This window comes from Zea mays, chromosome 5 (assembly GCF_902167145.1).
Source record: "Zea mays cultivar B73 chromosome 5, Zm-B73-REFERENCE-NAM-5.0, whole genome shotgun sequence".
NCBI lineage: Eukaryota > Viridiplantae > Streptophyta > Magnoliopsida > Poales > Poaceae > Zea > Zea mays.
This window is the reverse complement of record NC_050100.1, coordinates 69,560,250-69,631,302: the sequence shown is the minus strand read 5'-3', so window position 1 is coordinate 69,631,302 and position 71,053 is coordinate 69,560,250. Positions and strand designations below refer to the sequence as shown.

The 71,053-nt window shown below is 45.9% G+C and overlaps 3 protein-coding genes across 18 annotated transcripts; 1 reads left to right on the top strand and 2 right to left on the bottom strand.

Moving 5' to 3' along the window:
• Nucleotides 1–22,517: 22,517 nt before the first annotated feature.
• Nucleotides 22,518–27,546, bottom strand: LOC100192023 (uncharacterized). Of its 14 annotated transcripts, XM_035959062.1 has the most exons (11): nt 27,152–27,498; nt 26,606–26,817; nt 26,347–26,441; nt 26,192–26,263; nt 25,993–26,086; nt 24,631–25,421; nt 24,404–24,518; nt 23,786–23,881; nt 23,597–23,687; nt 23,283–23,409; nt 22,518–22,855 (listed from the first exon to the last, which is right to left on the bottom strand). In XM_035959062.1, the coding sequence occupies exons 4-9, from the start codon at nt 26,251–26,253 to the stop codon at nt 23,604–23,606; spliced, it is 1,242 nt and encodes a 413-aa protein (XP_035814955.1). In that variant the 5' UTR covers nt 26,254–26,263; nt 26,347–26,441; nt 26,606–26,817; nt 27,152–27,498; the 3' UTR covers nt 22,518–22,855; nt 23,283–23,409; nt 23,597–23,603. The 14 variants fall into 14 exon arrangements, with proteins under 14 accessions (XP_035814955.1, XP_035814953.1, XP_035814956.1 ...); XM_035959060.1 differs by lacking the exon at nt 26,606–26,817 and having other exon boundaries at nt 27,152–27,546; XM_035959063.1 differs by lacking the exon at nt 26,606–26,817 and having other exon boundaries at nt 23,283–23,373; nt 27,152–27,515.
• A 1,380-nt stretch (nt 27,547–28,926) lies between these two features.
• LOC103626512 (RING-H2 finger protein ATL79) lies at nt 28,927–29,935 on the top strand. The gene has a single exon (XM_008646927.4). It carries the CDS (start codon nt 29,130–29,132, stop codon nt 29,739–29,741), a length of 612 nt encoding a protein of 203 aa, XP_008645149.1. The 5' UTR covers nt 28,927–29,129; the 3' UTR covers nt 29,742–29,935.
• Nucleotides 29,936–56,028: 26,093 nt separating this feature from the next.
• LOC100383224 (Protein prenylyltransferase superfamily protein) lies at nt 56,029–60,407 on the bottom strand. 3 transcript variants are annotated; one of them, XM_008645824.3, is made up of 11 exons: nt 60,099–60,368; nt 59,136–59,263; nt 58,757–59,038; nt 58,509–58,619; nt 58,268–58,358; nt 58,023–58,091; nt 57,827–57,904; nt 57,445–57,531; nt 57,162–57,212; nt 56,851–57,066; nt 56,029–56,728 (listed from the first exon to the last, which is right to left on the bottom strand). In XM_008645824.3, exons 1-11 carry the CDS (start codon nt 60,309–60,311, stop codon nt 56,576–56,578), a joined length of 1,479 nt encoding a protein of 492 aa, XP_008644046.1. In that variant the 5' UTR covers nt 60,312–60,368; the 3' UTR covers nt 56,029–56,575.
• Between the last annotated feature and the right edge of the window lie 10,646 nt (nt 60,408–71,053).

Here is a 71,053-nt window from a genome sequence, read left to right as displayed (position 1 = left end):
ATGACCCCTCAACAAATCATGGCTGAACACTTACAAAAGAAAACTGAAATTAGTACAGCAAGTAGAGGAGGAGAAGAGCAAAAGAAATTGAGTGCCATCCACAATTCGGTGAGTGAGTGCTACAAGCCAAATTCCAAAGATAAAAAGAAGGAAGAGGGAGAACACCTAGTTATGCTAGCCACAAAATCCGAGCTGAGAGAAGTGAGGAACAACCCATATCAAGTGCTCTTTGTACTTGTGAACAAAGATGTTTTGATTTCTCCTAACGACATAACATCTCTTCCTAGTGTTGTGGCTGATCTTTTGTAGGACTATGAAGACGTATTTCCACCAGAAACACCGGCTGGACTACCTCCAATTCGAGGGATTGAGCATCAGATCGATCTTATTCCAGGGGCTGCACTTCCTAACCGTCCACCATATCGAACCAATCCCGAAGAAACTAAGGAAATACAAAGGCACGTACAAGAACTTCTTGATAAAGGTTTTGTTCGTGAAAGCTTAAGCCCTTGTGCTGTTCCTGTGATTTTAGTACCTAAGAAAGATGGATCTTGGAGGATGTGTGTTGATTGTAGAGCTATAAATAATATTACCGTTCGCTATCGCCATCCTATTCCACGACTAGATGATATGCTTGATGAATTAAGTGGTTCCACAATTTTTAATAAAATTGATTTGAGAAGTGGATACCATCAAATAAGAATGAAAACTGGAGATGAATGGAAGACTGCATTTAAAACAAAATTTGGGTTGTATGAATGGTTAGTAATGCCCTTTGGGTTGACTAATGCTCCTAGTACTTTTATGAGATTAATGAACCATGTCTTAAGAACTTTCATTGGAAAATTTGTTGTTGTCTACTTCGATGATATTCTAATTTACAGCAAGTCTTTTGATGAACATGTGAAACACATTTGACAAGTTTTAGATGAGCTTAGAAAGGAGAAATTATTTGCTAATCTTGAGAAGTGCAGTTTTTGCACAGACCATGTTGTGTTTCTTGGCTTTGTTGTTTCAGCAAAAGGAATAGAGGTGGATGAATCCAAGGTGAAAGCCATCAAGGATTGGCCAGCTCCAACGAATGTAAGTCAAGTAAGAAGTTTTCATGGTCTTGCTGGTTTTTATAGAAGATTTGTGCGAGATTTCAGTACCATCGCTTCTCCTTTAAATGAATTGACAAAGAAAGGTGTTGAATTTAAATGGGGAAACTCACAAGAAGATGCTTTTCAAGAATTGAAGAAACGTTTGACTGAAGCACCTGTACTTATTCTTCCTGATTTCACTAAAACTTTTGAAGTAGAATGTGATGCTAGTGGGATTGGGATAGGAGGAGTTTTAATGCAACAAGGAAAACCTATAGCATATTTTAGTGAAAAATTGGGAGGTGCTCAATTAAATTATTCTGTGTATGACAAAGAATTGTATGCTTTGGTCCGAGCGCTTGAAACATGGCAGCACTACTTATGGCCAAAAGAGTTTGTTATTCATTCCGATCATGAAGCTTTGAAGTATTTGAAAGGGCAAGCCAAACTGAACCGTCGCCATGCCAAATGGGTTGAGTTTATCGAAACATTTCCATACATTGTGAAATATAAAAAAGGTAAGGACAATGTGGTCGCTGATGCCTTGTCTCGAAGGAATGTGTTGTTGAATCAACTAGAGGTAAAAGTTTTGGGTCTTGAAAATTTGAAAGAAATGTATAATGATGATCCTGAATTTTCAGAACCATACAATCATTGTAAAGATGGAAAAGGTTGGGAAAAATATCATATACATGATGGATTTTTGTTTAGAGCTAACAAACTTTGTGTACCAAATTCTTCGGTTAGATTGCTTTTATTGCAGGAGTCACATGGAGGCGGTCTAACAGGTCATTTTGGACAAAGGAAGACTTATGAAATGCTCAGTGATCATTTCTATTGGCCCAAGATGAGGAGAGACGTCATCAGATTTGTGGAGCGTTGTGTCACCTGTCACAAAGCTAAGTCAAAATTGAACCCTCATGGTTTATATACTCCTTTATCCGCTCCTAAAATTCCTTGGGAAGACATAAGCATGGATTTTGTTTTAGGACTGCCGATGACTCGAAAAAAGAGAGATTCTATTTTGTTGTGGTTGATAGATTTTCAAAAATGGCTCATTTTATTCCATGCAACAAGAGCGACGATGCTTCACATGTTGCTAATTTGTTTTTCAGAGAAATCGTGAGACTACATGGAGTGCCCAAGACCATCGTATCTGACCGTGATGTGAAGTTTGTGAGCTATTTTTGGAAAACATTGTGGGCAAAGCTTGGGACTAAACTTTTGTTCTCCACCACATGCCACCCCCAAACTGATGGCCAAACTGAAGTGGTGAATCGTACATTGTCAATGCTGCTGCGAACAATGGTAAAGAAGAACTTGAAGGATTGAGAGGAATGTTTGCCACACGTGGAGTTTGCTTATAATAGGGCAGTACATTCTACAACTAATTTATGCCCCTTCGAAATTGTATATGGGTTTAAACCTATTGCTCCCATAGATTTATTGCCCCTTCCATTGCAGGAAAGAACCAATATGGAAGCTTCCAAGCGTGCTGCATATATAAAAAAGATACATGAGAAGACCAAGGAAGCAATTGAGCTCAAAGCAGTGCGCAAGGCTGCAAGAATGAACAAGCATAGGAAGAAAGTGTTATTTGAGCCGGGGGACTTGGTTTGGATTCACTTGCGCAAGGAGCGTTTTCCTGATCAGCGCAAATCCAAATTGATGCCACGAGGGGATGGTCCATTTCGTGTTCTTGCCAAGATCAATGATAATGCATACAAGATAGATCTTCCACCAAGCTATGGCGTGAGCAACACGTTCAATGTTGCTGACCTCTTACCATATACAAGCAAAGACATTTCAGAGTCGAGGACGACTCCTTTTCAAGGGGAGGAGGATGATATGACCATGCCATTAAGCAACATGTTACAACCCCAAGTCATACTACATCAACTCAAGTACAACCAACATCATCACCAACCCAAGTCTTTGATGGACCAATTACACGTAGCCGAGCTAAGAAGCTACAGCAAGAGGTGCACGCGCTACTTTATGAATTTCATTTAAACACTAATGAGAATTTTATGCTACCTAAGTCGTGTATGTTGATATTACTTAGGTTCACCAAAGAGGAAGGACAAAACATATCAAGGGCGAATCAGCAAGAAGAGCTATATCCGAGTCAGTCCAGCGCAACAGAACCGTCCAAAAGAAACAGTCATATCTTTTGATTCCCAAAAGCTATGAAGGCCCATAAGTACTTTTTGGAAAGCTCTTGAAGTCTAGTTTCCAATGCTTCTAAAGCCGACTTAACCACATCTACCAGAAAGGCAGCCGACCTACTTTAGTGCCGACTGGTCAGAAGGTCAACAGTCAGCTTGATGACCAAGTTTTCGTATTAAACTGCATCATTCTACGAAGTTTCATTAAGCATGCTATATATGGTGAGAAAGCTTATCAAGTTAGCTTTCCAATGCAACCAGTCCCACGTCATTTGAAGATTCCTAGAAGAAGTTATTGTCAAAATACTGAAGACTGCGCAGAAGTCAAACAGCCACACGGAAATCAACTCTGCAGATCTCCCGAAGAGGCTCCTTCACATTAGCTCGTGAAAATACTTTTGTTTTGTGTTTATACCTCGCTAAGGCTGGTTGTTACTAGTATAAATACCCCCCTATGTCTAAGATGTAAGGCAGCTTATGATAATCTAAAACAGAACCCCTTTGTTCAGCTGTGTGCTAACAAATATTGAGAGTGATCTCTACCCCTTTGCTCTTGTGAATTCCTTCGCGGGATTGCAGAAGCGGCGGCTTCATCCGCTCCCAATTGGTGCTCCTACTCCCTTCGAGGTCTCCTCGATTGATTGTAGGCTGTGTTGGTTGGTTCTTTGAGAGTGTGGTTGGGCGAATCCTCGATTCAGGCTGCCGGTTAAAGACGGTGGTTGGCTTCGAGTTTTATTTGTCAGGTTGCACTAGTTATCGCTGCTTGCAGCAAGTTATCTTGGCTTCTTTGAAGCTAGTTATCTGAAGATTGATCCTACGTCGTGAAGATCGGGCATCGTGACGCATCACTACCCGAATGTGGTGATCCTCGCAGAAGTCCAGGAACTTTCTGCTGGTGAACTGGGTGCCGTTGTCGGTGATGATGGAGTTCGGGACCCCGAAACGATGGATGATGTTGGTGAAGAACACCACTGCCTGCTCGGACCTGATGCTGTTTAGGGGTCGGACCTCGATCCACTTGGAGAATTTGTCGATGGCGACCAACAGGTGCGTGTAGCCCCTGGTGCCTTCTGCAAGGGGCCGACGAGGTCCAGACCCCACACAGCAAAAGGCCATGTGATGGGTATCGTCTGCAGAGCCTGAGCGGGCAGGTGGGTCTGCCTTGCGTAGAACTGACACCCTTCGCAGGTGCGGACAATTCTAGTAGCGTCGGCCACCGCCGTCGGCCAGTAGAAGCCTTGTCGGAAAGCATTCCCGACAAGGGCTCGAGGCGCTGCGTGATGGCCGCAAGCCCCCGAGTGTATCTCTCGCAGGAGCTCCTGACCTTCGGCGATGGAGATGCATCGCTGGAGGATGCCTGAGGGGCTGTGGTGGTAGAGCTCCTTCTCATCTCCCAGCAAGACGAACGACTTGGCGCGCCGCGCCAACCACCGAGCTTCGGCTCGGTCGGGGGGTAGCTCTCCCCAGTGGAGATATTGCAGGTACGGGGTCTGCCAGTTTTGATCAGGCGTGACCCCGCTTCGCTCCCCCCCCCGACGTGCAGCGTCTCGCCCTCGGGGGCCGAGGGTACCTCGGGCTGAACCGAGGGTGCCTCGGGCCAAGCCGAGGGTGCCTCAGACTGTGCCGAGGGTACCTCGGGCCGAGCCGAGGGTGCCTCAGACTGTGCCGAGGGTACCTCGGGATGGGCCAAGGGGGCCTCAGGCTCGGGCGTGTCGTCGATCTTGACGGAGGGTTGATGCAGATCTCGGGAGAAGACGTCCGGGGGAACCGTTGTCCGCCCCGAGGCTATTTTAGCCAGCTCGTCCGCAGTCTCGTTGTAGCGTCGGGCGATGTGGTTGAGCTCGAGCCCGTAGAACTTGTCTTCAAGGCGCCGAACCTCATCGCAGTAGGCCTCCATCTTCAGGTCACGGCAGTGGGAGTTCTTCATGACTTGGTCGATGACGAGCTGCGAGTCACCGCGAGCGTCGAGGCGTCGGACCCCTAGCTCGATGGCGATCCGCAACCCGTTGACTAGAGCCTCGTACTCAGCCACATTGTTGGACGCCGAGAAATTGAGGCGTAGCATGTAGCGTAGGTGCTTCCCGAGGGGCGAGATGAAGAGTAGGCCTGCGCCGGCTCCTGTCTTCATTAGCGACCCGTCGAAGAACATGGTCCAGAGCTCTGGTTGGATCGGAGCTGTTGGTAGCTGAGTGTCGACCCATTCAGCCACGAAGTCCGCCAAGACCTGGGACTTGATGGCCTTCCGAGGGGCGAACGAGATTGCTTCGCCCATGATTTCCACCGCCCACTTTGCGATTCTACCTGAGGCCTCTCGGCACTGGATGATCTCCCCAGGGGGAAGGATGACACCACAGTTACCGGATGAGACTCGAAGTAGTGTCGCAGCTTCCGCCGCGTTAGGATCACCGTGTACAGCAACTTCTGAACTTGTGGGTAGCGGATCTTGGTTTCGGACAGTACCTCGCTGATGAAGTAGACTGGCCTCTGAACGGGCAATTGAAAGGGAATTAGGCTTACACCTAGTCCCTAATTAATTTTGGTGGTTGAATTGCCCAACACAAATATTTGGACTAACTAGTTTGCTCTAGTGCATAAGTTATACAGGTGCCAAAGGTTCACACTTAGCCAATAAAAAGACCAAGTATTGGGTTCAACCAAAGAGCAAAGGGACAACCGAAGGTACCTCTAGTCTGGCGCACCGGACTGTCCGGTGTGGCACCGGACATGTCCGGTGCACCAGAGGACTCCAACTCCGAACTGCTCACCTTCGGGAAATTCCAGAGGCAACTCCGCTATAATTCACCGGACTGTCCGGTGTACACCGGACATGTCCGGTGCTCCACGGAAGAGCTGCCTCTGGAACTCGCCAGCCTCGGGAATTCACTTCGGCCACTCCGCTATAATTCACCGGACTGTCCGGTGTACACCGGACTGTCCGGTGTAACAGCGGGGCAACGGCTACTACGGCGCCAACGGCTACCTGCAGGCGCAATTAATGCGCGCCAGCGCGCGCAGAGGTCAGACACGCCCATGCTAGCGCACCGGACAGTCTACAGTACATGTCCGGTGCGCCACCGGACATCCAGGCGGGCCCAGAAGACAGAACTCCAACGGTCGAACCCAACGGCTTTTGGTGACGTGGCTGTCGCACCGGACATGTCCGGTGTGCACCGGACTGTCCGGTGCGCCATCGAACAGACAGCCTCACCAAACGGCTAGTTTGGTGGTTGGGGCTATAAATACCCCCAACCACCCACCATTCATTGCATCCAAGTTTTCCACTTCTCAACTACTTACAAGAGCTCTAGCATTCAATTCTAGACACACCAAAGAGATCAAATCCTCTCCAACTTCCACACAACGCCCTAGTGATTAGAGAGAGAGATTTGCTTGTGTTCTTTCGAGCTCTTGCGCTTGGATTGCTTTCTTCCTTCTTGATTCTTTCTTGCGATCAAACTCACTTGTAATTGAGACAAGAGACACCAATCTTGTGGTGGTCCTTGTAGGAACTTCGTGTTCCAAGTGATTGAGAAGAGAAAGCTCACTCGGTCCGAGGGACCGTTTGAGAGAGGGTAAGGGTTGAAAGAGACCCGGCCTTTGTGGCCTCCTCAACGGGGAGTAGGTTTGAGAGAACCAAACCTCGGTAAAACAAATCCGCGTGTCTCACTTCATTATTCGCTTGCGATTTGTTTTGCACCCTCTCTCGCGGACTCTATTATATTTCTAACGCTAACCCGGCTTGTAGTTGTGTTTATATTTGTAAATTTCAGTTTCGCCCTATTCACCCCCCCCCCCTCTAGGCGACTTTCAATTGGTATCAGAGCCCGGTGCTTCATTAGAGCCTAACCGCTCGAAGTGATGTCGGGAGATCACACCAAGAGGGAGATGGAGACCGGCGACAAGCCCACTACGAGCCAAGGGAGCACTTCATCGGAAGAGTCCCGCACCAAGAGGAAGGAGAAGAAGAAGGACTCCTCCAAACGGAAGGAGAAAAGATCTTCCTCCTCTCACCACAAAGAGAAGAAGGAAAAATCTTCTTCTCACAAGTCGCATCGGAAAGGCGACAAGCACAAGAGGATGAGGAAAGTGGTCTACTACGAGACCGACACTTCATCAACATCGACCTCCGACTCCGATGCGCCGTCCGTAACTTCTAAGCGCCAAGAGCGCAAGAAGTTTAGTAAGATCCCCTTACACTATCCTCGTACATCTAGACCTACTCCATTACTTTCCGTTCCATTAGGCAAACCGCCAACCTTTGATGGCGAAGATTATGCTAGGTGGAGTGGTTTAATGAAATTTTATCTAACCTCACTCCACAAAAGTATATGGAATGTTGTTGAGTTTGGAGCACAGGTACCATCCGTAGGGGATGAAGACTACAATACGGACGAAGTGGCCCAAATCGAGCACTTCAACTCTCAAGCTACAACCATACTCCTCGCCTCTCTAAGCTAGGAGGAATACAACAAGGTGCAAGGGTTGAAGAATGCAAAGGAGATTTGGGACCTACTCAAGACCGCGCACGAGGGTGATGAACTCACCAAAATCACCAAGCGGGAAACGATCGAGGGGGAGCTCGGTCGCTTCCGTCTTTGCCAAGGGGAGGAACCACAAGATATGTACAACCGACTCAAAACCTTGGTGAACCAAGTGCGCAACCTCGGGAGCAAGAAGTGGGACGACCACGAGGTGGTTAAGGTTATTCTAAGATCTCTCATTTTCCTTAACCCCACTCAAGTTCAATTAATTCGTGGTAATCCTAGATACACACTAATGACCCCCGAGGAAGTAATCGGGAATTTTGTGAGCTTTGAATGTATGATCAAGGGCTCAAAGAAGATCAACGAGCTTGATGAACCCTCCACGTCCGAAGCACAACCGGTGGCATTCAAGGCAACAGAGGAGAAGAAGGAGGAGTCTACACCGAGTAGACAACCAATTGACGCCTCCAAGCTTGACAATGAGGAGATGGCTTTAATCATCAAAAGCTTTCGCCAAATCCTCAAGCAACGGAAGGGGAAGGACTACAAATCCCGTTCCAAGAAGGTTTGCTACAAGTGTGGTAAGCCCCATCACTTTATTGCTAAATGTCCATTATCAAGTGACAGTGACAGGGACAACGACAAGAAGGGAAAGAGGAGAGAAAAGAAAAAGTACTACAAGAAGAAGGGCGGCGATGCCCATGTTTGCCGGGAGTGGGACTCCGACGAGAGCTCCACCGAGTCCTCCTCCGACGAGGACGCCGCCAACATCGCCGTCACCAAGGGACTCCTCTTCCCCAACGTCGGCCACAAGTGCCTCATGGCAAAGGACGGCAAAAGGAAGAAGGTTAAATCTAAATCCTCCACTAAATATGAATCCTCTAGTGATGATAATGCTAGTGATGAGGAAGATAATTTGCGTACCCTTTTTGCCGACCTAAACATGCAACAAAAAGAAAAATTAAATGAATTAATTAGTGCCATCCATGAGAAGGATGATCTCTTGGACTCCCAAGAGGACTTCCTAATCAAGGAAAATAAAAAGCATGTTAAGGTTAAAAATGCTTATGCTCTACAAGTTTAAAAATGTGAAAAATTATCTAGTGAGCTAAGCACTTGCCATGAGACCATTGACAACCTTAGAAATGAAAATGCTAGATTAATTGCTAAGGTTGATTCTCATGTATGTGATGTCTCAATTCCCAATCTTAGAAATGATAATGATTTGCTTGCTAAGATTAAGGAATTGAATGATTCTCTTGCTAGCCTTAGAGTAGAAAATGAAAATTTGATTGCTAAGGCTAAAGATTTTGATGTTTGCAATACTACTATCTCCGACCTTAGAACTAAGAATGATATGTTGCATGCTAAGGTTGTAGAACTAAAATCTTGCAAACCCTCTACATCTACCGTTGAGCACACTTCTATTTGTACTAGATGTAGAGATGTTGATATCAATGCTATTCATGATCACATGGCTTTAATTAAACAACAAAATGCTCATATAGCAATATTAGATGCTAAAATTGCCGAGCATAACTTAGAAAATGAAAAGTTTAAATTTGCTAGAAGTATGCTCTATAATGGGAGACGCCCTGGCATCAAGGATGGCATTGGCTTCCAAAGGGGAGACAATGTCAAACTTAATGCCCCTCCTAAGAACTTGTCTAACTTTGTTAAGGGCAAGACTCCCATGCCTCAGGATAACAAGGGTTACATTTTGTACCCTGCCGGCTATCCTGAGAACAAAATTAAGAGAGTTAATTCTAGGAAGTCTCACTCTGGCCCTAACCATGCTTTTATGTATAAGGGTGAGACATCTAGCTCTAGGCAACCAACCCGTGCCAAGTTGCCTAAGAAGAAAACTCCTAATGCATCAAATGAGCATGACATTTCATTCAAAACTTTTGATGCATCATATGTACTTACTAACAAATCCGGCAAGGTAGTTGCCAAGTTTGTTGGGGGCAAACACAAGGGCTCCAAGACTTGTGTTTGGGTACCCAAAGTTCTTGTTTCTAATGCCAAAGGACCCAAGACCGTTTGGGTACCTAAAATCAAGAACTAAAATTGTTTTGTAGGTTTATGCATCCGGGGGCTCAAGTTGGATACTCGACAGCGGGTGCACAAACCACATGACAGGGGAGAAGAAGATGTTCTTCTCATATGAGAAAAACCAAAATCCCCAACGAGCTATCACATTCGGGGATGGAAATCAAGGTTTGGTCAAAGGATTGGGTAAAATTGCTATATCACCTGACCATACTATTTCCAATGTTTTTCTTGTAGATTCTTTAGATTACAATTTGCTTTCCGTATCCCAGTTATGTCAAATGGGCTACAACTGTCTCTTTACTGATGTAGGTGTCACTGTCTTTAGAAGAAGTGATGATTCAATAGCATTTAAGGGTGTGTTAGAGGGTCAGCTATACTTGGTAGATTTTGATAGAGCTGAACTCGACACATGCTTAATTGCTAAGACTAACATGGGTTGGCTCTGGCATCGCCGACTAGCCCACGTTGGGATGAAGAATCTTCATAAGCTTCTAAAGGGAGAGCACATTTTAGGACTAACAAATGTTCATTTTGAGAAAGACAGGATTTGTAGCGCATGCCAAGCAGGAAAGCAAGTTGGGACTCATCATCCACACAAGAACATCATGACTAGTGACAGGCCACTGGAGCTCCTACACATGGACCTATTCGGCCCGATCGCTTACATAAGCATCGGCGGGAGTAAGTACTGTCTAGTTATTGTGGATGATTATTCTCGCTTCACTTGGGTGTTCTTTTTGCAGGAAAAATCTCATACCCAAGAGACCTTAAAGGGATTCTTAAGACAGGCTCAAAATGAGTTCAGCTTAAGGATCAAGAAAATTAGAAGCGACAACGGGACGGAGTTCAAGAACTCTCAAATTGAAGGCTTCCTTGAGGAGGAGGGCATCAAGCATGAGTTCTCCTCTCCCTACACGCCACAACAAAATGGTGTAGTGGAAAGGAAGAATCGAACTCTATTGGACATGGCAAGAACCATGCTTGATGAGTACAAAACACCGGATCGGTTTTGGGCCGAGGCGGTCAACACCGCTTGCTACGCCATCAACCGGTTATATCTACACCGAATCCTCAAGAAGACATCCTATGAACTCCTAACCGGTAAAAAGCCCAATATTTCATATTTTAGAGTTTTTGGTAGCAAATGCTTTATTCCTGTTAAAAGAGGTAGAAAATCTAAATTTGCTCCTAAAACTGTAGAAGGCTTTTTACTAGGATATGACTCAAACACAAGGACATATAGAGTCTTTAACAAGTCCTCAGGACTTGTTGAAGTTTCTTGTGACGTTGTGTTTGATGAGACTAACGGCTCTCAAGTAGAGCAAGTTGATCTTGATGAGATAGGTGAAGAACAGGCTCCGTGCATCGCGCTAAGGAACATGTCCATTGGGGATGTGTGTCCTAAGGAATCCGAAGAGCCTCCACATGCACAATATAAATCATCTTCCTCCACGCAAGCATCTCCACCAACCCAAAATGAGGACGAGGCTCAAGTTGATGAAGGAGAAGATCAAAGAGATGAGCCACCTCAAGATGACGGCAATGATCAAGGGGGAGATGTGAATAATCAAGACAAGGAGGATGAACAACCAAGGCCACCACACCCAAGAGTCCACCAAGCAATCCAACGAGATCACCCCGTCGACACCATCCTCGGCGACATTCATAAGGGGGTAACCACTCGATCTCGGGTTGCACATTTTTGTGAGCATTACTCTTTTGTTTCCTCTATTGAGCCACACAGGGTAGAGGAAGCACTCCAAGATTCGAATTGGGTGATGGCGATGCAAGAGGAGCTCAACAACTTCACTAGGAACGAGGTGTGGCACTTAGTTCCACGTCCTAACAAAAATGTTGTAGGAACCAAGTGGGTCTTCCGCAACAAGCAAGACGAGCATGGTGTGGTGACTAGGAACAAAGCTCGACTCGTGGCCAAGGGGTATTCACAAGTCGAAGGTTTGGATTTTGGTGAAACCTATGCACCCGTAGCTAGGCTTGAGTCAATTCGCATATTATTGGCCTATGCTACTTACCATGGCTTCAAGCTTTACCAAATGGACGTGAAGAGTGCCTTCCTCAACGGACCAATCAAGGAGGAGGTCTATGTTGAGCAACCTCCCGGCTTTGAAGATAGTAAGTACCCTAACCATGTCTATAGGCTCTCTAAGGCGCTTTATGGGCTCAAACAAGCCCCAAGAGCATGGTATGAATGCCTTAGAGATTTCCTTATTGCTAATGGCTTCAAAGTCGGCAAGGCCGATCCTACTTTATTCACTAAAACTCTTGACAATGATTTGCTTGTATGCCAAATTTATGTTGATGATATCATATTTGGGTCTACTAACGAATCTACATGTGAAGAATTTAGTAGGATCATGACACAAAAATTCGAGATGTCTATGATGGGGGAGTTAAAGTATTTTCTAGGATTTCAAGTCAAGCAACTCCAAGAGGGCACCTTCATTTGTCAAACGAAGTATACTCAAGACATTTTAACCAAGTTTGGAATGAAGGATGCCAAGCCCATCAAGACACCCATGGGAACAAATGGGCATCTCGACCTCGACACGGGAGGTAAGTCCGTGGATCAAAAGGTATACCGGTCGATGATTGGTTCATTGCTTTATTTATGTGCATCTCGACCGGACATTATGCTTTCCGTATGCATGTGTGCAAGATTCCAAGCCGACCCTAAGGAATCACACCTTACGGCCGTAAAACGAATCTTGAGATATTTGGCTTATACACCTAAGTTTGGGCTTTGGTACCCTCGGGGATCCACATTTGATTTGATTGGTTTTTCGGATGCCGATTGGGCGGGGTGTAAAATCAATAGAAAGAGCACATCGGGGACTTGCCAGTTCTTGGGAAGATCCTTGGTGTCTTGGGCTTCAAAAAAGCAAAATTCGGTTGCTCTTTCTACCGCCGAAGCCGAGTATATTGCCGCAGGCCACTGTTGCGCGCAATTGCTTTGGATGAGACAAACCCTGCGGGACTACGGTTACAAACTAACCAAAGTTCCTCTTCTATGTGATAATGAGAGTGCAATCCGCATGGCGGATAATCCCGTTGAGCATAGCCGCACTAAACACATAGCCATTCGGTATCATTTTCTTAGGGATCACCAACAAAAGGGGGGTATCGAGATTTCATATATTAACACTAAAGATCAATTAGCCGATATCTTTACCAAGCCACTTGATGAACAATCTTTTACCAGACTTAGGCATGAGCTCAATATTCTTGATTCTAGGAATTTCTTTTGCTAATTTGCACGCATAGCACACAAGTATACCTTTGATCATGTCTCTTTTATATATGCTATGACTAATGTGTTTTCAAGTGTATTTTAAACCAAGTCATAGGTATATTGAAAGGGAATTGGAGTCTTCGGCGAAGACAAAGGCTTCCACTCCACTCTACTACTCATCCTTCGCCGTCACTCCGAGCATCTCTCCAACTTTGGTATAATCTTCACTCATTTAATTTATGACCAAAGGAGGAGAAAGTACTTCGTTGGGCTCTAATGATTCCGTTTTTGGCGATTCATGCCAAAGGGGGAGAAAATATGAGCCCAAAGCAAAAGGACCGCACCACCACCTAATTTTTTAAATTTGGAGATTTTCAATTGGTCAATTTCAAATTGGTATCTTATTATGTTCTAAAGGGGGAGGAAGTAGTATTTCAAAAAATGATAAATCAAAACCCTCTTGAACACTAAGAGGAGGATCTCATTTAGGGGGAGTTTTGTTTAGTCAAAGGAAAAGCATTTGAAACAAGGGGAGAAAATTTTTAAACCAGAAAATGCTTTGCAAAAATCTTATTCATCTACCTTTGACTATGTTACAAAAAGAATTTGCAAAAACAAAACATGTGGTGCAAATGTGGTCCAATATGTTAAAAACAAAGAAACAATCCATGCACATCTAGTAAGTAACATTCATTGGCTCAATTCCAAGCAACCTTTGCACTTACATTATGCAAACTAGTTCAATTATGCACCTTTAGATTTGCTTTGGTTTGTGTTGGCATCAATCACCAAAAAGGGGGAGATTGAAAGGGAATTAGGCTTACACCTAGTCCCTAATTAATTTTGGTGGTTGAATTGCCCAACACAAATATTTGGACTAACTAGTTTGCTCTAGTGCATAAGTTATACAGGTGCCAAAGGTTCACACTTAGCCAATAAAAAGACCAAGTATTGGGTTCAACCAAAGAGCAAAGGGACAACCGAAGGTACCTCTAGTCTGGCGCACCGGACTGTCCGGTGTGGCACCGGACATGTTCGGTGCACCAGAGGACTCCAACTCCGAACTGCTCACCTTCGGGAAATTCCAGAGGCAACTCCGCTATAATTCACCGGACTGTCCGGTGTACACCGGACATGTCCGGTGCTCCACGGAAGAGCTGCCTCTGGAACTCGCCAGCCTCGGGAATTCACTTCGGCCACTCCGCTATAATTCACCGGACTGTCCGGTGTACACCGGACTGTCCGGTGTAACAGCGGGGCAATGGCTACTACGGCGCCAACGGCTACCTGCAGGCGCAATTAATGCGCGCTAGCGCGCGCAGAGGTCAGACACGCCCATGCTGGCGCACCGGACAATCTATAGTACATGTCCGGTGCGCCACCGGACATCCAGGCGGGCCCAGAAGACAGAACTCCAACGGTCGAACCCAACGGCTTTTGGTGACGTGGCTGTCGCACCGGACATGTCCGGTGTGCACCGGACTGTCCGGTGCGCCATCAAACAGACAGCCTCACCAAACGGCTAGTTTGGTGGTTGGGGCTATAAATACCCCCAACCACCCACCATTCATTGCATCCAAGTTTTCCACTTCTCAACTACTTACAAGAGCTCTAGCATTCAATTCTAGACACACCAAAGAGATCAAATCCTCTCCAACTTCCACACAACGCCCTAGTGATTAGAGAGAGAGATTTGCTTGTGTTCTTTCGAGCTCTTGCGCTTGGATTGCTTTCTTCCTTCTTGATTCTTTCTTGCGATCAAACTCACTTGTAATTGAGACAAGAGACACCAATCTTATGGTGGTCCTTGTAGGAACTTCGTGTTCTAAGTGATTGAGAAGAGAAAGCTCACTCGGTCCGAGGGACCGTTTGAGAGAGGGTAAGGGTTGAAAGAGACCCGGCCTTTGTGGCCTCCTCAACGGGGAGTAGGTTTGAAAGAACCGAACCTCGGTAAAACAAATCCGCGTGTCTCACTTCATTATTCGCTTGCGATTTGTTTTGCACCCTCTCTCGCGGACTCTATTATATTTCTAACGCTAACCCGGCTTGTAGTTGTGTTTATATTTGTAAATTTCAGTTTCGCCCTATTCACCCCCCCTCTAGGCGACTTTCAGCAATGCATGCCCCTCTTCTTGCCTCTCAACCACAATTGCGGCGCTAACCACCTGAGTGGTCGCGGCGACGTAGATCAAGAGGGCTTCTCCGGCAGCTGGGGGCACCAAGATAGGCGCATTCGTGAGAAGCGCCTTCAGGTTCCCGAGGGCTTCCTCGGCCTCGGGGGTCCAAGTGAAGCACTCGGCCTTCCTTAGGAGGCGGTACAGAGGCAGACCTCTTTCGCCGAGGCGTGAGATGAAGTGGCTCAGAGCCGCAAGACATCCCATGACCCTCTGCACGCCTTTCAAGTCCTTGATGGGCCCCATGCTGACGATGGCTGCGATCTTCTCCGGGTTGGCTTCGATGCCCCGCTCGGAGACGATGAACCCTAAGAGCATGCCTCGGGGTACCCCGAAGACACACTTTTCGGGATTGAGCTTCACGCCTTTCGCCTTGAGACATCGGAATGTCACTTCAAGGTCGGAAAGGAGGTCGGAGGCCTTCCTCGTCTTGACTACGATGTCATCGACGTAGGCCTCGACCGTCCGGCCAATGTGTTTGCCGAACACATGGTTCATGCACCGCTGGTACGTCGCGCCCACATTCCTCAAGCCAAACGACATGGTGACATAGCAGTACGTGCCGAAGGGTGTGATGAAAGAAGTCACGAGCTGGTCGGACTCTTTCATCCTGATTTGGTGATACCCTGAGTAGGCATCGAGGAAAGAGGGTTTCGCACCCAGCATTGGAATCCACGATTTGATCGATGCGAGGCAGAGGGTAGGGAACCTTCGGACATGCTTTGTTTAGACCAGTGAAGTCTACACACATCCGCCATTTCCCTCCTTTCTTTCTCACAAGCACAGGGTTGGCAAGCCATTCGGGATGGGATACCTCTTTGATGAACCCTGCCTCCATTAGCTTGTGGATCTCCTCGCCTATGACTCTGCGCTTTTCTTCGTCGAATCGGCGCAAAGGCTGCTTGACGGGTCGGGCTCCGGCTCGGATGTCCAGCGAGTGCTCGGCGACATCCCTCGGTATGCTGGGCATGTCCGAGGGACTCCACGCGAAGACGTTGGCGTTCGCGCGGAGAAAGTCGACGAGCACTGCTTCCTATTTGGGATTGAGCTCGGAGCCGATCCGGACTTGCTTGGAGGCGTCGCTGCTGGGGTCGAGGGGGACGGACTTAACCGTCTCCGCTGGCTCGAAGTTGCCGGCATGACGCTTCACGTCTGGCACCTCCTTAGAGAGGCTCTCCCGGTCGGCGATGAGGGCCTCAGACTCGGCGAGGGCCTCGGCGTACTCCACGCACTCCACGTCGCATTCGAACGCGTGTTTGTACGTGGGGCCGACGGTGATGACCCCGTTGGGGCCCGACATCTTGAGCTTCAGGTAGGTGTAGTTGGGGACGGCCATGAACTTCGCGTAGCATGGCCTTCCCAGTACCGCGTGGTAGGTTCCTCGGAACCCGACCACCTCGAACGTCAGGGTCTCCCTTCGGAAGTTGGAGGGTGTTCCGAAGCAGACGGGAAGGTCGAGTTGTCCGAGGGGCTGAACGCGCTTCCCGGGAATGATCCCATGGAAAGGCGCAGCGCCTGCCCGGACCGAGGACAGATCGATACGCAGGAGCCCGAGGGTCTCGGTGTAGATGATGTTGAGGCTGCTGCCTCCGTCCATGAGGACCTTGGTGAGCCTGACGTCGCCGATGACGGGGTCGACGACGAGCGGGTATTTCCCCAGGCTCGGCACGTGGTCGGGGTGGTCAGCTCGGTCGAAGGTGATGGGCTCGTCGGACCAGTCTAGGTAGACTGGCGTCGCCACCTTCACCGAACAGACCTCCCGACGCTCCTGCTTGCGGTGCCGAGCCGAGGCGTTCGCCGCTTGCCCACCGTAGATCATGAAGCAGTCGCGGACCTCGGGGAACTCTCCTGCCTGTTGATCTTCCTTCTTGTCGCCGTCGTGGGCCCTACCACCCTCCACGGGTGGCCCGACCCTGTGGAAGTGGCGCCGAAGCATGACGCACTCCTCAAGGGTGTGCTTGACGGGTCCCTGGTGGTAGGGGCACGACTCCTTGAGCATCTTGTCGAAGAGGTTGGCACCTCCGGGGGGTTTCCGAGGGTTCTTGTACTCGGCGGCGGCGACAAGGTCCGCGTCGGCGGCGTCGCGTTTCGCTTGCGACTTCTTCTTGCCCTTCTTCTTGGCGCCGCGCTGAGTTGACGCCTCGGGGGCATCTTCCAGTGGGCGGCCCTGGGGCTGCTTGTCCTTCCGAAAGATAGCCTCGACTGCCTCCTGGCCAGAGGCGAACTTGGTGGCGATGTCCATCAGCTCGCTCGCCCTGGTAGGGGTCTTGCGATCCAGCTTGCTCACCAGGTCGCGGCAGGTGGTGCCAGCGAGGAACGCGCCGATGACATCCGAGTCGATGATGTTGGGCAGCTCGGTGCGCTGCTTCGAGAATCGCCGGATGTAGTCCCGGAGAGACTCTCCCGGCTGCTGTCGGCAGCTTCGGAGGTCCCAGGAGTTTCCAGGGCGCACGTACGTGCCCTAAAAATTGCCGGCGAAGGCCTGGACCAGGTCGTCCCAGTTGGAGATCTGCCCCAGAGGCAGGTGCTCCAACCAGGCGCGAGCGGTGTCGGAGAGGAACAAGGGAGGTTGCGGATGATGAGGTTGTCATCGTCCGTTCCACCCAGTTGGCAGGCCAGCCGGTAATCCGCGAGCCACAGCTCCGGTCTCGTCTCCCCCGAGTACTTTGTGATAGTAGCCGGGGGTCGGAACTGGGTCGGGAACGGCGCCCGTCGTATGGCCCGGCTGAAGGCCTGCGGACCGGGCGGTTCGGGCGAGGGACTTCAATCCTCCCCGCTGTCGTAGCGTCCTCCCCGCCTGGGGTGGTAGCCTCGGCGCACCCTCTCGTCGAGGTGGGCCCGACGGTCGCGGTGATGGTGCTCATTGCCGAGGCGACCCGGGGCCGCAGGCGCTGTGTTGCGCGTGCGCCCGGTGTGGACCGAGGCTTCCCGCACAAATCGGGAAGTCGCGGCACGATGTTCCGAGGGGTACCCCTGCCTTCGGGAGGCGGAGCTCTCAGCCCGTCGGACCGCGGCGCCTTCCAGGAGATTCTTGAGCTCTCCCTGGATTCACCGCCCCTCGGTGGTTGATGGCTCTGGCATCGCACGAAGAAGTATTGCTGCTGCAGCTAGGTTCTGGCCGACCCCACTGGATGCGGGTGGCGGCCTGACCCTGACATCATCGGCGATGCGGTGCTGGAAGCCCTGGGGTAGATGACGTATTTCTCCGGCCGGAGGCTGGCCCGCCCATTCCTGCCCGACGTCCCGGCGGATCGGCTCAAGTGCTCCTGCCCCCTCGTCGAGCCTGGCCTGCACCCCACGGATTTGCTCGAGCTGCGGGTCGTGACCCCCCGCCAGAACGGGGACCACAGCTAGCTCCCGTGGGATGTCAACGCGAGGCACCGGCCTAGGGAGATCACCGTCCTCCGGCATGCCGAGATGGTTGCCTTCGGAGGGACCCCTTAGATCGACGTGGAAACATTCGCGGCTTGGGCCGCAGTCCTCGTCGCCGAGGCCGTGGCTACCATCAGAACAGTCGGAAAGGCAGTAGTCGCATGCGGTCATAAAGTCTCGCATGGCACTGGGGTTGCCAAGTCCAGAGAAATCCCAGCAGAAGTCGGGCGCGTCGTCTTCCTCGGGCCCAGAGGGCCCGTAGGTCGAGACGTCCGTCAGCTGGTCCCAGGGTGACCGCACACGATACCCCAGAGGGTTTGGACTCGCCTCTACGAGAGCGTCCGCCAAAGCGAGGTCGCTTGGCGGTTCGAGGCTGAATCTGAAAGGCGTGAGATGGGAATCGGTCGGTACCTCTTGGTCGACGGGCGGTGATGAAGTCACGTCGGGGACTGACCGCACCGTCGTCTTAGGTACGAGGGTGACGTCCAGCAAGCCTTTCGCGAGCGCGCTGGCGTCGTCCGTTTGCTCGGAATCGGCGTGTTGCAGGGAGACGGCGCTCGTCTTCGTCTCAAACGCGAGGTCCATGCCCGACGTGCCCCCCGTTGGGGCGCCGGCGCTGTCGACTTGCTCGACAGCTGACGAGGTGCTGCCTCCTGCTTGGCCTTGGTTGCCCCGCCTCCTCCTCCGTCGGTGGGGGAGAGGACGGGGTGAGCTCGAACGTTGTTCTTCCACCACGCGGGGAAGATGGGCGTGAGAGAGGTGGAAATCCCGTGGCCTTCGTGTTCGTCCCGCGCCCAGGTCGGGTGCGCTTGCAGTAGGGGATTACAAGCGTCCACGCGGGAGAGGGAGCGAGCGGCCTCACGCGAGCGCCTGTCTCGTCCTCGTCCCCGCGCGGCCAACCCTCTGTAAGAGGGCCCTGGTCCTTCCTTTTATAGACGTAAGGAGAGGATCCAGGTGTACAATGGGAGGTGTAGCAGAGTGCTACGTGTCTAGCGGAGGGGAGCTAGTGCCCTAAGTACACGCCGTCATGGCAGCCGGAGAGGTTTTGGCACCCAGTTGGTGTGATGTCGTGGCTGTCGGAGGAGCGCTGGAGCCTGGCGGAAGGACAGCTATCGGGGCGGTTGAGTCCTTGCTGACGTCCTCTTGCTTTCGTAAGGGGGCCGAGAGCCGCCGTCGTCAGGGAGTGTGCGGGGCGCTATCATTGCCTATCTAGCGGAGCGAGCCAGATGGGACGCCGGTCTTGTTCCCCGTAGCCTGAGTCAGCTCGGGGTAGAGTAATGATGGCGCCTCCTGTTGACGTGGCTGGCCCGCACCCTAGGTTGCGTGATGTGGAGGCTCCTCCGAGGTCGAGGTCGAGTCTGTCTTCCGTGGCCGTGGTCGAGTCTGAGCCCCTGGGTCGGGCGAGGCGGAGACCGTCGGCTGAAGCCAGGGCTGAGTCCGAGCCCTGGGGTCGGGCGAAGCGGAGTTCGTCGTCTTCTGGGGCTGAGCCCAAGTCCGAGCCCTGGGTCGGGCGGAGCGGAGTTCGCCGTCTTCCGGGGCTTAGCCCGAGTCCGAGCCCTGGGTCGGACGGAGCAGAGCTTCCTATGGCGCCTGCGGCCGGGCCTGACTGCCTGTCAGCCTCACTCTGTCAAGTGGCACCGCAGTCGGAGCGGCGCAGGCGGCACTGTCTTTCTGTCAGGCCGGTCAGTGGAGCGGCGAAGTGACGGCGGTCACTTCGGCTCTGTCGACTGAAGGGCGCGCGTCAGGATAAAGGTGTTAGACCACCTTTGCATTAAATACTCCTGCGATTTGGTCGGTCGGCGTGGCGATTTGGTCAGGGTTGCTTCTTGGCGAAGATATGGCCTCGGGCGAGCCGGAAATATGTTCGCCGCTGGAGGGGGGCCTCGGGCAAGGCGGAGATCCTCCGAGGTCGGCTGCCCTTGTCCGAGGCTAGGCTCGGGCGAGGCGTGATCGAGTCCCTTGAATGGACTGATCCCTGACTTAATCGCACCCATCAGGCCTTTGCAGCTTTATGCTGATGGGGTTACCAGCTGAGAATTAGGAGCCTTGAGGGTACCCCTAATTATGGTCCCCGACAAAACCGTCACTAGAAATCATTTTTATCCTGATTTTTTTTGAGTTTTTGAAATGAACTCGTATGAAAAAAACACCAATATAAAAGTTGTAGATCTCTAAAAGTTATGAAATTTTGTAGTTGACATCTTTTTATTTGAAATCATTTCGGCTCTTAAAAACTATATCTAAATTTATCAAATTTAAAATGTAAATTTTGCAAACGACCTTAGATGGGAAAAATGCCGCGACTTTGATGGAGACGGCGGACGCTGGGGCCTCCCTCCTAATAAAAATATTTTTTTGCTATTTTAAACCCGTTTTTATGTTTCTTGGAAAAATATTTTCACTGGCGGTTTTATTATCTCAGCCACCAGTTGAAATCGATTTCCACTGATAGTTTTCTTAGCTCAATCGACAGTGGAAATCGATTTCCACATGCGATTCTCAATTACTCGCCTGTAGAAAAAATATTTCTACTGACCCATAAAAAACACTAGTGCAAATAGGTTTACAACCGTCAGTATAGAACTTTTGTGTACTAGTGAAAGCCAGCTAGTAGCTTTTTATAATTTGTGTTGGTCACCTATTAGGAATTCAGAGAAAAACTTAAAAATGGCAACACAATTAAATTAATATTATTCTCTCTCCCTTCTGATTTACTTATAACCATATAATCAGAGAGTGACTAAGAGAGAAGAAGGTTAAAGAGAGATGAAGGTATATAACAAAACATAACTCAAATATATGAAAAGGCATTGATCATGTAATATAATCTTCATTCCTTGATTTCCCTTTTTCCAGTTTATAGATGACTACATGAATACATTTATGCTCCGTTTGGATGTCGATATTGGAGGGCATGGAATTGAGTTGGGTTGAATACCAAATCAGCCATGGTATTGAAATAAGATGTAATTCCAATTCTATTGTTTGTATGTCACTAAATTGGAGTTAAAATTGTGCGGTATAATTCTATGCAAAAATGAGGGGTGAGGCTTTTGTATTGGGAGATGGAGGTTCTAGTTATAGTCTAATTACAGGAAATTAGGCCTCTGATTTCAAATATAAATTTCACGTGCAACCAAACAACATAATTTAGGAAGGTTGATTCTAATTTCCAATTATGTGCTATAATATTTACATCTAAACAGAGGTATTAAAGGTGAATCAAGAGTGTTCAAATATTATAGCTTTGGATGCTAAGCAATATGTGATGCCTGCGTACCTGAACAAAAAGTATTCCCTACACATGGATATTGTGTCGTTAACTCGCTATTTATAGTGATGATGTATAATTTCATTTAGAATTACATATGTACCTTCGAGTCATGCACATATGATTTTTTGAACTTATCGAGGGTATTGTGGACCTTTCATGTCGCGTTGCGCATACCGCTTAAACCCATCTTCGTCCCATGGGCACCATTTAGCAAATAGGCTAGAACCCATCTTCGTCCCATGGGCACCATTTAGCAAATAGGCTAGAGTGATTTCAATTGATTCTCTAACAAAAGTAAATCTATTTTATGAAAATCATTTAGCAAATAAACTGTAAAGTGTGAAATGATTACTAAGAGGTTAGAGAGTGGAGAGGTTTAAAGTAGTGGGAAGCTGGGTTTTTTTTTTGCTCCCCCTTTATAGTACAAAAAAGATAATACATTTCACTTCACTTTCATCATGAAGCAGTTTAAAGTTTTACTATTTGGCTCTGCTAGAGTGATTCTCGTTTGAAGCGGAGCTATAAGAGCTCTGCCAAATGCCCCTTAAAACAGGCCGTACTGCAAATACACATAGGATCAACAAATTTTGTACTCATACGTGCGACTATATTTAATCGAAAGAAGGGATGGCTCGACACCCAACAAACAACAAACATATGGCCAGATTCCAACTTGTGCAGAATACGATCCTTGAGTCAATATTCCAGTCAACTGAGCTGAGTGCGCGGGCGGCATCAGATGTGTAACAAAAGATTAACAACTGCAGGATGTTATTATATGTACAAACACTTTTATTCTCTCCACTTCAACACAAGCGACTGTACTGTACATCAAGCTCTGCTTCGTTTACCTACACCACAGGTTCAGTCGTTCAGATAACCGAACAAGCCCAACGGGCAGGTCCAGTTACGAAAGCAGTCAGGACCCTTCTAAGGTCCTCCAAACAACAGTAGATCCAGTCTGCAAGCAGATTCAGTTAGGCAGCGTCAAAGATCCTGCAAACAACAGTTAATCAGCAAGCTTAGCATTTCGCATGAGTCGAGCATGCCATGTTAGGACCACACTGAATATTAGATTGACATTTATGTCTTGAACTGCATTCAATTTTTCTGATTTAAAAAGAAGGCATGAGTAGGGGTGTAAATGGGCTCTAAATTTTACAGTATAAAATTTAATGATCGAATCGGATTAGGATCAGGCTATATTTCTATTTATTTTTTAACTAAAATTAATTTAGAGCCCTGATAAAATATGGAGCATTTGGATCGTGATCCATTACCACCCCAGGCAAGTAGGCATGAGACAGGATGTCAACTGTGAAACATTCAGGATGCTGAACGATCATCGACTAAGACTTAAAGATTTTTTATTTGTCATGTATTACTTGGAAACATAAGGATACGGGGAAAACATAAATCATACTTTCTGCAGGCCCATCCTTGCTGTGTCATTCGTACAGCGCACCGTTCGGCAATGGATTAGATGTTCTTGTTTCTTCAACCAGGGGAGTGCCCTGTGTGCAAAACACATATAATCCTCATCCTGTTTTCTGTTGTTCAACCAAGAAATTCGGAGAAACATGCAAGGTAATACAGAACAAATACAGCATTGAGTTAGATCAAAGTAACTGATGAAGGCGTTCATAAAAGGTGGTATGAAAACCAATAATTAGTTAGCCACAATTTCTCATAGTTGACATGTAAACGAAGAAAGACAGGATAAGTTTTCACACTTACCAGGAACCTAAAACCTGACAAGCATACTATCAATAGTCTTCAGTTGCTCCATCTCTTCTGAACTAGCAATTCCAGGATCCACATAACATAACTGATAACATGACATGTACACCAGATAATGTATTGTATAAATGTACAAATTCATGTATGCCTTCTTCAGTTCATATACTTTGGAGCCATTTGATGTACCTGATACTGTGGCTTCCTGAGCGTGTGGACACCTCTCTTCACCAGACGCTGCCATCCATTTTTGCTTCTTAGGGACCTTTCTAGATCTGCAGTTCTCTGTGGCATATTACGGGAAAACATTTGAATAGCATACTGATGGAGAAACAACAATTCATAGTCTATTCTAGAAGTTTCAAAATAGACTATGCATACTTAAAAAGGAATCGGGCAAAGAAAATATAATGCACAATACACCGCAACACATCAAAACAACGACTTGTTACACCGAATGTGGGCAGGTGCTTTTGAAATCTAAGTTGCTGTTTCTCAATCAATACCACAAGGCAAGAGTCCATTCACATGAGAAGCAAGTGGGCCTCAAGATTTTCTACAGGGTTAAACATACATGCATGCCGAGGTAGACACCAGATGTTCAGTTTATGTTGGTGATATTCAAAGTGATTGTTCAGCAAAAAGTGTAAAGAACGAAAATACCAAACAGTATTAGAGTCACTAGTGAAACAAACCAACTTACACCATGAGCTGAGCTTCAAATAGAATGTGAAACTAAATCACAGCTAAGTGACAATAAAGGGGAAATAGTTCAGACCAATAAAATGAGTGGTAACTGTAACTTACATGACCAGGATCTAAAATCAAAAGGGTGTATTGTTCTTGAGATCCACGGTGAACCATTTCCTTTTGAATCCCAACAATTGTCCTTGAATGACCTTGATGTTGAAAATAGAGTGGTCTGTGACCAGCACCACTTTAGTTAGTATATAACGAAGTTATTTATAGATACTGTAAGTATATCAGATTATGGAATAGAACATTTCTCAAAAGGGAGACATAGAAGATCTTACGTTTTATTGCTGACAGTGGCACGCTGTGTGGTTAATCTATCAGAGCGCTCACATGCAAAATAGTTCCAAACCCAGTCAACAAGGGCGTGTTGGCCTCTCATACTTTCAGCATCCTCTTGACAAAATTCAGACGATGATTTAGGGGAATTACTCTTTATTAAGAACTTATCCATAAGTCCTCGTACTTGACTTGCTGCATGGCTACTGTTCTTACTTTGGAGGTCGGATGATTCTGTGCTATCAAAATCTACAATCTTTGCACGGAGGCCAAAAGAGCGGAAGAGGGTAGCACATTCTGTAGTCCCTATCCACTTCTTGGCACCATAAACTTTGTTGTGAAAGTGGCTGGAGCCAATCGTATCAAATTTTTTATCCCAAGCAATCTCAAGCCACCTCTGGAGTGAAGGGATGTCAGGAACAAATCCAGAACCACCAAATAATACTTCTCTAGCTTCTTGTCTTTGCTTCAATAGATGAGAGCTCAGCATCTGAATATTTCTCCATCCACAGCCCCATCCCTTATCTTCTGATGAAAGACTCTGATGATGGTCAATATAGCCTGATATCATACTTTTTGAGGAACCAGCTTCTGACTCCAAGCAGCTCCTCAACAAGCTCATAATACCGCCTTCCACTTCTTGAACTTTGCTTCGAATTTGTGCTCTGACCATACAAGAGATTTGTTCATCCAATAGCTCACTGTAATGGTGTGAGTATCCACTATGACTCGATGAGGCCCCTATAGTATTAGAGTCACTAGTGAATGATCCACTATAATGTTTTGGGTCATTCTGCAAAAAAAAGGATCCGCTGAATTATAACCCTGCCAAAACAAGGGATGCAAAACATACCAAGGCGTTTCTGGACTAGTGGATCACAAACCAGGGCAACTAGAACAGCATTTCACTCTCTGCTCAAGTCTAAGCATATCTCTGTTGAAGGTTTTAACAGCAACAGCACCGGGTGGCAAGTATGTGCATGTTTTCGAACAATACATGTACACACTGTAAGGCGTCCCTACCCCCCACAAAGAAATTGCACTACAGAAATGGATAATGATCCACGCCTACATTATTCTTATGAAAGAGAGAAAATTGTTAGACCATGTGCTGTTCACTCATATGGTCACCCAAAACATTGTTTTGCACTATAGACTGTACTGTTCGCAAAGTGGAGTTTGAATATGGGTATAGAAATGGGTAAGCTACTGGAGATAGCCTTAGCAGAAAATTTCCATGGTATCTTTACCAGATTCAGCTAAATGCTATGCAGAGAGAACCTTTCATTTATTGAAATGACCCCTGGTCTACAGCTACTATTATTGAAACAATGTGAAGGAAAAAGTCAAAGCAAGAGTATTACCATGGTATCTGTACTTGATTCAGCAACTGCTATCTGATGTGCTAATTCGATGTCCCTTTGGAGTTGATCGTCATCAAAGTGGCTATTGGCATGCCTACAAATGATGATGACAAATGTTGGTATGTTTTGCACAATGCCACGTGTGAAAAAAAAGAGGACATGCTCAGTTGCAGAAGTATGGAGAGGAAATTGCCATTACCATTCCAGCTCAACCGTAAGAACTTGTATATTGCAGATGGGACAGGATGATATCATGTCCATAGGAATACTCCTACAGTTTAAAAACGATGGGGGAAAAGCATCAGGCACAGAAGTAGGGAGCCAAATATTAACATCACACATAGTGTTACTTACTGTAACCCTTTAGCCAGTAGGGGTATAGTATTAATCTCTCTTTGAAAAGTCAAATAGATAGAGGCAAAATTGTGAGAGGTATCTGGACCGATCTCCTACACAGACATGAAAAAAGATATATCAGTGATGCCATGAGCATGAAAAGGGGAAGGAAACTGTCAAGCTGTACTACTATATTATACATAATGTGCAGATGTGATGGAAACAAAGAACCGAAGCTGAAAAACATCTCAGGTACGTGCATTGCGCAGAGCTTAACTGAGGATTTCAGGTACAATGGATACACCTTGCCATTCTAGTTAGTTGTTACTGCTGAAGATCTCATAAACTCATAAAGTGTGATTCCTATGTATTTGTGGATGCAGCGAAATAATCCTAGGCTGCACAAGTGCATGCGCGCCCAGCTTCCTAGCTGCAGCGAACCAAACACGCGCTCAACCGTAGTCAATGCATGTGAGGAGTCTGGCTCTCCTGATGCAGCCAACCAAACACATGGATAATGAACAATCAGTGTCATCTAGATTTAGATAGCGCCAAATACACAATCAAGTTTTATCATGCATGAAGCCAGAATTAGAACAGTTAAATGAAGCCAGAACTAGATTCAATATGATATTATTAGTAGCAGGTATACCTAGTAGGTCTCCGTTTGAAGCATGATGAAGTAGCATAGCAAAATCCGTTAAATGATGAACAACGATTACGTTTTCGTCCATCGCAAGCAGCAGGCATGAAGTTGGAAAAGCAGAAGACTCTGTAGCGCGCGGATAGATAGGTCGATTGACTAAGAAAAAGAGACGCATACCAATTCCTAGTAGAGGGGAACGGAGAGGTCCAACGCGGGTGAGTCCGGATCGAGGCGGCTCCAACGGCTGAGCCGGCAGCGGCGTGATTGGTGGCAGCGGTGGGCGAGGAGGAGGGGAGAAAACGTGCGCAAGCACGGTCCACCGACCCTAGTTTGCGAGCGAGCGAGCGAGCCCGCGCGGCCTCAGACAGCGATGGCGGTGCCCGCGCCGCAAGTCAAGGCCGCCTGCCCGCGGCCCTCCCCCCTCCTTGTTTGCGCACTAGGCCAAGGCCGCGCCGCCGACATCCGCGCACTCTCGCTGGAACCTGGAACTGGTCCGCATCACGCGCGACCACACGCACTCCTGCTCGAGCCGTCCTCCTCGAGCCCGTTTTTTTTTTACTAAGAGCATCTCTAACAACAAACCCTAAAATAGAGTCCTAAAATTTGAAATAGAACCATATTTAAAATGTTTAGAGTCTCAAAAGAAATGTTTAATCCAATAGTCAGACCTTAAATAATGCTATTTAGGAAATAAATCATGATATTAGGAAATAAATGGTTGGAGATTAAGTGGAAATGAGGATAGGACTCCAGTATATGGGTACTATATTTAGGACCCGAGAGACTGAGCCCTATAACCATTTAATGAAATTTTATAAAATAGGGTCACTGTTGGAAGAATGTTTTATGATTTTGAGCCCTATATTTAAAATAGGACCATGTTTAGAGCCTCTCTTGGAGATGCTTAAAAAACGGCTCCCTCATGCTTGAGCGGTTGAGCCCGTTCTATTTACTGGAAAAAAAAGGCTCGAAACGACTTTTTTTACTAAAATGTTTATAGTAGGGCTCCTCACCTCTTTTATTAAGGGCTTTGTTTATTTCAGCGGTAGTTTTTAGGTTTTGTTTGTTTGAGCTAAAAAAATTGAAAGCTCAAATAAACATCTATCATTTTGGTTTGGTTTCAGAAAAAAGTTAAAACTCAAAAAAGATGAGTTCATCTGAAAAGCTTAAAAGCATGGTTTTATAGTGTTTTTTTAGCTTCTTCAATTTAATGAGCTAATAACATGATTAAAAGCTATTATTGGTTTGTCTTGATCAAAAGGTCAGCAACAACTCAGAAAAAGCTCCAAAATCGTAGCTCAAACAAACGAGCCATCAGAGCTTCTCTGGAAAGGTATTGTTAAGATTTTGGTCTCTTTTAGATTATATTATTATTAGTTTCCTAAACTCTAGGAACTAAAAAACCACAAACCCATACTTTCTTATTAACCCAACTTTTGTGAGCATTTGATTGTCCAGAAGCTAAACATAAAAGCTAGTCGTTTTATTTAAATTTTTGGCTAAGAAGTTGCTCAAAAGAATGGGATATAAAATCGTTTAGTAAAGATCCTCTTCAGGAGCCGCACACGTAGAGAAGTTTTGCTGAATAGGATCTATTTGTGGGTCTACGAATAAACATGGACGAATGCAGCAGTGAGGGTGGGTAAGGCTCGAGAGCCCGCCCTACCACTCTCTCAAGTCTATAAAGTCCCTAAAGCCTCTTCTTGCATTCTATATTTTTCATTATGTATTTTATTATTTTTATTATGTTAAGACTGTTTTAAACTATTATATTTGTTTATCGAGTTTTAGTGTAGCCCCTCCTGGGTACTTCAACCCACTTGCATCCTGGTTACATCCATCTCAAGATTAGCTAGAAAGAAATAATGGTAGCTAGCTAGAATGCATATGCCGATGCCGTGGGCGCTACTAGCTAGACCGGTGGTCCCTCTTGCTCATGCATGGGTCTCTTTCTTGTGTTGTACCACCTGTACGAACGGTGTATATGGATCAGCTCTATCGATTCGCTTTGTTGGTTTCTTCACTGTGACTGTGAGTGGCTAGCTTGCGTGTTCTCAGCATCATCGTCTAGACTATCACCAGCTAGCTAATAAAGGAACAACCTCATCACCAGTCAGTCCAACCACGCACCAAGGTCAGTAGTAGCCTGGCGGCCATGGCGATGGCGCCTCAGGGGCAGGCCGAGCACGGCCAAGTCCACGTCCACGACCATCAGCTTGGCCACCGGCCCGAGCCCAACAGCAGGCACCCCGACCCCGGCGCGGCCGCCACGAGCAGCATCGCCACCAACCGGTGGGGGCCCTACTCCGGCGCCGGCGATTTTGCCAGCAACATGGCCGTCATCCTGGCCGCCCTGCTGACCGCGCTGGCGCTCGCCCTGGCGCTCAACGCCGCCGTGCGCTACCTCCTCAGTCGCAGCCGCCGAGCTCGGCGCGGTCGCGCCGGCTCCAGCTCCGGGGAGAGGGACAGGGACAGCGACGCCAACATCTCCGACCCGGAGAAGCTGGCCGTGGAGGCGCCCCCGCCCCCGCCCCCGCCAGCCCTGGTTTACTCCGCGGCCGGGACCAAGCTGGCGGGCGCCGCGGCGGAGTGTGCCATCTGCCTGGCCGAGTTCGCAGACGGGGACACCGTGCGCGTCATGCCGGTCTGCGGCCACGGCTTCCACGCGCGATGCATCGAGCTCTGGCTCGCGGGGGGACGCCGCTCCTCCTGCCCGACGTGCCGCGCACCGGCCGGAGCTGCCGCGGCCACGCCATCGTCGTCGTGAATAATGGCTCGGTTTGGCCATGGCCAGTTGCGACGATGTTCACTGTTCTTGGCACAGGCGCACAGCTAGCATGTGTCGGTTCGGTGTTCCTTCATTTTCAGTTTGCGTGTTGTAGTGGATCATTCTATATATTCTAAAATAATGTGTCAATATATCTATATACTCTTGTTTAATCTGTTCAGGGTTGCCATTAATTAGTCTCGTTGTTAATTTCTCTTCGCTGCATATGGTTAGTGTTAGCCTTCGATCTTGGCCAGTTCCATCGAAGTAGATGTTGCACACATACGTCTTGAAACTGTCTATGATCACAAGAAAAAAGCTAACTAAGGTTCACCAATTGAATCAAACCTTGATTCTATAGCTAGCTAGGACCGTTTCTGACTTTTGAGAGGCCCGGAACAAGATTATAAACAGAGGTCCCAACACCATAAAAATTATTTTTTACTATTATATATATATCAACTAATTATACCTGATGTACCATAGAAAAACTTGAGCAGTAAAAAAATAGAAGTAAGATTATTACCTGAAATATATTGTAGAGATCAACTTAAAAATGTATTCTAATATTTCTAGATGCAAAATCATCAATGATGGCTTCAATATTGACATCATCTAATAATTTCATCTCAATACATAAAGTTGCTAGCCCGTTTAATCTTTCTTGAGGCATTGTAGACCTTAAATAATTCTTCAATAACTTAAGCTTTGAGAAGCTCCTTTCAGCTGATGCCACATTTATTGGTACAGTAAATAATACCCGATAAGCAACAAATATCTTAGGATAGCAATCCATTCTCCTAACAAACTCAAAAATTTCCATAGCAGACATTGATCTATCAGGCAGTGTCATTTGCAGTATTCTTAACTCTGATGTCAGATTATTTTCCTCAAAATCAAATGAATCATCTACAGAGAAAGTTTTTGCTAACATGGTACAATAATCCTTGAGTTTAATGTGATTCACTGATTTCAATGATGCTGAGTTAAGAAGAGGCCCAAATATACCATTGAATACTTGGAGGTCTTCAAATCTATTTTTTAATGAACTGCTTGCCATATCAAGCATAACTAAAAAGTAATTTACTTCAAAGTCTTTCTCACCTTGTAGATTTACCTCATTGCTGCAATCATTTTCATCATAATGCTTTTTCTTTAGAGCAGGACACTTTTCATCATATCAGGGTGGGGCCCTGGGAGATGGGGGCCTAGGTCAGCCGCCCCTCACGCCCTGCCTCAGGCATGGCCGTGTAGCTAGCTACAGCTAATATGATAGTTGTTAATGTCTAGAAAAAAATCATATATCCTCGACCACTATCAAAATGTATTCAAATATCCTAGTACAGAAAGCTATTGTGGAGTCTACTATGCTGGGACCACCGCTCTAGTGACATCAATTCACCGTCTATTAGACATCTTGATCCTTTCACTTATCTAATCATAGAATTGTTACATACAAGGTGCTGTTTGGTTCATGAAATATAACGTAAATGATAATTGTAATGGTTTGCACTTGAGTATCGGCGGTAATAAATTTGAATAGTCCGGTATCAGCTTTTATTGTGGTATCTATTACAGTTGGACTAAAACAAACATGATCTAACGTTGCTATTGAGCATACAAAACGTCCTCACTGACGGTCCACGCGTGCGCAGAATCAGTTAGGGTTTCGAGTTTCTTGCGGGATTTGTTAGCTAAAACCGCGGGATTAGCTCGGGAAACGACCTATAGCGGATCCAGACCTCACATTTATATAGATGAAGGGCTACGACCGATTGAACCCTCCACAATAGATCAAATAAAGTCTATTTATCGTTTTTACCTTATGCAATAGGAGTAGTTCTAGTTTAGCCTCCTTCTACATCAAATCTTCACCTCTCTTCGGCTCTACGTCGACTAGAGACGTCTTGGGTGGCCTGCCGACGCCAAGACACACCCTACAATCTCTCCTCCCCGATGGCGTCCCTTTCGGGAGGCGAGATCTAGGTCTGCTACGAAGAAAAAGACCCTCTGCGCCATCGCAGACCGTCCGAGCCCTAGGTGTGGACCGTACGGACGTACGCAGAGGAGGAGTCGCTCCTGCGCTAGGTTGCGAACCGTCTGGCCCTGTGTCGCGGACCGTCCGCGCCTCCGCAGAGAGCACCGCCAAGCGGTCCTTTCTAGTGTTTGGCGCTCGGATCGGTGCCAACACACTTTTTGGCGATTCCGCTGGGGACAGGTGTCTAGATCTACTAAAAAATAGGCCCTCAAATGGATGGTTCTAAAGATCACACCGATATCTCCCCGGATAATATCCTGAAGCTGGCTGTTGAAAGTCTGACGGCCGATGAGCAACAACAATACAAGGATTACATGCGTCAAGCGAAAGAGAAATTCTTGTCACAATACACGGTGGATTACCGCTAGAAAGTTATCAAACATGGAGAGACCGACGTCGCGTCTCTTCTATCTTCGCTTCAAGCCCCAACGTAAGTAAACCCGACGACATTCAATTTATTAAACAATATGTAGATCATCAGCAGAATCAAATGAAACAATAGATTGGAGGGTTGGAAGAATCAATTAGAAAATTAACGCGTACGTTGGAGAAGTTTGTTGCTTCTAGTTTTCCATCATATAAAACTAGTAACATGATATCTATGTCTAATACATCGGCGACAAATGGGGATCCACAGCCCCATACATTATATGGTATGTCGATGAACTCATATCCAGAGCAAATACCAACACTATCGTCCTTGCTTGGCAGATCGACGCCCCTGGACATGGTCGAACTGTACGAGCTTTTGCCCGGACAGTCCGGCCCTTATGCAGACCGTCCGACTTTCCCTGCCGGACAGTCCAGGACCTGTACCAGGGCTACCGTGTGGCGCTCCAATAATAGCAAACACAACCGGCCAGTTCGGATGTACCACCGGGCAGACCGGATACGCATACGCAGAACCTACTGTCGCACACTATGCACCAAATTATTACACACCACAGCAGCAGTACGTTTCGCCCCCTACATATTTAAACCACAACACGCCATACGATCACAGGTCGATCAACATTATCGATCGGTCACGGCAAGGTCGGCATAACAATGCCCGACCGAATGAGCCCCACAGCCTAGGGTCTAGTTGTCTGCCACCGGGCGCAATGGAGAAAATTAGGGAAGAGATGGCTGAACTATTTCAAGATAGATTCAGAGTTAGTGTAGCTAGATGGGGCAATCAAATCGGAAGCCATATGATCACCGGTTTGACATTGTCCCATATCCACAAGGGGCAAGGATACTGGAGTTTTCTAAGTTTTCTGGTGAAAATGGGAGAAGCACACACGAACATATAGGCCAGTTCCTTGCACACCTAGGCGAATTGGTCGATGGGGAAGCATTTCACGTTCGTTTATTTTCTTTATCCCTTATTAGTACCGCTTTTGCATGGTACACCGCCCTGCCTCCTAATTCCATTAATTCCTAGAATGATTTAGAGAGTAAATTTCACGAACATTTTTTTCAAGGGAATATGAATTAGGGCTAGCTGATTTAGCTTCAGTCCGACAGGGACGCGAAGAATCAATTAACGATTATATATGGAGGTTCCAGGACACTAGAAACTGATGCTTTCGGATACATGTCGCAGACAAAGAGCTAGCAGGACTGGCTTTTAATGGGTTGCTATCCTACTTAAGAGACAAATTAGATGGGACCCTGTTCTTTTCAATAGCTCAGCTACATCAGCGGGTTTTAGCCTGTGAAAGCCGATTTAAAAAGACATCAAAATCGGTCGTACGTACTATACATCTAGTAGAGCGTGATAATTTAGATGATGAATCCGCAGATGTATATATCGCTGAGTTTGTTTGGCCAACAAAGGTCAAATCTTCTGCATGTTCTTCCTTACAGCCGGTTCAAAAGAATCAGCAAGAAGAGATTAAATTTACCTTTAATATTGCTAAATGTGATAGGATATTTGACGAGCTACTAAAAAATGGTAACATTAAATTAACTCATTTTATTCCTCCTATGGATGAATTAAAGAGACTTGATTATTGTAAGTGGCATAATTATTTTTTCCCATGCCACCAATGATTGTAATGTTTTTCGTCGACACGTACAATCAACCATAAATGAGGGCCGGTTGGCTTTTCAGGAGATGCAAGTGGACACACAACCATTTCCTGTCAATACAATAGAACTCACATGCAAAAAGGTCTTGGTTCAGCCCGAAGTGGCCGATAAAGGCAAAGACAAAAAACCATCATTGGCGATCATTGCACGTCAAATATATCATAAGAAGGGATTGCTCGGAAAGCTCTGGATAGAAAGACTGAAAGTCGCCTAGAGGGGGGTGGATAGGCGAAACCTAAAAATTATAATTCTAAATACAAACTAGATCCCTTGATTAGTGGTTAGAACAAGATTCACAATTATCGGAGTATAAAACTAAGTCCTTTGCTTGCAACGAGTATTGTTTTCAAAAAGTGCGGAATTTAATCAATAGCAATACTCCTAGAAATGTTAGTGGAGAATAATGCAAGAAGGCTTAGTTAAGAAGAAGATAAACACAAGTTCTTTCTTGCAAGGAGTTGCTTCTCTAAATAAGAATTTAACTTGAAACAACACAAAATAAGGTTAGGAAAAAGTAGCGCAAGAGAACTTAGAAAGGGAGAGAACAAACAAATCATAAGCAATAAACACACGAGACACGGGTGATTTGTTTTACCGAGGTTCGGCCCTCGAAGGCCTAGTCCCCGTTGAGGAGTCCACTAAGGACGGGTCTCTTTCAACCCTTTCCCTCTCTCCACCAATCACCAAAGACCGGCGAGCTCTTCTTCTTCTCAAGGATCACTTAAGACCCCGCAAGGATCACCACACTCTTTGGTGTCTCTTGCTAGCTTTACAAGCCTCCAAAACTTTGGAGGAAGTTCAATGGGAGTCAAAACTCCACGCTCAAATGAACACAAAGATGTAGCACACACTATCTCTCAATGAATCTCACAAGGCACTAGTGCTAAACTCAAATGAGTAGCCCTCTCTCGCTTGCTCTCTCTTTTGTGGCACTTGTGTTGGTTGTAGTGGTCTAAATCTTGTGTATAGGATGGATCAATGAATAGAGGTGGTTGGGAGGGCTTGAATATGTCAACTAGATGACTTGGAATGTTGCTTGGGCTCCCATACCTTGAAGTGGCCGGTTTGGGTGGTATTTATAGCCACCAACCAAATTGTAGCCGTTGGAGAAGGCTGCTGGCGATGGGCACACCGGACAGTCCGGTGCGCCACCGGACAGTGTCCGGTGCGCCGCCACGTCATCCTGTCGTTAGGGCTTGGAGCTGGTCGACCGTTGGAGGCTTTGTCCTCATGCGGCACCGGACAGTCCGGTGCGACACCGGACAGTCCGGTGCCCCTCTGACTAACTTCTCTGACTTCTGCCGCGTTCACTATTCTATACTGTTCACTGTCAGAGTCGACTGTTGCACGCAGGCAGCCGTTGCTCCGCTAGTGCACCGGACAGTCTGGTGCGAAACTGGACAGTCCAGTGAATTATAGCGGAGCTGCGCTGGAAAACCCGAAGCTGAAGAGTTTGAGGTCGATCCTCCTTCGTGCACCGGACACTGTCCGGTGGCACACCGGACAGTCCGGTGTGCCAGACCAGGGAGCACTTCGGTTTCCTTTGCTCCTTTCTTTTGAGCCCTTTATTTTGACTTTGTATTGGTTTGATGTGAACCTTTGGCACCTGTAGAACATTTATTCTAGAGCAAACTAGTTAGTCCAATTATTTGTGTTGGGCAATTCAACCACCAAAAACATTTAGGAAAAGGTTTGACCCTATTTCCCTTTCAATCTCTCCCTTTTTGGTGATTGATGCCAACACAAACCAAAGCAAGTATAAAAGTGCAGAATTGAACTAGTTTGCATAAGGTAAGTGCAATGGTTGCTTGGAATTAAACCAATATTCATTTTATAAGATATGCATGGATGCTTTCTTCATATTTAACATTTTGGACCACGCTTGCACCACTTGTTTTGTTTTTGCAAATTCTTTTGGAAATTCTTTTCAAAGTCTTTTTTGCAAATAGTCAAAGGTAAATGAATAAGATTTTGAGAAGCATTTTCAAGATTTGAAATTTTCTCTCTCTGTTTCAAATGCTTTTCCTTTGACTAAACAAAACTCCCCCTCAATGAAATTCTCCTCTTAGTGTTTAAGAGGGTTTTTAGTTATTAATTTTGAAGAGGGTATACCAATTTGAAATTATATCAAAAATAAGATACCAATTGAAAAATCTTCTCTTAACACAAATTTGGTGGTGGTGCGGTCCTTTTGCTTTGGGCTAATACTTTCTCCCCATTTGGCATGAATCGCCAAAAACGGATACTTGTGAGTGAAAGATAAGCCCTTTTTACTTTCTCTTCCCCTTTGGCAAACAATATATGAGTGAAGATTATACCAAATTGGAGAGCTGGCGGAATACCGGCAAGGAAGGATAATACCGAAGATGTAGAGTGAAAGCGATGTCTTTGCCGAATACTCCATTTCCCTTTCAATCTAAGACTTAATACACGAGATGCTCATGGAAACATATTAGTCTTAGCCTTGGCACAATAGAGATAGGAAATATGCAAATGTACCAAAGGAAAGAGACATGGTTAAAAAGATATGTCAATTAGGCTTAAACATTTCTATATAATATAGATTGCTCTCCCTAAATATATGCCTTGAGAGGAGTACATATTTTGGCCTTAAATGCCAGAAGCACATAATTAGGTTAATAAGAGCATCTCTTTATCATAGAAACTGTGAAGTGCAATGTGTCATAATAAAAGTGTGATGCTTATGACATACTATGCACTTATGAAAGCATGTTGGAATCTTAAGCATTTAACCTTAAGGATTTCAAAGAGACTTAAGGACCCTCCACCTTTGAAACAAAGGTAGCTTATCCTCGTTACAAGGTTAAGCTTTAAGCTCTTTGATAATAAAATCACTTCACCTAGTTGCAACAAAAGTGCATTAATGCAAGAATGAAATTTTTGAGATACTAAACTAGGTATGAAACAGGGATATGCATAGACATGCTTTCTCTTCCTTTTATACAAGATATGTAAGAAATGTATAGAAAAGGAAGATTTAGGTACATGTAAAAATGAGATAAAGTAGTTTTACCCTTTCGTACCTTCACATAGAGACACTCTCTTCATTGTGCTTTGTCCTTAGTCTTAGTTACTTAAGACCTAAATTCAAGACAGTGTATGGAAATATTTTGCACAAGAGAGAGTTTTACAACTAGTGATTCTTTTCTAAGTCATTGTTATTATATATCAAGTAGATCACAAATTGCATAAATATATCATGAATTCTCCTTTTAACTTAGTACATATCAAGAGATATCGGTTGAAATTATAAGAGGCACTAAGAAGCATAAGTGTTGATTGAGGTTATTCGATGATCAAACACACAATAGATGCGATCAAAAGAACAACATAAGCATTAGATTATTAAACAAGCTTAAAATAGAAGAATCCAGTAAATATGCTACTTTAACATTGAAAGTTACAATCCTTGATAAAGTTGACATTACTTTACCAAGATGGATTGAAATGTAGAAGCATACTTCATGAGAAATTTATTCTCATACTTGAGACTATATGAGAATACTAAGATGAAGAATTAGTCTCAATATAATCAAGATATAGAAATGTGCTCCCCCTAAAGACATGCATCAAGGGTTGAAAGAATTGGACTCACTTTTAAAGACAAATAGGGAGAAGCATTATTCATCTTGATCAAGACTCATAAGATTTGCAATAAATAACTTATGCCTAGTTATTCTCATAATGAAAAAGATTTAGAATGCTTACAACCACACCATGATTGTTTTGAAGGTCTCATTATCCAATTTGGTGTTGTTGCTCTTGATGTCTTCCTTTTTCATTTGAGTGTCCTCCCTTTGTAGTTGTCTCTTTTTTCCCTTCAAACCAATTGAAAATACTCAAGAGAGATGTTAATAGCACAAGAGAGTATATGATGAAGGATGATTTCTTTTAGATAAGGAATATAAACAATTCATCATTCACAAGTCACACAGACATGAAGTAAAATCTTTAACATTAGTGCATATTATTAGAAAAGAGGAATAAGCACCTTTTAAATATCTTGATCAATCATAGAAATTTTACTTCTTCACATTGAATTTATTATCATGACTTAAAAGCATATCAATATGAGAACAGATATAGCAAAGGCATGAATTAGATTCTAATGGACAGGTGCATTTATGAGATTGAGATGTAGTGCACATCTAGTCGACTTAAGTTCAATAAAGAATCTATTCTTCATAGGTAGATAATTTAGAGTAAATAACCATTGATGGGAACTATATTTGATTAAGAAGATGAGTTTCCAAACCTTTGCTTTTACCTTTCTTCCTTTGGGTGAAGAGAAACCCTTTAGGCTTGCGGCTTGCACTTATTCTCTTGTAGATTTTCATAAGTAAGCTCAAGAGATATGTCGTTAGTAACACAAGCACTAGTTTCCCTTTATGTAATCATTTTGATAAGGAATGGAAAATAGATTACTAAAACATGGAAACTTTATAATATGAACTAGGTTATTCCATGATGTATGCTTAATTTTGCTTACAAAACAAGCATAGATAATTTTTTTTAAGATTATGGGAATAAATCTAATTCATAACATGGAGAGCGATAAATATAGAAGAATCATATCCAATTTAAGCAAGAGGCAAAACAACATAAATCATTGGATTGACTTTTCTTTTCATGTTAGATTACGCATCTCCAAAGAGAAACTTATTCTCTACATGTGAGACTACTTATATTATTTAGACAAAAACATTAGTATCACGATTTCTAGATATAAAGAGATATTCTCTTTATAATTGTCCTAAGAAATTGAATTCCTTACGTGACACCTTATTCTCTTAAGAGCTTGGAATATCTCTCTATAACTAGAACATGGCAATAATAGGATGATTAGTGTAAAGCATGCCATGAGACACTTACAACAATTAAAGCATATAGATTGCCATGGTATAGAAATGATGAATATACAATCTACCATATGAGAGGAATTTCTTCAAAGAATGGTGACATAATTTAAAAACATTTGAAGTGCTTTCTTTTTCTATGTGACTACACAAGACACATAAGAAATGACAATTTAAGATACTTGCACTTAAAAGCATAATTGTTACCATCCTTTGGCTTTCCTCCATGTTGTAGGCCTTGACTTTTCGGCATAGAATTAATTATTTATTTCCTACAACATCAATATCTTCCTCGAGATGATATGAGTTTTAGATATAATTCAAAATAACTTTGGGTCAATCTTGGATATAGATCATTGAAGATTGATAGCTTGAGTTAATAAAAATAGAATTGACTCTCTCAAGCACCCCAAAGCTTCATACCATCTCCTTTTCCTACAAAGATTGTCAAGCATATTTTGGTACCCATCGCTTGATGGGTCAATTAAGGTTAGTCAACAAAGATCTAGGAACCCAAGAGTCCTTTGTGTTAGCATTTGGTAAACTCATTACCTTTCTAGCACAAGTTGCAATTTTGGGTTTCCTAGTTACATGTGAAATAATTGACAAGCTAGAAGTGGGATTGTTACCAATAGGACAATCCTTGCTTTGAGTCCCTTCTTTCGGCATATGTAGCAAAGGCGATCTTCAAGTCTTGAAGATTTCTTCTTTCCTTGTTTCTTTCTTGCTACATGGTTAGTCAATATTTTCTTTTCTAGCACTATGTCTTTTTGTTTCAAATATGGACAAGTCTTAATTAAGTGTCCCTTCTTTGAGCATTTAAAACAAAGTTTATCATCCTTAATGATCAAGTCATTTTTAATATAGGGACATGACCTAATCGAGTGTCCCTTTTCAAAGCATTTACTACACTTCTTACTTCTCTTAGTGTGAAGTGTGACTTGATTATTACCTTGGATGTTACCTTCTATGGAGACATGGTTGAGGCTTTTGAAAGAAGTATTGATTTTCTTCTTTTGTTCCCTCCTCTTGGCAATCCTCAAGTCCTTGACACTTTCTTCAAGGGATTTAGTGCATGCCACGGTTGTTCCCGTCTCAAGCTTCTTCACCATGTGATCACGATTATCTTGAGAAGGTTGAGCAATGCACTTCCCTTTTAGTTGTGTCAAGCTCATTTTAGCCTCTTATTTTCTTCTTTGAGCTTTTGATATGTATCATCTTTTGTTCCTGCAAATTCTAGCTCAAAGGAAGATTTGCTTGTCGACGGACAACAAGCATTAGCACATGGTAATATAGTTTCAATTTGAATACATGTGCATGATTGAAGTTGTTGTGATTTTAAGTTTTCTATTACAACCTCATGAGCAATGTTTAATATGATATGATCATCCATAAGATTTTCATGAGAACATAGAAGCATATCATATTTTTCTTGAAAAGCTAGATTTTCATCTTTTAGCTTTTCTACTCGGTCCTTAAGCAAGGCATTCCTACTTACTAATTGAGCGATACAATGTAAAGAGTTATCTTGCTCAATTGAAATAGTTTCATACCTTTGGACCAAATCAACATGAGAGCATTGTTGGGTCTATGCTTCGTCGCCGAAGGTCTTATAGGAAGAAGCGGTCTTCGGCTGAAGCTGTTTGTATAAGATGGCCGAAGGTTCCTCTTCATGAAGCTTCGGTATTACAAACCGACTTAAAGATAGAATGACCTTTTAGTCCATAAAGGTCTGAGTCAGTGTTGTAAACTTTTATAAGGGGCATACTTGTAATTCCTCACAGGCTGCATCCTGTGCCTATAAATAGTGAACAATATTCCTTTACTGTTCATGCTTTTCTGGTAATTGCAATCGCATCTTTCGGGAACCAACCTTTGCCAAGGCAGAGGTATTATTGTATTCAATGATTCAATATATTAAGTAAATATAATATAATTCGTTTATACCCTTTATTTTATGTTATCTTATACTGTCTATTGAAATTTTATTACGAAGACTTAAGCTTCGTAATTATATTCTCATTAACCTTCGTCCAAGGCTCATTATCCCCAAGGGAATAATGTTTCGTGGACGAAGGACGTTAACATTTAACATTTTATGTTGCCTTGTTCTTAATTCATAGCATTTGAGAACAAGTCCCCAACATTGGCGCCCACCTCCGGTGAACTCACTTCCACTTTTTTGAGCCGATGGCTTCGTTCAACGATCAAGCTGGAGCTGCTTCGGACCCAAAGCTGGTGCTCCCGATTACAGGTGGTTCGTGCTCAGAACCAGCCAATAAAAAGCAGAAGAAAGAAGCGCAGAGAAGGGTACAACATGTTGGAGTGCAAGGACCCTTTATCAAGTCAAGGTGGTCCCACATCCCGATCACCTTCTCCGAGGAGGACCTTCAGCTCAAGGATTTTCCTCATAACGATGCTATGGTTATTTCTTGCGTCATCAAAGGGTTTCTGGTCCACAATGTCTTGGTTGATACAGGCAGTGCAGCTGATATCATATTTGCTAAGGCCTTCAGACAAATGCAAGAGCCAGAAGATAAGATTCATGATGCTACACATCCTCTTTGTGGCTTCGGAGGAAGACAGATTGTAGCATTGGGCAAGATCACCATGTCAGTAACCTTCGGATTCATCAACAACACTAGAACTGAGCAAGTTGTCTTTGACATTGTTGACATGGAATACCCTTACAATGCAATTATTGGTCGCGGTACCCTCAATGCTTTTGAAGCAATTCTTCATCCTGCTTATCTCTGCATGAAGATACCTTCGGAGCAAGGACCTATCGCTATTCATGGAAGTCAGGAAGCTGCCAGAAGGGCCGAAGGAAACTGGACTGATTCAAAAGCGATCCATAACATAGATGGAGCTGAAGCTTGTGAACAGTACAAATCAGAAGGGAGAAAGCAGCTTCAGCAGATCAGTCGAAGCCCATGCTTTTATGTGAAGACATAGCAGAGCAGAAGGTGCTGTTGGGCTCTCAATTATCCGAAGAGCAGGAGAAAACCTTGATAAGGTTTTTGTTCAACAACAAAGATGTTTTTGCATGGTCAGCCAATGATCTCTGCGGAGTTAATAGGGATGTTATCGAACACTCGCTCAATGTTGACCCATCCTTCAGACCCAGAAAGCAGAGGCTTCGGAAAATGTCTGATGATAAGGCCGAAGGTGCTCGTAATGAAGTCAAAAGACTCCTCAGTGCAGGAGTTATCAGAGAAGTAAAGTACCCAGAATGGCTAGCTAACACTGTTATGGTAAAAAAGGCCAATGGCAAGTGGCGAATGTGTATCGATTTTACAGATCTCAACAAGGCTTGTCCGAAGGACGAATTCCCATTGCCAAGGATAGACTCCTTAGTTAATGCAGCAGCTTCTTCAGAGCTCATGAGTCTGTTAGACTGTTATTCAGGCTACCACCAAATCTGGATGAAGAAGGAAGATGAGCCGAAGACTAGCTTCATAACTCCAAGTGGCACATATTGCTATCTTCGGATGCCTGAGGGGCTCAAAAACGCTGGAGGAAGTTTCAACAGAATGACTGCGAAGGTTCTCCAGTCTCAGATAGGTAGAAATGTGTTAACTTATGTTGATGACATCATTGTAAAAAGCACGAAACAAGAGAATCATATTGCTGATTTGCAGGAGACCTTCGCCAGTTTCAGACAAGCTGGCTTAAAGTTGAATCCAGAAAAATGTGTCTTCGGAGTAAAGAAGGGGAAATTTCTTGGATGCTTGGTTTCAACAAAGGGAATTGAAGCTAATCCAATTAAAATTGAAGCTATACTTCGGATGGAACCACCAACTACAAAAAAGGGGGCCCAAAGATTAACAGGGAGGTTGGCATCTCTTAATAGATTTATATCCAGATCAGCAGAAAGAAATTTACCATTCTTCGAAGTGCTGAAATCAGCCGAAGTCTTTCAATGGGGACCAAGCCAGCAAAAAGCCTTCGAAGAACTGAAGCAATATCTGATAGATTTGACAACATTAACTCCACCAATGCCAGGGGCTCCTTTGTTATTATATGTGGCAGCTTCGCACTCAGCGGTAAGTGCAGCACTTGTCCAGGAGAAGCTTGATGGCCAAGTCAGGAAGCAAGTCCCAGTGTATTTTGTATCTGAAGTTCTTAGTATATCAAAGAAAAACTACACAGAATTAGAGAAGGTGCTATATGCTGTTTTGATGGCATCCAGGAAGCTTTGGCATTATTTTCAAGCATACAACATTGTTGTTCCTTCTTCGCAGCCGTTGAAGGATATTATGAGAAATAAAGAAGCTACTGGGCGGATTGGAAAATGGGCTGCAGAGCTCAATGAATTTTGCATTGATTATGTGCATAGATCTTCGATCCAGTCCCAGGCGTTAGCAGATTTCATTGCTGACTGGACGCCAGGGGCTCAGGATGAAGAAACAAATAAAGATGCCGAAGTATGGACAGTGTTTTGCGATGGATCTTGGGGAACCTTCGGGGCAGGAGCAGCTGCTGTGTTGGTTTCACCATCCAAAGTTAAAACTTGTTATGCGGCAAGACTCGATTTCAATTGTACAAACAATATTACCGAGTACGAAGCCCTACTTTTGGGTCTTCGGAAGCTAAAAGCAATGGGAATCAGAAGGGCCATTCTCAAAACTGATTCCCAGATTGTTTCGGGTCATATCGACAAGAGTTGCAAGGCTAAAGATCCGAAGCTTGAAAAATATCTAGACATGGTCCGAAGAGTTGAAGCCTCCTTCGAAGGATTTTCTGTCAAAAATATCCCTCGAGGACAAAATGAGCATGCTGATTTGCTAGCTAAGTCAGCCGCACAGGGGCTGCCTTTACCTTCGGACGTGTTCTTCGAAACAATAAAGGCACCTTCAGTGGAACTCCTTGAAAGAGCAGTCCTCAATATATCTCCTGTTTACAGCGAAGATTGGAGAACTGAGATCATCTCTTACCTACAGGGTAAATTCCTTTCAGATGACGAAGCTTATAACAAGAGGATAGAGGCAAGAGCTCGTCCATATGTCATGATAGAAGGGGAGTTGTACAAGCATGGAGTTTGTGCTCCGCTACTCAAGTGTTTATCCAGAACCGAAGGTATAGAATTAATGAAAGAAATACATGCAGGCCTGTGTGGATCTCACATTGGATCTAGGCCGTTACTTGGAAAAATTTTCCGCCAAGGGTTTTATTGGCCGAAGGCAGCTTCGGATGCAGCGGAATTAGTTCAAAAGTGCGAAGGTTGTCAGAAATGTGCAAGAGATAAAAAAACAACCTTCGTCCTTAACACAGCTCATACAACCCATTTGGCCATTGCAAAGGTGGGGCCTTGACTTGTTAGGTCCGTTACCACCGGCCCAAGGGAATCTAAGATATGTTGTAGTGGCTGTGGAGTATTTTTCTAAATGGATTGAAGCAAAGCCTTTAGCCACAATAACTTCGGCCACCGTCCAAAAGTTTTTCTGGCAGAATATTGTTTGTCGTTTCGGGGTACCAAAGGCTATCACTGTGGATAATGGAACACAGTTTGACTCCGAAGCTTTCAAGGATTTGTGTGATCAAATTGGTACGAAGATCCATTTTGCATCAGTCAGGCATCCGGAGTCAAACGGACTCGTTGAAAGAGCCAATGGCATTATAATGACAGGAATAATGAAGTTAATCTTCAATCAACCCAGGGGAAAGTGGCCAGATCAGTTAACCAAAGTGGTGTGGAGCCACAACACAACAACATCAAGGTCTACAGGCTTTACTCCATTCAAGTTATTATTCGGTGACGAAGCAATAACTCCGGAAGAAGCTAAAACTGGATCAATAAGAATAGTAGCTTCGGCAGAATCAGGTTCTGAAGATGCTTATTCTGTGGAAAAAGATGCTTTAGAAGGGATCAGGCTTCAAGCTGTGGAGAATATCAATAAATATCAAGCCGAAACAATCAAATGGCGAGATAGAAAGGTTCGGCTAAAGAATATTGAGCCAGGACATTTGGTACTTCGGAGAGTGGCCAACCCAGACACAGTGGGCAAATTACAGTTGAAATGGGAAGGACCTTTCTTAGTAGCATCTTCGTCAAGACCCGGTTCATACAGATTGAAGGATATGGACGGCAACGACATTCCTAGATCTTGGAATGCGGACGAGCTTCGTCGTTATTATGTGTAACTTGATGTAACTTTTTATGTTTTTCTTTTTTCTTTTTTATGGCACCGTTTTCCTTTCTAAAGGGGGAGAAAGGTTTTTAATGGGGCCATTATATGTAATTTCCTTTTTTTAGTTCTATAAGAGCAAAACCCCCCAAGGAATGTAAATGTAAAAGCTGAGAGCGCACCATCGAGTGCCGAAAAGTAAAAAGCGAAGAAGCTCCAAAGTCGTTCCTAAGGGAATGCAGAGCTTACAGCGAAAAGTCAACGCTGATTCCGCCGAAAGTAAAGGCGAAGAAGCTCCAAAGTCGTTCCTAAGGGAATGTAGAGCTTACAGCGAAAAGTCAACGCTGATTCCGCCAAAAGTAAAAGGCGAAGAAGCTCCAAAGTCGTTCCCAAGGGAATGCAGAGCTGAGGTGTGATTGTTTCTAAGGAAATAATGGCTATGAGTATGGCTTCGGATATGTGTTTGGACATTCATTTGCACATCACATTACATCATAGCACTTGCATTCATAAACATTCATCCAGGCATATGTAGGATAATCATCATCATGGCATAAGTGGTTGCTTCGGCAAAAAAGAAAAAAAAAGAAGGAAAGAGCTTCGTGTACAAAAAGGAGAGCTTCGGAAGAAAGGGGAATGTTGTTTTCTATGCTTAGCTGCGTACGAAAAGAAGGGAAGGTGTTTTTTTGCCTTCGGCTCAAAAAAGAAAATTTCGTCCACATCAAAGCACTTCTCATACATCAATGGAAGGATAAAGAGTATATTACAAGGTATGAACAGAATTCATTAAAGACAAGTTTTAGTTACATTTACAAAAGTTATCTCAAAAGTTTCTTAAGTCTGTCTACAGTCTACTCCTATTTAATCTCCAAGGAGCTTCAGCTTCGACGTCATTTTTTAATCATCGACTTCGGCTTCGTCATCCTACATGAATTAAGTTGTTGTAAGTCAAAATCGAGCTTGAAGGAAGAACGTAAGCACAAGGTATGGTTTCTTACTGGTTCAAGATGACTACGAGCTTCGTCTCCAGCCTTTTCTCGCCCACCTTTTGTCCATATCATTTTTACAAATCTATTGGAGATACTTCGGGCGAGATCAGGAATGTCATCTAGGATTGATGGTGATAAAGTGAAATTTGGCCTATTGACAATCTTTCCATGATCACAGCCAGCTTTTAGGAAAGCTGCAGCAGTGCCCCGAGAAGCTACCCAGGCACAAAAGTCACCGTGCCCAGCTATAACTTCGTCGAGCTCGTCAATTTCACCCTCAATATGTTCGAAGGTCTTCGGTATATCTTCAGCTGAGGGGGTGAACTTCTCACTGCTGGCTCCAACTGAGTGGAAATTTTTTCTTAATCGTTGAATACATTTGTTGCTGAATTCCAAGCATTTTTCTTGAAGGCCCGTCAATAGTTTTTTCAAATCTGAATTCTGTTGAGCTTCGGCTTCAAGTTTTGCATTAAGATCTTGCTTTTCTTGTTCAAACTGCTCAGATTGTTGGAGAAGCTTCGTGTTCAGTTCTGTTATTTTAGCTTCAGCCTCCGCCAATAAACCTTCAGTTGCTTGGAGCTCAAAGTTCTTCTTCTCAACAGCAGCTGTTTGCTCCTTTATTTTGCTTTCTAAATTTTCAATTATAACTTCGTGTTTCTTGTCTTCAAAATCTTGCTGCATTTTCAAGGCTTTGCTCAACAGCATACTCTGCACGAGAACAACCTTCGTTAGACATGTTTTCATTATTAAAAACAATAAAAGTTAAGCGAAAAGTAGTTCACCTTGAAATTGGAATAAAATAAACTACCGACGATATGTTGTCGCCGGTAGCGGCTAATGTCCGTTTCTAGCTTCGGAAAACCGATACTCTTTGACAGAGTACCGATAACTTTGGCTCCAGTTTGGTTTCGGATACAATCTAATTTTTCATCATCAATGCCTCCGAAGAGGAGTGCTCCTGGTTTGTACCCGCAAGATTTGGCATACTCTTTTAGCTCTTCTATTTCGGGTTTTGACAATTTCTCTCCAACTAAATTCTGAAACATGAAGGCCTCGTCCTCCGAAGCCTCGTCAGCAATTTCCTTTTCTTTCCCCGGCACTGCGGCTATAGCCCCTTCGGCGGCAGTGGCAGCTTCTTCTGTGGCCATATCTAGCAGCATTTTGTCAATGTCTTCGATTGTGCTTTCCAGGTTCAAATCTTCAGCTGAGGCAGCTTCGGCAGCAGCGACCTCCGAAGGTGTCATTTCAATATTTGTTTTTTCTTCAGCCGCTGGTGCCTTCTGAGCTGAAGCTCTTGGTGGCGTATTGTCAATGACCTCTGTCACAGTGATAATTCTTTGTCTCTTTGCTTTGATTGTTTTCTTCGATTTTTCGGGCTCCTTGTCCTTCTGAAAAAACTTTGTCAGTTGAGGCCCCAATGGACTTAGCTTCGCAGGTAAGGATTCAGTCATTACCTTCAGAATTTCCTCAACGTCAGCGGCAGAGGGTGATGCAGGGGTTTGTTCTTCGTCGGACATTTTTTGCTTCGGAGAAGACGCTTTCCTCTTCTTCGGAATTTTCTTCTTTGATGGTTTTTTCTCATCTTCATTTAAGGCCTCAGTCATCCTTTTCCTTTTTTGGCCCCCAGCACCTTTGTTCAGATTTTCATAATCATGGTATTCAAAACCCAAGGCGTCCAGCACTCGGTTCAGTCTTCGCTTCGGACGGGTGCCGAAGGCCGCAGTCATCAATTGATCTTCTTTTTTGGAGTAGTTCCCAAGTATTTCATTACACATTACTTCAATTGTATCCAGCCACTCTTGGCAAGGTGTTTTAAAGTATTTCTTAAATTTGAAATAGTAAGGCAAACGCACAAGTTCACCTTCTTTCTTTTCCCCCTTCAGCTTCGGCATTTCCCATTCTTTTAAACTAGGAAAAACTTTGAAAGCCAAGAACTCCTGAACCAGGTCTCTTGTACTGATATGCTCTGCAATAATTCTGAATTCATCCATTGCTTTTTGAGTTGGACCTTCCGGTGTCATGTTGCAATGGGGGCGGGTTTCTCCGAAGATTAGTTCAAGTGGACTTTGCACAAGCTTCTCCTTGTCGTCATTAACCTTGACATAGAACCACTCCGACTTCCAGCCTGCTGCCCATTTGCTTCGGTAGCTGATTACAGGAAATTTTGTGGTTTTCCGATAGGCGAAATTATAGCAACCAAAATTGTCATGCAATCCATCCTTTCTAGCCTTCGTCTGATAATGCAGCTCGTGAACCCGGCAAAAGCTGTCCGCAAATGGCTCCACTGCTTGGCTTCGGAGTGCCCAGATATAAACACTAAGCCTAACGATAGCGTTAGGGGTCAGCTGGTGAAAATAGATACCGAACCTCTTCAGTACCTCTGCAATAATCCCATGTAGGGGGAATCTTAATCCAGCCTTTAAAAAGCTCTTAAAAATGACAATTTCATCCTTCTCCGGCTTTGGGGTAGTCTCTTCTCCCCCGAAGCGTAATAGCTTCTTCTGATTCTCATTGAAAAAGCCTGACTTTACCATTTTGGAGAGATCAGCCTTCGAAACAGTAGACTTTCCAAAGTCCAAGTGGCTGGGCTTGCTTGGCATGGCAATACGATAATCGTCTTCGGGATCAGTTTCCTCAATAACTTCTTCTTCTGCTTCGGCAATTGCTTGTTCTGCTTGATTTGCATCATCACTGGGGATCTTTTCCGAAGTTACCAGTCCGGACCTTTGCATTGCTTCAGAGATGGGAACAGTCTCCGAACCTTCAGCTTCGTCCCCCTCACGCTCAACCCTAGCGGTAGAACGTACTCTGGCCATTTAATTCTGAATTTGTGGAAATTTAATACTTTTTTCTTCCGAAGTTCTTTCTTCTGACGAAGCAGGCTTCAAGCTGGAGCTTCGTACGATTCCGAGAGTTAAGCTTCGGCGATGGTTAAAAATTTTGGCAGCAAAACAGTGCAAATAGCAATGAATGCTGTGGTAACTTCACACCTACTCGTCTGTTTATATAGTACTGCAGGTAAGAAGGCGAAGCGCCAGGATTTTTACACCAGGCGGACACCCGCTCGCACTCGCTGCGAGGTGGACCGCAGAGACCAAACAGTAACTTTGCAAGGTGGGACCGCTACGCGCTGGGAAACTGAATCGTTTCTCGACAACGAGCTCAGGGAAGGTGTTTTTTGGACCTTCGGCTCCCCGAAGCTTAAGAGACTTTTTTCACGGATCAAGCTCGTTACGAAAAACGATCTAGCACCGCGAAAGGGGCTATTGTTGGGTCTATGCTTCGTCGCCGAAGGTCTTATAGGAAGAAGCGGTCTTCGGCTGAAGCTGTTTGTATAAGATGGCCGAAGGTTCCTCTTCATGAAGCTTCGGTATTACAAACCGACTTAAAGATAGAATGACCTTTTAGTCCATAAAGGTCTGAGTCAGTGTTGTAAACTTTTATAAGGGGCATACTTGTAATTCCTCACAGGCTGCATCCTGTGCCTATAAATAGTGAACAGTATTCCTTTACTGTTCACGCTTTTCTGGTAATTGCAATCGCATCTTTCGGGAACCAACCTTTGCCAAGGCAGAGGTATTATTGTATTCAATGATTCAATATATTAAGTAAATATAATATAATTCGTTTATACCCTTTATTTTATGTTATCTTATACTGTCTATTGAAATTTTATTACGAAGACTTAAGCTTCGTAATTATATTCTCATTAACCTTCGTCCAAGGCTCATTATCCCCAAGGGAATAATGTTTCGTGGACGAAGGACGTTAACATTTAACATTTTATGTTGCCTTGTTCTTAATTCATAGCATTTGAGAACAAGTCCCCAACAAGCACTTTAGCTCCTTATGTTCTTTAGTCAACTCGTCAAAGTGTAGCATTTTCATGGAGAGAACATTTTCTAGCCTTTGACGAGCTTCGCTTTGCTCTCTCGCTCTTTCTAGAAGTTTGAGCATGACCGCCTTATCTTCTAGGCTTAGTTGAGCGTAGAGACGCATGAAGCTTCTTTCATCCTCCTCATTTGTGCTTCCGCTTTCATTTTCATTAGCCACACAACATATGTGGGAATCGAAATAGGAAGACAAACCTTTTGGAGAGGTGGATTCATCGTTTGGTCTCCAACGTTCATTTTCTTCTTCTTCCTTCAAAGGATTAGTTTCACAAGAACTAAAGGAAGTAGAAGCATCAAATGAACTATCATGTTTGGACTCATTAAATTTACTTTTAATTCTAGTCCAAATATCATGCGCGTCATGAATAGGTTCATCATATCTAATTATGAAGGCATGATAATCTTCTTTGCTAAGAGAATTACCTAAGATGTCAAAAGCAAGATAATTTAAGCGTAAACATCTTTGATCTTCCTCGGAAGTATTTTTCCCATTATAACTAGAGGGTATGATACTCTTGTCTAAAATTTGTTCTAATCGTGAGTCTATGGTTCTAAAAGCATTTATCACACTAGTAGACCATGAAGTATAATTAGAACAATCATTAAGTAAAATCTCAAGTGTTACCTCCTTGATTTTCTTCGGAGGTGTCTTCTTGTTCTTTTGGGATCTTCCTCGAGCCATCACTTCGAGTTGCTAGACTCAATATGAAGTGCCTAGCTCCAATACCAATTGAAATTCGCCTAGAGGGGGGTCGATAGGCGAAACCTGAAAATTATAATTCTAAATACAAACTAGATCCCTTGATTAGTGGTTAGAACAAGATTCACAATTATCGAAGTATAAAACTAAGTCCTTTGCTTGCAACGAGAATTGTTTTCAAAAAGTGCGGAATTTAATCAATAGCAATACTCCTAGAAATGTTAGTGGAGAATAATGCAAGAGGGCTTAGTTAAGAAGAAGATAAACACAAGTTCTTTCTTGCAAGGAGTTGCTTCTCTAAATAATAATTTAACTTGAAGCAACACAAAATAAGGTTAGGAAAAAGTAGCGCAAGAGAACTTAGAAAGGGAGAGAACAAACAAATCACAAGCAATAAACACACGAGACACGAGTGATTTGTTTTACCGAGGTTCGGCCCTCGAAGGCCTAGTCCCCGTTGAGGAGTCCACTAAGGACGGGTCTCTTTCAACCCTTTCCCTCTCTCCACCGATCACCAAAGACCGGCGAGCTCTTCTTCTTCTCAAGGATCACTTAAGACCCCGCAAGGATCACCACACTCTTTGGTGTCTCTTGCTAGCTTTACAAGCCTCCAAAACTTTGGAGGAAGTTCAATGGAAGTCAAAACTCCACGCGGTAATGAACACAAAGATGTAGCACACACTATCTCTCAATGAATCTCACAAGGCACTAGTGCTAAACTCAAATGAGGAGCCCTCTCTTGCTTTCTCTCTCTTTTGTGGCACTTGTGTTGGTTGTAGTGGTCTAAATCTTGTGTATAGGATGGATCAGTGAATAGAGGTGGTTGGGAGGGCTTTAATATGTCAACTAGATGACTTGGAATGTTGCTTGGGCTCCCACACCTTGAAGTGGCCGGTTGGGGTGGTATTTATAGCCACCAACCAAATTGTAGCTGTTGGAGAAGGCTGCTGGCGATGGGCGCATCGGACAGTGTCCGGTGCGCCGCCACGTCATCCTGTCGTTAGGGCTTGGAGCTGGTCGACCGTTGGAGGCTTTGTCCTCATGCGGCACCAGACAGTCCGGTGCGACACCGGACAGTCTGATGCCTCTCTGACCAACTGCTCTTACTTTTGTCGCATTCACTGTTCTGTACTGTTCACTGTCAGAATCGACCGTTGCACGCAGGTAGTCGTTGCTCCGCTAGTGCACCGGACAGTCCGGTGCGACACCGGACAGTCCGGTGAATTATAGCGGAGCTGCGCTGGAAAACCCGAAGTTGAAGAGTTTGAGGTCGATCCTCCTTGGTGCACCGGACACTGTCCGGTAGCACACCGGACAGTCCAGTGTGCCAGACCAGGGAGCACTTCGGTTTCCTTTACTCCTTTCTTTTGAGCCCTTTCTTTTGACTTTGTATTGGTTTGATGTGAACCTTTGGCACCTGTAGAACATTTATTCTAGAGCAAACTAGTTAGTCCAATTATTTGTGTTGGGCAATTTAACCACCAAAAACATTTAGGAAAAGGTTTGACCCTATTTCCCTTTCAAAGACTAACAAGTCTGGAGGCACCGGGGGCAGGCTCAACCAAGCAGCCGAGCAAAAGTCTTTGACTCAAGCATCGCAGACTATCCGGCACCTGGGTGCGGACGATCCGGTGCTCATGCGGACGGCCCGGCTGACTCAGCCAGACAGTCTGCCCATGGCCATAAGCGTCAGCCTCCACACAAAGCAAGGAAAGAGACGCAAGGGCAAAGCCAACATGACGCACATGGTTGGCTGGTAAAAGCTAGCCCTACTTTTGATCAATTGATAGCCAAATATGCTGGCAAGAAGGCCGTTCTACGAGATGGGCCAATAAAGAAACCCTGGTCACCCACTAAAACAAAACGACCGAGTAAAAAAGATGACGCAACAAGCATCGCCTATTCATCCTGTCATGCCAAGATGCTTTCCACCCACCTACTCATCGTCGATGTGTTTTCCTGTTCAGATATGGAAATGTACGACGATGAACCCATGGTACATGTGTACTCCCTTTGTCGATTCAGGCTGGGGGGCACCTCCATTCTATTCCTTTTGATCCATTGATCAAATGGTCACGGCCGAGAAAGATGCAATCCCAAACGACCTTTATGCATTGGGGCTCTATTGAATGATCACCATATCGGATTGGAAAAGTCGGTGACTTGCATCAGACTTAGTTCATATGCTTTTGGTTCGTCAACCTCCACCAAAAGATAGGGGGCATATGTTGAGCACACAAAACGTCCTCGCGGACGGTCCGCATGTGCGCAGAATCAGATAGGGTTCCAAGTTTCTCGCGAGATTTGTTAGCTAAACCCGCGAGATTAGCTCGGGAAACGACTTGTAGTGGATCCAGACCCCCCCTTTATATAGATGAAGTGCTACGGTCGATTGAACCCCCCCACAATCGATCAAATCAAGTCTATTTCTCGTTTTTACCTTATGCATTAGGAGTAGTTCTAGTTTATCCCTAGTTTAGCTTCATTCTACCCCAAATCTTCACCTCTCTTTGGCTCTACGTCGACTAGAGGCATCTTGGGTGGCCTGCTGACGCCAAGACACACCCTACAATCTCTCCTCCCCGATAGGATCCCTCTGGGGAGGCGAGATCTAGGTCTGCTGCAAAAAAGAAGACCCTCTGCGCCATTGCGGATCGTCCGAGCCCTAGACACGGACCGTCCGGACGTACGCAGAGGAGGAGTCACTCCTGCGCCAGGTCGCGGACCGTCCGCGCCTCCGCAGAGAGCACCGCCAGACGGTCCTTTCTAGTGTGTGGCGTCCGGATCGGCGCCAACAGTTATCCATTACATACAAATATGTGAACCAAACGACACCTAAGAGTTACAACATTGCTAATGATGTTAGACCTAGAAAATTGATTTGGACGTGGATGCTAGATAGAATTCTACATATCTGATGCTTAAGCATTTGTTTCCTCATAAATCCTCATCCAGTACTTTCATCCATGCTTAATATCCTAGGGGTGATGGTGGTTAGTTGCTTTTAAGTGATGACCATTGGGATATAACAGAAAAACTACTATCATTACTTGAATTATTTTATCATTTTATAGTTGTATTATCGGGTGTGTATTATTCTACGTCTCGACTTATGATTCATTATCTACTTAAGATTGTTGTACACCTAAAGCATTATGTTAATAATACTCACAACATGCTTGTCATTTAACCTATGATAAAGAAATATAATAAGTGCTAAAGGAATATAGTTTTGCTTTATTCTTTTGCATTCATCTCTTATCCTAGATCTAAAATAAAAGGTTTTAGTAGAGTGCTTATATAGTTGGTTAGTTAACCTTAACAATACCAATTATGACTCTTACTTGGTGGGCACTAGTGCTTGTCTCACTGATGTCTACAATAAATATGAGAAATATGGAGCTGCTAGATTGAGGAGGACTGCCCCCCTAATGTGTCTAAAAAATATCTAGTTGGGATGAAATAATAATGGTGGAGGTTCTTCTCGTGATATCCATCCTCTAGCTGCTACTCTCAGGGGCGAAGCCATGATTTAAGTTTGCGGAGGACAAATCGGATTGAAGGGGCTGCTATGGGATATTTTGCATTATTTACATGGTAATTAGCTAAGGAAATTAGTGGCTCCTATAGAATTAGGAGGCATTAGGAGGGACATTGCCCCCTATGCCCCTCCCTGTCTTTGCCCTGACTACTCTAGGTATGTCTAGAGGAACCTCCATAACAACATTAATATAGACTATAAGTTCCTTAGCTTCTAATGCTTATGGACTTATATCCTACTTGGACTGTCATAATGTCAGCTAGTTAGATGGTGACTTCAACATCTTGAACTGGTGACATCATCACAAACTTACACATCCAGCACTATCAATCATGGCTAAAGATATTTTAATTGTTCTTTTATCTACCATAACTTCATAATCCACTTTTAGTATGACTTGCATACTTTAGAATCCATTTTTAGTATGACTTGCAAGATCATCAAGGAGTGGTGGAGGAAGCTAAAACCTAAAATGGTGGATATGCTGACCTGCATCAAGGACTAGGAGGCTACAAATGTAAGGCTTCAACAATATATGGAGGATAAGGAACTTGAAGAATGCTATGAACAACTTTATCTAGATTAATGATCATGTCTACAATGGGTATGCAATATTTTAGATAATGGAACTTTGATGTAAGGGCAATGAACTATGGAGATTGGTTGTACTCTTTTTTCTATTTCTAGGATTTCTCACAAAGGTAGCTTTTATCTAGACATGTTTTTAATGAGACAACCATTGTACTAAAGCTCCTAAGAATACATTTTATGATATGTGCTCGTGAATTGTGTGGTCTTTCAGCTATTGTAATTTGTGATATGTGAGTTTCATCTGTTGTAACTTGTAAATGTGATATGTGAATCCAATGTGGAAGAATCAAGATGCACGAGAGGTGATGGTGAATTGGGCTTCTCTAAATTGCATAAATTAAAACCTATTATCAAGTCTAACTTTACCCCTTGTGCATATTTGTGTAAACAAAAAAATTTATACACTAAGTTCCAATCCTATAATAGCATGGCAATTCCAGTAATATAAACCTTTAAAAGGATTTTTTCAAAAGTAAATGCTCAAAGTAAAGTAAGGATTAATAGTGTCTTGATATTTTGTTGAGGTATCGAAGAGCCACCACTCTCGACACTTTCCACTAGTCCTTGTTAGAGCACCTATCTAAGGGTGTCTTCTTCTTGGTCCATATAAGAACCAAGTGTTCACTACCAAGTACCAACTAGCTGATAGCATTCCTCTCGAGCCCTTGGTTTTGACGAGACACAACAGTCACAATACACTTAGTGGTTGAGGGGTTGTTTGGTTCCTATGACTAAAGTTTAGTCTGTATCACATCGTCTATTTAAATGACAATTATAAATATTAAATATAGTCTAATTATAAAGCTAATTATATAGTTGAAGACTAAACAACAAGATAAATTTATTAAGTCTAATTAATCCATAATTAGAAAATATTTATTGTAGCATCACGTAAGTGAATCATGGACCGATTAGTAAACTTGTCTTACCGTTTAATGCTTATCTGTGTAATTAGTTCTGCAATTAAATTATATTTAATACTTGTAACTAGTATTGAAACTAAAAATTAATCCATGAGATCCAAAAGGGCCCTTACTATCAATGAAGTTAAAACCAATCCTCTACGGTTACTTTCCATTATCGATGTGTTGGTCCAAATTCTGATGGGGCTCACATGTCAATGACCAACTGGTAGATCTTCTCTAATTTGAATAGATTCGACATATTAACTTGCATAGTAATAGTATCAAATTATGAATATCAGGTACAAGCCTGAATTCTATCGATGCTTATCTGCGGTCCCTCCATACGGTGGTCCTAGCCTCTTTCCTGCGTTGTATTGTACCGCCACCCCTTAGGATTTTTGTTGGATAGCTTACATTCTCAGCATCATCACGGCCTGCCTGTCTGCTGCGGACGTACGGCATCTTTGAGTCGCACTTCTAAAAAAAAAACCCGGAAGGATTGAATGACATACACGAGTGCCTGCATTACTCGAAATTTGGTTGACCACGTTTGAAAATTTGTAACTCAGTTTTTGCTAGTTTGTACTAAATCAAACCTATATTAAGTTTCTACCAAATCTGAAGGGAAATTTGTCCAGGGGTCTGTTTTTTTTCTTTTTCCTCTTCTTACTTAGCATAGGGATGAACAATATAGCTAGAAATATATCAGAAAGCACGGGGAGCAATCTCTAGTATCCCATCATCAGTTGGCAATCTCAAGAAGCCCGAATATACCAGAAACTCTCAGCAATTTAATCCCAGAAACTCTTAGAAATTTAACAGTGCTTTCTAGATTTGTTCTGGATGCCAATGGCCTCAGTGGAGATAATACCTTGGAGTCTAAGCAACTGTCCTCTTCAAAACTTGAACCTTTCACGCAATAGACTCACTGGTCCAATACCCAAAGAGCTTTTTTTTAGCATCTACATTATCTGGTTTCCTGCTCTTGGGCTGAAGCAAAAACTTGGCAGAAATCCGGGAGACAGGACCTGAAGCAAGAGCTTGGCGTCCATGTCATGTATGTTGACGGCTCAAACTCAACAAGAAAGGTCATGTATTATTGTACGTCACTGGATTGATCAGCCAGGTTGAGCAAATTCATCCAAAACCTCTTCTCTGGCCTGCAGGCTCCTGCCAGCACGTCCTTCAGCCTCCCCATGGAGGCAAAATGCAACCTCTCTTCCAGCTTCCCCTTCACATCCGGGACTTGCTGCATCCAACAAAACATACAGCAATTTCCCTGTTAACACAAAACCCCTGGGAGGGGAAGAATCTATGCTAGCAAATGCGCACTGATAAGCAAGAAGCTGGGTAAAACCAGCTGCTGATTGCCTTTGTTATCCACATAATGTAGAGCGCTGAAAGCTCTGCTTGGACACGCGACTCCTCAAACTCATCCACAGGATCATGCAGGCACTCTGACAGCAGTTGTATCTCCTGGATGACAAACATATCCATCTGGGATGTCGTTGCGGGCCAGTTTCCTTCAACAGTGAGCAAGTGTTGTATCCACAAGTGTGAAAGGAACCGACGGTGGTTCCATAACGACTGCAGCAATACATCACCACAGCTAGTATAAACAAAACACACACCCGCCAACAAGAACTACAAGTGGAAGAACAACAACAGGCTAATTTTCAAACCTCTCTCCCCTGGTAGCGTTTGATCAGCATCTCATCCCACCTAAGCTCCTCCTGTCAGGTCATATGCAATCAACTTTGCAGCACTGAGATGGATTGGTATCAATTAACCATTGCCGAAAGAAAAGCAATGTTGTAAAACACAATGATATGGACATGGATCCTTTGTTATCTGAATTGCATCACATTCATAATGGAAAGAGAGGATATGATGCCTGAAGTGAGTACAAATAAGTAAATAACTGTAGCGAAAAAAGTAATTAGCTTTTAAGCGAACACACAATACCTTCCATAGCAAGCAAATATCTGACTCCCAACTAAGGGAATCCTCTTCATTCCCAAAGAAGTTGTCTAGTAGCGCAAGCAGCAAAGACTGCAAGGATGCAACAGGGCAGGTTAAGTACATGTGCTGTCAATCAGATTGGTTAGCAAATAGGATACATGTGCTATACTGTCTTTACTCTTTAGGAATTTCAACAAATCGAAGTCCAAAATTAACATAAAGTCTACAGCAGGATGTGAATTCAAAAGCTCTGCAAGTTGGCTTGCAAACATATTATGCAGCTCTTAAAGATGCTACTTATCAATATGAAAATTGTCAAATAATAAATAATTCTTTGCTTCGAATATTATACAGTAATAATTACTACTACAGGGAATCTACTAACTCTTCGATAGTGGAAGCAGCAGTTGTCAGCAACATGTAGCTCACTCCATCTTGTTGACTCATTCAGTTCATCCAGCACCTTCAGAAAACAGAAATTGATAACTGACAAACATATATTTTGTAACTAGGAAGTCCAGTTACAAGATTAACAATCGCAGAGAAAGAATTTTCAAAGAGTTTGAATCGTTCATCCTCACTTGTTTCCTTGTCATGTAAGGAATAAGCCAACATCGATGCCTCCATGCACGATAGTTCATTTTCGATTTCTGTAAAAGGCATAAAATTATCTCTGTGCATACTATCTGTATATGTACTTGAGTATAAGTTTAATTACCAGTTACACATAAGAGACAACATGTAACATGGTAACTTATAGTATGGTGAGCTCAGTCAAATTGACACCATTAGCAGCTTGAATAAACAAGTATTCATGAGTTATAACCTCTGCTATCTCTTTGACCAGTATGGATTCATTCCCTATAAGCTCCAACATATCTTGATGTTGCTCAGCAACTTGTTTTATCACCCATCTCCTGTGGCAGACAGTTATTTCAAACTCCATGCAGTTTAGTTTTATTATATCAAAATCAGCTCCAAAGTCCAAATAGATGGGAATTGTCTGAAAGAAAGAGGTCAATAAGCAAGATGGCTTCACAAGAGCAAGATGGGGTGTAGTGGTGTACCTATGGCTCCATGTGCTCTCGTTCTTTGGAGAGTAGGAAAGGATCAAGGCACACAATTGCAGTTCATCCTTGAGCTTTGTGAAATCATACAACGCTGATAGCACCATTTTCCTATAGGACAGCAAGAAAAACATGTGGAATCCAAATTCCTTCCCTCTGGTGCATGGAGCTTGCAGTACTCAATTGAACGAAAGGTGAAAAACGCAAACCAGGCACACATTGCGTGACAGGCTGACAGCATCGCGTACCTGGAGTTCCATGCAGTGAGTAGGTCAGGACAAAGTATGAGCAGTGCCTTGGTGTGCCTCATGAGATTAGTGCGCGATAGTGGGGCATCCCTTGCGTTGTAGTAGGCATCCCGAGCAGCATGGTAAAGCTCGGGGAGGATCTCGGCGGAGATGGCAAGCTTGTGGTCTCTGCACCAGAAGTATCTTGCGCAATGGAACTCTGTAGATTGTGAAGCGGAGTCACCATCTCGGGCGCAATCTAGTGAGCAGAATTGTGTTGGGTGCAAGAACCCCACCTCATCGCTGAGAATGGAATGCATTTTTATGGGAAGAAATTAACAAACTCTGGTTCGGAACTTGAATTGAAATAGAAAATGGATGAGAGAAAAAAGAGGGATACATGAGTGGGTCATCGTGGAGGATTTGCTCAAAGTAGAGGAGGAGATTTTCGGGGAGCTTTTCCTCTCCCCCTTGCTGTTGTTCCACTGCTGATTCTTGCTGTTGTAATTTCATTGGCATCTGATTTTCCTTCCAACAGTGGAGGAGCCGGTGTATCAGTACGAGTAGGAGCAACAACAATGTAAAAAAACTAGGTTTCAAAGCTAAACCAATAGCGTCGGAATATCGGATCATATACCAACAAACAACAACCGTGCTTAATAGTTGTATAACAAGCTAACTAGGTAAAACATGAAGCAACAAGCGACACAAAAGAATGTTTGAACGTACTGTGTTCGTATCATTGCCTTTTATTTGGCATTGACCCATGAAAAATATAAGGTATGCTCTTTACTTCTTTGGGCAGCCGGCGAGGCATTCCTATTGTTTGAATCCATTTTATTAATTGGTACGCTTCTGCCCGTTCCAAGTGTTTCTGGCTCTGGTATTGTCCCTCGTTGTACAGGAGGTTGACTGGATTGGAGTACTACAGGCGTATGATCATGAGAATAATAATTAGGGGGTGTTTGAAACTTTGAATGCACTATAGAAGTCGTGTTGACACAACTCCTCCCAGTCCCAGCTTATGAGACACAGACAGAGGACAAGCTACCAGAATTGGACGTGCTCTTATCCTGGAACATCCGAAACAGTAGTGGGGCGTATCCATTCCACAACCAGCATCATCAAAAAATGTGGACGAAACAAGGCAACCCAGTTAATCGTGTAGGCAGGCATCTCCATGCCATGCACGAGATTGGCACGGAGAGCAACGGATGGGAATCCTCGCCGTAGGGACATAACTCCGCGTCGTCAAGCTAATCGCGATCTGAGACGCGGGAGGAGCAACCGCGCTTTCATGAGCCAGAGCCTAGCAGGAGAAGAGGTGGAGGAAGAGAAGGGCAGAAGACGAGGCGATGAGGACCTTGTCGAGCGTGGAGGGGTCGAGGTGGAGCGAGCCCTGGAGGCGGCGGACGTCGGTGTCCAGCGCCACGACGCTGCGGCGCAGCGCGTCCTCCTCGGCGGCGCGGGTTGCGACGAGGGCCGCGGCCGCCTCCTGCAGCTCCCGCGTCGCCTCTGCCGCGGCGGCAGCCGTCGCCTCGAGGCCGCGCACGTCGCCGTCGCCGTCGCCTGACATTGGCTGGCGCGAGCGGTGAAGCGGTGGTGATGATTTGAAGAGCAGAGTAGAGAGAGGGGGTTGAATTGGAATTTGGATTCCTCTCGCTGCTTTTGTGCGTGTAGAGAAACACCAGAATACCAGATGACCTCCACTGGTTAAAACCCTAACGCCCAGTTTGAGTACTCTAGTAATAAAGTGGTTTGTAGGAATTGGAGAGTGTATAAATTCTCAATAGATCAAAAACTCTCATAAAACATCTCAATCCACTCCAATCCCTTTTATTACTAGATTACCCAAACTAGGCCTAATGAGGTGTTTGGTTTGATAAATCACTCTATCTAAAATGAAGTGGTACATCATTGATTCATTCCTCAAATTTGGTGGGATGACTCCATTCCACATATTAGTACTAAACAAATAACTACGAGGAATGAGGTGGTGATGAATTAACTCACTCCATTCTACAAACCAAACAAAAAAGTGAGGAGTGAGAAGATGATGGACTACATCATTAATCAAACCAAACACTCCATAAAATTACTTTAGGATGTTGACAAGAAATTATGCTCCAAAAATTCATTAAACAAGATTTCCAAATATTTTTAGGCTTATTCGATTATTCATAGTACATGTGAATTAAATAGAATTAGAAAAATTATGAAAGATTTTAACTTTATTGAGATTTGTCGGCGTTTCGATCCCGGGGGTCTCTGGACCGATGAGTAAATTGTCGCTGCGTGTCCCAGCCCAGATGGGTCGGCGCGAGACGGAACACAAGGGGGAAACAGTAAGGGGAATCGTGGCCTCGTGTTGTCCTGCGGCCAGGGCGGATGCGCTTGCAGTAGGGGGTTACAAGCGTTCGCAAGGGAGAGAGAGAGCCTGTGCGTCAGTCCGTCCTCCCGCGCGGTCACCTTCTCGTACGAGGGCCCTGGACCTTCCTTTTATAGATGTAAGGAGAGGGTCCAGGTGTACAACAGGGAGTGTAGCAATGTGCTAACGTGTCTAGCAGGGAGGAGCCAGAGTCCTATGTACATGCCGACGTGGCTGTTGGAGAGGTGTTGCTGCCCTGTTCATGTGATGTCGTGGCCGTCGGAGGAGCGCTTGAGCCATGTGGAATCACAGCTGTCGGGTGCTGTCGGATCCTTGCTGACGTCTCCTTGCTTCCGTAAGGGGCTGAGAACTGCCGTCGTCATGGAGCACGCGGGGTGCCATCATTACTTGTTTACCGGGGCGAGCCAGATGGGACGTCGGTCCTGTTCCCCGTAGCCTGAGCTAGCTAGGGGTAGGGTAATGATGGGCCCCCCTGTAGCGTGGTCGGTCCGAGCCCAAGGTCGGGCGAGGCGGTAATTCCTCCGAGGTCGAGGCTGAGTCCGAGCCCTAGGGTTGGGCGAGGCGGAGACCGTCGTCCGAGGTCGAGATTGAGTCCGAGCCCTGGGGTCGGGCGAGGCGGAGTCCGTCGTCCGAGGTCGAGGTTGAGTCCGAGCCCTGGGGTCGGGCGAGGCGGAGTCCGTCGTCCGAGGTCGAGGTTGAGTCCGAGCCCTGGGGTCGGGCGAGGCGGAGACCGTCGTCCGAGGTCGAGACTGAGTCCGAGCCCTGGGGTCGGGCGAGGTGGAGACCGTCGTCCGAGGTCGAGACTGAGTCCGAGCCCTGGGGTCGGGCGAGGTGGAGCCCGTCGTCCGAGGTCAAGGTTGAGTCCGAGCCCTAGGGTCGGGCGAGGCGGAGCTTCCTATGGCACCCGAGGCTGGACTTGGTTGCTGTCAGTCTCACCCTGGCGGGTGGCACAGCAGTCGGAGCAGGGCAGGCGGCGTTGTTTTCCTGTCAGGTCAACCAGTGGAGGGGCGAAGTGACTGCGGTCACTTCGGCCTTGTCGACTGAGGAGCGCGCGTCAGGATAAGGTGTCAGGCGATCCTTGCATTGAATGCTCCTGCGATCTGGTCGGCTGGCGAGGCAATCTGGCCAAGGTTGCTTCTCCGCGAAGCCTGCCCGAGCTGGGCCTCGGGTGAGTCGAAGGTGTGCCCGTTGCTTGAGGGGACCCTCGGGCGAGACGTGAATCCTCCTGGGTCGGCTGTCTTTGCCCGAGGCTAGGCTCGGGCGACGCGAGATCGTGTCCCTTGAGTGGACGGAGCCTTGACCTGAGTTGCGCCCATCAGGCCTTTGCAGCTTTGTGCTGATGGGGGTTACCAGCTGAGATTAGGAGTCTTGGGGTACCCCTAATTATGGTCCCCGACAGTAGCCCCCGAGCCTCGAAGGGAGTGTTGGTACTCGCTTGGAGGCTTTTGTCATACTTTTTTGTAAGGGGACCGACCTTTCTCGGTTGTATTTCGTTCCGGTGGGTGCGCGCGAGCGCACCCGCCGGGTGTAGCCCCCGAGACCTCGGAGGAGTGGTTTGACTCCTCCGAGGTCTTAGCGCTTTTCGTGACGCCTCGGTCGGTCTGGTTGTTCCCTCATACGAACTGGTCGTTGCCCGGGTGCATAGTCAGGTTCCGAGTTCTCGGGCTGGTATGTTGACGCTGTCAACGGTTTGGCCGGAGCCGGGTTTGCGAGAGTAGCCCCCGAGCCTCCGCACAGAGCGAGAGGACGGTCAAGGACTGACTCGGCTTTTATCATACGCCCCTTCGTCGCCTTTCCGCAAGGAGGAGGGGGGGGAAAGCGCCATGTTGCCCTCGGAGGGCGCCGAACATGGTGTCTCCAGTGAGTTGCTAACGGGTGATCCGAGTGGACGCCTGTGCCCCGTTCGATAAGGGTCGGCTAGTGGCCCATAGGCGCGCTCCAAAAGTACCTGCAGGTGATTTGTCGGACCCGGTCCCGTTTGATTGGGTCCGAGGGCTCGATGTCTCCCTCTGATGGGATTCCGTTACAGAATCGCTCCTGCTGGTCTCGGAAATGCCCTAGGGTACCTCGGGAGCGTAGCCCGAGCCTCGGCCATGTATCGAACGTACCCAGAGTCATCTCTCGCTCTGCATGCTCTGAGGCGGCTGTCGAACCCTTCGGGGGGGCAGCCTTCGAACCCCTGATCAGTAGTAGGCGTGGAGCCCGAGTGGCCTGAGGCGGCTGTCGAACCCTTCCGAGGGGCCAGCCTTCGAACCTCTGACCAGTAGTGGGCGCGGAGCCCGAGTGCTCTGAGGCGTCTGTCGAACCCTTCCGAAGGGCCAGCCTTCGAACCTCTGATCAGTAGGAGGGCTCGGGGCCCGCTTCCTTCGCGGAGAAGGATCCCTTTTGGAGTATCCCCTTTCCCGGTCCCTGTAGCAAGAGAGAGAAAGGGGAAGAGGAAAAGGACACGAAATTGAACGACGTGGCGCACCTTTTTTGTCGCGGTCATCATGGTGGAGGTGAAGCGTCGCCCGCTTCGCTTGCCAAAGGTGTCGCCTGCCCTGCCGCAGAGTTAATGCGACGGGACGAGTGGTTGGCGGGGCAGCCGTTGTGCATGCGCGAGCCGTTTGAGGAACGGAACACGGGCGCGTCGTCTTCACGCCGTGGGAGAGGGCTGTCTCGCTGTCCAAGGAGGGGACGTGAGCCTACAGACGATTTGACTGCTGCTTCCGCCCGCCTGCCGCCGCCATTACTGCCGGCCCACTTTTGGTCATATCAACCGTTGCGCCTTCTTTCGCGGCGGACTGACCCGTGACTGATGTGCTCGGTTGGCACTGTTGGGCCACGCGCAGGGTTGCCTCGAGTCGTGGCACCGGTTTCGCAGTCGAGAAGGCGCGGTACTGGCGCAAGTGGCAGTGAAGTTTCTCGCACGTAGTAACCAGCGCGCCGGTTACATGACGTGTGGGCCTGGGCCTCCATGCTGGACACGTCGAAGTCGAAAGGGTGCGCCCCCTTGGTGCAGTTGCATGCCGCCTACATGGCGGTCCGCCTTTTCACCCGCTGGTTTGGGCGAAAGTGGAGGAGTGCTTGTAACCGCTGGGCAGTTACGCGCTCCGCGCGCGGCGGTTTGGCTTCTTCTGTCATGGGCCAGCTTGCATGAAGCGTGGGACCCAGCCCCCGTGTCGTAGGGGGAGGACCTTGGAGCGCGTTGGTGAAGACTCAGTCCGCGACGGCTGAGGACGCAAGTGGGGAGAGTCGCCTTTAAAAAGGGGGCGACCCCCTTGGATGGCAGCCATGCTTCCGCACTCCCCTCATGCATTGCGCCCTTCCACCTTCCGAGCCCCCGGATGGGGAGCGCACGCGTTGCTTTCGTCTTGCTGCTGTTGGAGGAGCGCAACTTCGTGGAAGTTGGTACCTTTCAGCCATCGCTCGGCTTCAAGGATTTTCATCAGGCAGCCCGGCTGCATCCCCTCGCCGATGGTCACCCAAGACGGTGACCACCAGTTTGATGGTGGGGAGAAGCAAGCCGGGCTGCGGCCTCTGCCCCGCCCTCAGCTTCAAGGATCTTCATCATCCTTGCTGGGGCGGAGGGCGAGCTGAGCCGGAGCTCTACCTCCCGTACGGACCGGCAGGCCACCTCCTCCTTCAGCATTCAGGGGAGAGGGCGCTCACCGGCCTAGGGGGGGGGCGGACTTCGACAACGCAGGGCCGATCGGCCGCAAGCGTCGTCAGCTCCAGCGTGCCCGGTTCGCTGGCTCAGCTGGCTCTGGCGCAGCTTCCGGTGCCACCTCCCACCACTGGGCGGAGTGCGGCTATCTGCCCGCCATACGGGCAGTTGTTGCGCCGTGTGCACCGGGGGACTGCCCAAGACGTCGCGCGCTGCTAGGGCGGCGTTCGTGTTCTTGGGCTGTCCTGCCCTTGCTCCGGTACGACGCCTCTGCGCGGAGGTTGGTGCTCGCCCGTCCGGGAGGACCCGAGTGGGGATCTGCCGGTCGGCAGATGGCTGCCGTCGTCGGTGCTGAGCTGGTGGCAGCTAAAGAAGTCCTCGTCGCCGACGAGATCGTCGCCACCATCTGCGCTCCGGGCCTCCGGCTCTTTGGCTTTGATAGCTTGTCCTCGCCCCTCAAGTGGGGACGTGGGTGAGGGCCTTATCGCAGCAGCGTCTGCCCTGAGGTCATCGCTGCTGCTGTTTGGCCGCCCGGAGCGGAGGTCGTTGTCGCTGCTGCCGGAGTGGGCGGCGGCGAGCCACCTAGGATTTTGTCGTCCCGCAGGCCCTCCAATGTGGGGGGTTGTTCGTACCTGCGGGGGTGGAACCGGAGTTCCGTCTGTAATGGCACCCTGAGTGCCGGTGTCTGTTCATTGCGGCTGTCGGGGCCTGAACATTTGTGTATTTGGGCGTAAAGCCATGTTTTTCCTCATTTCGAGCACTAGGACTCGTTTGTCGGCTAGCTGAACCGCTTAACCAAGTGTGAGTTGTCCTGTGCGGAAGGTGACGAGTGAGGTATCCGTATCCCGGAGGCGTAGGAGTCCCTCGGCTCGGTCGGCCTTGCCGCCCGAGGCTTCTCTTGCCCAGTTAAAGAAACCCTCGTCCGCTCTGCGATGAGCCGGAGCCGGAGGCAGCGGTGTCAGCATGGACAGAGGCGAAGTTGGCTCGAAAAGAAGACTTCGTCAGCCCAGGAGCAGGTGACTTCCCAGGCCGAGGAGGTATAGCAGCGGCGGCTGAAACCTGGTCGGGTTGTCCACTGGCGGGACCAACGCCGGAGTCGGGCTGCCGAGGCCATGAGCCGGGCTGATGTCCTCGGGGGACAGCTGGCTGAGGCTACGGAGCGGTTGATCAAGCCGTCTGCTCGGGCCGGGTTCCTGGAGGAGGCCCTGGCGGCGATGGCTCAGGCGTGGTGCCGACATCTTCCTTCGAGGTGGAGATCCTCCGACCGTGCCGAAGGTGGAGTCGATGCCGAGGGTGCCGCTACTCCCCCTACTGATGTCTGATCCTGCAGGAACAATTTATCTGTAGTGTGCGTATGTTTTTTGCGGCCGTCGAGGCCCAAACATACCGTCGTCGTGTTGTAAAGCTGTGTTTCTTTTCCCCTTGTTTCGAATATCAGGACTTGTTCGTCGGTAACAGAATTGTTTATCCGAGCGAGAGTTACTTATTGCGGAAGGTGATGAGTGAGGTATCCGTATCCCGGAGGCGTAAGAGTTCCTCGGCTCGGTCGGCCTTGCCGCTTACGTGTACTCTTACTCGTTCGTAGGATTCTGTTATCGATATAGTCGAGAAGGCACGAAAAATCATTTCAACAGAAAAGTTTTCGAGCGTTAAGACTTGTTCGGTTAGTGGAATCGCTTATCCGAGCGTGAGTTACTTATCGCAGAAGGTGATGAGTGAGGTATCCGTATCCCGGAGGCGTAGGAGTCCCTCGGCTCGGTCGACCTTGCCGCTTACGTGTACTCCGTCGTTTTTAGGATCCCACTATCGAAGTAGTGGAAAAGCACGAAAGATGTTCTGGCAGAAAGACTTTTTCTGAGGAAAATTTTGACGCAGAGGGGGTTTCCCCCTTCTAGCCCCCGAGGGAGGGTCGGGCTTTGTCGAGGCAAGGCTGACCCTTCCTTGATGGTTAGACTTTATTTGTGTATGTAAACGAGGTATATGAATGACTTGAAAACATCTTAAGGGTAGAAGCGACGTAGCTGTTGGATGTTCCAAGCGTTGCTGTAGACCTCGCCTTGACTGTTGGCTAGCTTGTATGTTCCGGGCTTCAAAATCTTGGCGATGATGAATGGCCCTTCCCAGGGAGGTGTGAGCTTGTGGCACCCTCAGGCGTCTTGTCGTAGCCGAAGCACCAAGTCGCCCACCTGGAGGTCCCGGGACCGAACCCCTCGGGCGTGGTAGCGTCGCAGAGACTGTTGATACCGCGCCGAGTGTAGTAAGGCCATGTTGAGAGCACCTAGAGGGGGGGGTGAATAGGTGATCCTGTAAAACTTAAAACTTAAGCCACAAAACTTGGTTAAGTGTTAGTACAATAATCACCAAGTGGCTAGAGAGAAGATCTTGCACAATACGATAACCACAAAGAGATCAACACAGAGATGACACAGTGGTTTATCCCGTGGTTCGGCCAAGTACAAAACTTGCCTACTCCACGTTGTGGCGTCCCAACGGACGAGAGTTGCACTCAACTCCTCTCAAGTGATCCAATGATCAACTTGAATACCATGGTGTTTTGCTTTTCTTTTCTTATCCCGTTCGCGAGGAATCTCCACAACTTGGAGCCTCTCGCCCTTACACTTGAAGTTCACAAAGAAACACGGAGCAAGGGAGGGATTAGCAACTCACACAAGACTCAAAAAATCAGAGCAACAACACGCACACAAGTCGCAACAAGAGCTCGCAATACAACCCAATGAGTTTACAACTCAACTAGAGCTCTAGATGCTATCACAAAGAAACAAATGCGTGGAATCGAAGTCTCGATGCTTAGGATTGCTTTGAGTATGCTTGATATCCTCCTCCATGCGCCTAGGGGTCCCTTTTATAGCCCCAAGGCAGCTAGGAGCCGTTGAGAGCAATCTGGGAAGGCAATCCTTGCCTTCTGTCGCGTGGCGCACCGGACAGTCCGGTGCACACCGGACACTGTCCGGTGCCCGATTTCTTTCCTTAACTGGCGCAGCCGACCGTTGGCAGCCAGAGAACCGTTGGTGCACCGGACATGTCCGGTGCACACCGGACAGTCCAGTGCCTCCTTCTAGCCGTTGGCTCGGCCACGTGTCCCGCGCAGATCGCGCGACCGACCGTTGGCCCGGCCGACCGTTGGCTCACCGGACAGTCCGGTGCACACCGGACAGTCCGGTGAATTATAGTCGTACGTCGCCGGTGAATTCCCGAGAGCGGCCAGTTCGCTTCGAGTCAGCCTGGCGCACCGGACACTGTCCGGTGCACCACCGGACAGTCCGGTGCTCCTAGACTGAGCAGAGTCTTGGCTGCTCAAGCCAAGACAACTCCAATTCGATTTTTCCTGTTTCCAGCACTTAGACACAATACATTAGTCTCTAAAACAATGTACTAAGTCTGAGAAACATACCTTTATCCTTGATTTGTACTTTGTCCACCATTTTACACTTAGGTACTTGTGTTGGACACTAAATCACCAAAATACTTAGAAATGGCCCAAGGGCACATTTCCCTTTCAATCTCCCCCTTTTTGGTGATTTATGCCAACACAATATAAAGCAAGTAGAACAAATACAAAATCAATTCAAATAAGAACTCAAATTGATTTGATTCAAATTTGACATATATGGATCACTCTTTGCCATCACTTGGTTTGTACTTTGCAAATCAAACTCAAATTTCTATCTCTAAGTCAAACACACATGTTAAGACATAAAGAGAGTCATTCCAAGCGAAATTGATTCAAGATTTCAAGAACTCCCCGTTTTCCCATAATCAACACTTCTCCCCACAAGAAGCCAACTTTTGACAAGAGAGACAATAAAAGAGTTTTGACAAACCAAAATCTCTATTCTACTATTTTCAAAATCTCTCAAGTGGTAGCTGATCCATTTATCGCTTTGGCTTTTATTTTCTCCCCCTTTGGCATCAAGCACCAAAATGGAATTAATCTTGGCCCTTGAACCCCATTGCCTCACCAAAATCTTCAATAAGAATACAAAGGCGATAAGAGTATATGAGATGAACTTGGAATAAGTTACCCTCTCATCGGAGTGCAGTGGAAGTCTTTCATGGTCCAAGTCCACCTTTTCCCTTTCAATCCTTCTTTGAGACTAAATCAAGCAAACTCAAGCACATGGTTAGTCTCAAAGGGTCAAGTTGTAACACATCTCCCCCTAAACATGTGCATCACTTTGCAACGGACTTGTGAGGTCCAGGGAGTGTTTGTACAACTTGAGCACCATTACTAAGCAACAAAATGCATAAGGAACATGATCAAAGGCATAAACACATGTATACTATAAATCAATCCATGTTCCGCGAATCTAAGACATTTAGCTCACTACGCAGCCTGCAAAAGGTCTTCTCATCTAGAGGCTTGGTAAAGATATCGGCTAGCTGGTTCTCGGTGCTAACATGAAACACTTCGATATCTCCCTTTTGCTGGTGGTCTCTCAAAAAGTGATGCCGGATGTCTATGTGCTTTGTGCGGCTGTGCTCAACAGGATTTTCCGCCATGCGGATAGCACTCTCATTATCACATAGGAGTGGGACTTTGCTCAGATTGTAGCCAAAGTCCCTGAGGGTTTGCCTCATCCAAAGTAGTTGCGCGCAACACTGTCCTGCGACAACATACTCGGCCTCAGCGGTGGATAGGGCAACAGAGGTTTGTTTCTTAGAATTCCATGACACTAGGGACCTTCCTAAGAATTGGCACGTCCCCGATGTACTCTTCCTATCGACCTTACATCCAGCATAGTCGGAATCTGAATATCCAATCAAGTCAAAGGTAGACCCCTTTGGATACCAGAGCCCGAAGCAAGGCGTAGCAACTAAATATCTAAGGATTCGCTTCACTGCCACTAAGTGACACTCCTTAGGATCAGATTGAAATCTAGCACACATGCATACGCTAAGCATAATATCCGGTCTACTAGCACATAAGTAAAGTAACGATCCTATCATTGACCGGTATGCCTTTTAATCAACGGACTTACCTCCTTTGTTGAGGTCGGTGTGTCCGTCGGTCCCCATCGGAGTCTTTGCGGGCTTGGCGTCCTTCATCCCAAACCGCTTTAGCAAGTCTTGCGTGTACTTCGTTTGAGAGATGAAGGTGCCATCCTTGAGTTGCTTCACTTGGAACCCAAGGAAGTAGTTCAACTCGCCCATCATCGACATCTCAAATTTCTGCGTCATTACCCTGCTAAACTCTTCACACGACTTTTTATTAGTAGAACCAAATATTATGTCATCGACATAAATTTGGCACACAAAAAGATCACCGTCACAAGTCTTAGTGAAAAGAGTTGGATCGACTTTCCCAACCTTGAAAGCATTAGCAATTAAGAAATCTCTAAGGCATTCATACCATGCTCTTGGGGCTTGCTTAAGTCCATAGAGCGCCTTAGAGAGCTTACACACGTGGTCAGGGTACCGTTCATCCTCGAAGCCAGGGGGTTGCTCCACGTATACCTCCTCCTTGATTGGCCCGTTGAGGAAAGCGCTCTTCACATCCATTTGGAACAACCTGAAGGAATGGTGAGCGGCATATGCTAGCAAAATACGAATGGACTCTAGCCTAGCCACAGGAGCAAAAGTCTCCTCAAAATCCAAACTTGCGACTTGGGCATAACCTTTTGCCACAAGTCGAGCTTTGTTCCTCGTCACCACCCCGTGCTCGTCCTGTTTGTTGCGGAACACCCACTTGGTTCCCACAACGTTTTGCTTAGGACGAGGCACCAGTGTCCAAACCTCATTCCTCTTGAAGTTGTTGATCTCCTCTTGCATGGCCAACACCCAGTCCGGATCTAGCAAGGCCTCCTCTACCCTGAAAGGCTCAATAGAAGAGACAAAGGAGTAATGCTCACAAAAATTAACCAATCGAGATCGAGTAGTTACTCCCTTGCTAATATCACCCAGAATTTGGTCGACGGGATGATCCCTTTGAATCATCGCTCGAACTTGGGTTGGAGGTGCCGTTTGCGCTTCTTTCTCCATCACATGATCATCTTGTGCTCCCCCTTGATCACATGCCTCCTGTTGATGAACCTGTTCAACGTCTTGAGTTGGGGGATGCACCATAGTTGAGGAAGAAGGTTGATCTTGCTCATTTTGTTCCTGTGGCCGCACCTCTCCAATCGTCATGGTGCGAATAGCGGCTGTTGGAACGTCTTCTTCATCTACATCATCAAGATGAACAACTTGCTCTCTTGGAGAGCCATTAGTCTCATCAAATACAACATCGCTAGAGACTTCAACCAAACCCGATGATTTGTTGAAG

Excerpts from the sequence above, each read along its gene's own strand:
- LOC100192023 (XM_035959060.1), bottom strand. The coding sequence starts at position 26,253 with ATGGACATGATATCATCCTGTCCCATCTGCAATATACAAGTTCTTACG. Across the intron at positions 25,422-25,992 it reads AATCAAGTACAGATACCATG|AATGACCCAAAACATTATAG; the intron begins GTAATACTCTTG and ends TTTTTTTTGCAG. Across the intron at positions 23,882-24,403 it reads TGATTTTAGATCCTGGTCAT|AGAACTGCAGATCTAGAAAG; the intron begins GTAAGTTACAGT and ends AATATGCCACAG.
- LOC103626512 (XM_008646927.4), top strand. The coding sequence starts at position 29,130 with ATGGCGATGGCGCCTCAGGGGCAGGCCGAGCACGGCCAAGTCCACGTC.
- LOC100383224 (XM_008645824.3), bottom strand. The coding sequence starts at position 60,311 with ATGTCAGGCGACGGCGACGGCGACGTGCGCGGCCTCGAGGCGACGGCT. Across the intron at positions 58,620-58,756 it reads CTCACTGCATGGAACTCCAG|GAAAATGGTGCTATCAGCGT; the intron begins GTACGCGATGCT and ends GCTGTCCTATAG. Across the intron at positions 58,092-58,267 it reads TGGTCAAAGAGATAGCAGAG|AAATCGAAAATGAACTATCG; the intron begins GTTATAACTCAT and ends TGCCTTTTACAG.